Source organism: Hoplias malabaricus, chromosome Y (genome assembly GCF_029633855.1).
Source record: "Hoplias malabaricus isolate fHopMal1 chromosome Y, fHopMal1.hap1, whole genome shotgun sequence".
NCBI lineage: Eukaryota > Metazoa > Chordata > Actinopteri > Characiformes > Erythrinidae > Hoplias > Hoplias malabaricus.
Window position 1 is genome coordinate 64734383 of NC_089820.1, and position 72089 is coordinate 64806471.

The 72089-nt window shown below is 40.4% G+C and overlaps 3 protein-coding genes across 3 annotated transcripts; 1 reads left to right on the forward strand and 2 right to left on the reverse strand.

The window, feature by feature from the left end:
• The first annotated feature begins 9037 nt into the window (after positions 1 to 9037).
• Positions 9038 to 22909, forward strand: LOC136678057 (cytochrome P450 2G1-like). Its single transcript, XM_066655855.1, has 9 exons — positions 9038 to 9242; positions 9993 to 10155; positions 10692 to 10841; positions 11494 to 11654; positions 18517 to 18693; positions 20810 to 20951; positions 21044 to 21231; positions 21355 to 21496; positions 22136 to 22909. The coding sequence occupies exons 1-9, from the start codon at positions 9075 to 9077 to the stop codon at positions 22315 to 22317; spliced, it is 1473 nt and encodes a 490-aa protein (XP_066511952.1). The 5' UTR covers positions 9038 to 9074; the 3' UTR covers positions 22318 to 22909.
• A 5535-nt stretch (positions 22910 to 28444) lies between these two features.
• On the reverse strand, positions 28445 to 41690 carry LOC136678664 (cyclin-dependent kinase-like 1). The gene is made up of 10 exons (XM_066656751.1): positions 41368 to 41690; positions 37081 to 37279; positions 35935 to 36056; positions 34790 to 34862; positions 34261 to 34351; positions 33198 to 33398; positions 31500 to 31582; positions 31354 to 31410; positions 30973 to 31125; positions 28445 to 29577 (listed from the first exon to the last, which is right to left on the reverse strand). The coding sequence occupies exons 1-10, from the start codon at positions 41409 to 41411 to the stop codon at positions 29476 to 29478; spliced, it is 1125 nt and encodes a 374-aa protein (XP_066512848.1). The 5' UTR covers positions 41412 to 41690; the 3' UTR covers positions 28445 to 29475.
• A 1382-nt stretch (positions 41691 to 43072) lies between these two features.
• Positions 43073 to 55277, reverse strand: LOC136678955 (serine/threonine-protein phosphatase 5-like). Its single transcript, XM_066657163.1, has 13 exons — positions 55082 to 55277; positions 51434 to 51675; positions 50923 to 51070; positions 50529 to 50650; positions 50144 to 50209; positions 49871 to 49969; positions 49371 to 49476; positions 47189 to 47331; positions 46616 to 46703; positions 46399 to 46439; positions 45384 to 45562; positions 44971 to 45052; positions 43073 to 44550 (listed from the first exon to the last, which is right to left on the reverse strand). Exons 1-13 carry the CDS (start codon positions 55146 to 55148, stop codon positions 44488 to 44490), a joined length of 1446 nt encoding a protein of 481 aa, XP_066513260.1. The 5' UTR covers positions 55149 to 55277; the 3' UTR covers positions 43073 to 44487.
• Between the last annotated feature and the right edge of the window lie 16812 nt (positions 55278 to 72089).

The window sequence follows — 72089 nt, forward strand, 5'->3', positions numbered from 1 at the left end:
ACGTTCCAAGGCTCAGTAGTAATCCCACAGTTGCAGCTGCCATTAGCAATCCCCCTATGAAACGTTTAGGTCATTTAATAAAACCACTTAATTGTGATTGCGTTACTGTAAACCTTTGTAGCTGGTGGAGCATATGAGTTACGTCTGTTTCTGCATGGCTTATAGTTTCCTCAGTCCATCTAGCTCCATTATGGCCAGTTTGCAAAGTGGTTATCGGTAGGTTTTTCCTACACGCTTCGGCAGGATTCAACCATACAAATACTCTCTGGGTATGTAGGTGACAGTTAGTGATTAGCAATCCTGGCCGGTCTTTCAGTATTATTCCAGAGCCAGGACCCAGTTCAATCACTTCAGGAAGTACAAAGGTTCCTAGGGAACCGATTATCAGGAGAATGAGCAGCGGGGCCATCCTACCGGGAAAAATGCTCATGATTGTCACAGTTGAAGGAGGATGAGGAGGTGGATGTACATGCAAGGAAGATTTATTTAAACAAAACCAAGGCAAACACAACAAACAGAAAACAAACAGGAGCAGGGAGGCAAGAAAACAAACAAGAACTCAGTGGAACGTAACTAGAACAGGAACATAACTGTGAACTGGTGGTAATGTGTAAGACAGCAGACAAAGAAACACATCTACACACACAAGAACCGACAAGGGAACACTGAAACAAAGGGACTATATATACACAGAGCACTAACAAAGAACACCTGGGGACAATAACGAGAGGGCAGGACTACAAAGGAGACTCTGATGAGAGGGCGGAGCTAAGGCGGGACTAGTGCGGAGACAGGAAGAATAAACAGAGCCATGTGCTAAATGAGGAAAACAAACACAGGACATTACAATGATAAAATTTGAGTAATCACGGCAAGTCACTTTTAGAAAAATTTACCACTATACCCCTTTTTTGATAAAGGTTTTATATCTAGGATAAACTAATTAACGATTAACGATGAGGGACTAGGATCTTGCACCCTGAGTGTCCTCTGTCTGGCTAGTAGCTTGTTGCCTGCTGAAGAGTGAGAGGAAGAGGGGAAGAGAGGCAGAAGACCTAAAGTTGGGAGTAGAAGGCTGTAGCAGGTAGATAGATAGATAGATAGATAGATAGATAGATAGATAGATAGATAGATAGATAGACAGACAGACAGACAGACAGATACATACATACATACATACTACATACATACATACATACATATTTTATTGATCCCCAGGGGAAATTCAAGTTGTTAGCCAACACCCTTCTTGCCTTTGGTTTTATTGTTTATGTTTTGTGTGGCCTGATTTGGTTGAGGTGGACCCATTTGAGATCAGCACTGCCCTGACCTTTGTTGATTTTGATCTGGCACACAACGGGAGACAGTTTGTCAGTAATCTCATAGGGACCTGACCATCAGGGTAGGAATTTGCGGGCCAGATTCCCCCCTGTTTTTCGCGACCTTGCAATAGGTTGGACAAAGATGTAGTACCACGCATTGTCCCCTATTTGGAGTTCGTCATGGGATGCCTTATAATCATAGTACGCTTTGCGACCTTCTGCACTTTTTTCCAGTTTCTGCTGGGCAAATGCAAAAGTGGCTTTGAGGTGTTTCCACAAATCCTCCATATACTGATGAGTGGTGTAGGCTACTGCTATGCTAGCTTCACCTGGCTGATATAACAGATGCAGAGGCAGAGTCATCTGTCTCCCTGTCATCAACTCAAAGGGTGAGACCCTGACCGCATCATGTGGTGTCGCACGTATGGCCATCAGTACAAGGGGTAGCTTGACATCCCAGTCTCGCTGGTTTGCTGCTACATACTTTTTCAGTATGCTAACAACATTTCTGTTGACTCGCTCCACCTGACCTGAGCTTTGAGGATGGTAGGAGATGTGAAGGCTGGCTTTTACTCCCAAGAGCCGCCAGAGTTGCTGCATGACTTCTACTGTGAAATGTGTCCCTCTGCCAGAGTCGACACAGCTGGGTAGGCCAAACCATGAAAAGACATGGTTCATCAGTAAGTAGGCAGTGGTTAGTGCTGTGTCATTCGGTGCGGGGAGGCATTCTACCCATTTAGTGAAGGCACACGTGACTGTGAGGAAGTACTTGTTACCTCTCACTTTTCGGGTGAGTGGTCCAACCCAGTCTATCTGGAGGTTTGACCAAGGGAACGATAACCCTTTCTTTTGCAAGGAGGCTCTATGAAGAATATTTGAGGGTTGAAATTGGCAACATAACAGACAGCCTTTAATGTAATCAGCCACATTTTTTACCATGTGGGTCCAATATGTCACATGCCGGACTGCATGGTGTGTTGCTTTGACCCCTTTGTATCCCGCAGATGGAGAGTCATGGGCATGCATCAGCATCACTCCCCTGTGGCACTGAGGAACCATGAACGCAGGTGAAGTGTGCGAATCAGTGGCATGAACAAGCAAGACTTTGACGACCTGGAGAGACACTCTGGCATCATATAGGTCTTTAAGGCCTGGTATGTTGTCAAGATCTTGAGCCGAGATGGGACATGTAGATGGGTCAGAGACATGCATAAGCATTTTGGAAATGGACGGGTCCCGAGCCTGGAGAGCAATTAAGTCAGCATCAGAAAAAGCAGGGTTAATGGAGACAATGGTACTTTTAGCATTGTCAGGTGACGCTGTCGCTACTGTTCGAGACCGTTTGTCTCTTGTTTGGCTAAAGCTATGAAAAAAAAGCATATTGGGAGGACTGAGCACCCAATTTGAACATTAGGGGTTCGTGAGGCTACCCGTTTATTCCGACAATGCTCACCCCTGCCATTAGTGCGTGTTCTCGGCGGAACGAACAACCATCTACGTATGCAGTGACAAGGTCTTTGCATGTGTTAGAGTCAAAATAGGGGTTGTTAGCCACGGTAGGAACGAGGGCTTCCAGAGTCTGTGGCACTTGGGAAGGAATATTTCCTTGGCATCGTCTGCAGGAGGCAAGGCCTGTGCCTAGAGGGCTCTTGTAGTTTTGTGCATAACGTACCTCCAAGTCAAAGCTTTGAAGAGCCATTAGCCAGGAGGCTACTTGAGCATTTGTCACTACACCCTCTTGAATTTGTTGGCTGGTCAGGAAAGTGACTGGCTGATGATGAGTTTCAACAATCACCTTCTGACCACGTAGGTAGTTGGAGAAGGGTTTGACTGTCCACACTGTTGCTAGTAGTGCTTTTTCGCAGTCACTATATTTGTGTTCAGCAGCCAGCATAGTTTTACTAGCATAGGCTATGACAAATTTGTCTTGGTCATGTAATTGATACAGACCGGAGCTGAGACAGTGGTCAGAGAATCCCATTGGTAGTGATCCTAATGTCTAAATGCGCGGAGGGAGGCCTTAAGTTTATGCATGCAAAATGGTGCAGGGCTGCGCACTTCAAACAATTATTCTTATGGTATATACCACAGATATATCAACAGTAACACACACAACAGGAAATTGCCCACATCAAGCTTTTGAACATCAATCATTATCAGCGACAGATACAGCGGAGAGGAGTTTTATGCAATGCAATACAAACCAAGCTGAGACTAATGGCACTGCAAGCAAAAACAACAGCAGAACTTGTTGCAGTCAAAGATGAACTCAAATTGTCTCAGCACCTTCAGTCAGAGACAGAAAGCAAGCTAAACATGGCTAAAGCAGAGCTAGAGGAGGCATGCTCACAGCTACTTAGCAACCAACAGAGAACTACTCACATTCATAGAGAGCTGTAGAATCCAAAGTCTAAAGGTATCCCTGAGTCACCTTTCCCAGCACCAACAGCCCCTACATCAGCTCCACCACTGGAGGCTAACAGAGTCCTCCCAAACACAGCTGAACATAGGTTCTCTCAGTTTAGCTATGTGCCCCCAGCACAGTACCAGACTCTCTCCTACAGGGACCTGGACAGAATTGCATAATACATAATGCGATTCGAGCCAAAGCCGGATGGCTCAAATGAAATCTATTCGTACCTAAGGTATAGATTTCTTTTTGCAAAGGTTCCCTGGAGCCACGGTAGATGACAGAATCTGCCTGATCAGCAGGGAAGTCAGCAGTTTCATTGAACGACAACCTAACTATGTCAGGAAACAATATGATGTGCTCTGTGACACTTTGGAGAAGGAGTTCTCCAATCAGCTGTCACAGGCAGGACTGATGACAGCACTGCAAGTTAAACAACAAAGGCAGGAATCACCCCATCAGTACTATCACCACCTTAGACAAGCTTATTTTGGGCCCCGAAACGAACCAGGAATGGAAGAAGAGTTGAATTTCAAAACACTGTTTGTCCTAAATCTCCATCCCAACACCAGTTACTATCTAGGGGTTGCAGCATTTCCACACACCTTGTCTAGCAAACAGCTGCATGACTTAGCACTCAGAGGCTTTTTAAAAGACCAGCAAACTTTAAACCAACTGCCAGAAATACCAACAAATTTTAGCCGTTATACTCAGCCTTCCCCCATGGAGCTAGACGAAGCCCCTAGGACTGAATCATGGTATCCAAAACTCGCTCCATCTCACAGGCTTACAGAAAATCAGGAGAATAATAAACCTTTGCAATCCAATAGGAATACTCCTCACTCCAGTCCTCACTGGTCAGGTGAAATTCAACATCACTCAAACCCCTGTCAGTTAATCAGTTAATGTCCGGGCACCATCAGAATAAATTCCCAGCCAGTAGGCATGAGAATCCAGCACCCAAGGAAAATATGGTGGACCATGGATGTCCCCAAAACTCGCACACACGTGACGGAACCCTAAGAAAATGCCCCAGTCCTAACTCAGGGATGAGGACTGGCACCAGTGTAAAAGCTCAGATGATGCGAATGAGTCCGAAGTATCTGGAAATAGCACAGAAATTCCAGCAACCGCTGAACAGGTGTTTTCGCACCTGAGGGAAAATATCAAACCAAAAAAGGGGGGATACGTAGTGTGATATGATGAATGTGTATTAATTTCTAATAAGAAAGTTGACTTTCTGAAATTTAATTTGAAACACTATAGTTAAAACCACCTTCTTCCAGCTACTTAATATTGCCAGAATTCAGCATATTATATCCTTAAAAGATGCACAGAATCTAGTGCATGCTTTTATACCCTCATGTCTAAACTACTGCAATGCACTCCTGGCAGGGAGCTCGTGCAAAACATTACACAAGCTTTAGTTACTTAAAAATGCAGCAGCCAAGTTGCTCACTAGAGCTAGAAAATCCGACCATATAACCCCAGTTCTCTGTAAAGCTGCTTTGTGATGACTTTTTGTTGTGAAAAGCAGTATATAAATAAAATTTGATTTGACTTGATTTAGATACCCAGTCTGTTCATTTGACCAGACTTTAAAAGTTGTGTAGTGTATCCAAGGCTTAATATATGGGACCCTTTTACTATAGCACAGGCTATTACATGAAGTGATTTTAAATTTCTTTACATGAATCTCTCCACAGTGACTCACTTTTCTCCTTCCCTCTCCCTACAGGGAAAAGTGTGTGGGCGAGTCTCTGGCTTGGATGGAGCTGTTCATAATCACCATGTCTCTGCTACAGAACTTCAACATTAGCAGTCCTGGGTGTCCAGACAGTCTGGACCCCTTGCCTGAACTCAGCAGATTTGGTAACCTGACTCAAAACTACCTTCTCATAACCACACCCCTGCTCATCAAAATCAGCACAGCAGAAGAACAAACAGCCTATCCTGCAATACTGTAATTTGACTGCACTGCGTCCATGGGATTAGATTGTACTGTATTGTATTATATTGTTTGCACTCGTACTGTGTGTTGCACCGTGGTTCTGAGGGAATGTTATTACATTTCACTGTGTACTCATATATAGGCCCATTCCAAAAAATAAGAATATCATGGAAAAGTTGAATATTTTCCATAATTCCATTCAAAAAGTTAAACTTCCACAGATTATAGATTCAGGGCCCACAATTTAAACAATTTCAAGTATTTATTTGTTTATTTTCACATAATATGGGCTTCCAGCTCATAAAACCCACAAAAGATTTTTAAAAATTAGAATGCTGTGGAGAAATTAGCTCAAATTTTGCAGGGCATGTATTGTTTAAACTGAGTGTGACACCCTAACTGCACAGGTTTCCCTAGGTGTCATTAAATTACTTCAGTTTGGTTCAATTGTCTTAGTTTGGTTCAATATGGGGAAGACTGCAGACATAACAACTGGCCAGAAGGCCATCATTGATACCCTTGATAGGATAGGTAAGCCACAAGTTCATAGCTAAGGAGGCTGACTGTTCACAGAGTGCTGTGTCCAAGCATATCAATGGAAAGTCTAATGGAAGGACAAAATGTGGCAGGAGAAGATGCACCAGAAAAAGAGATGACCGTGGGCTTCAGCAGATTATCAAAAAGAAAAGATTCAAGAATATGGCAGAGATCCAGAAAGAATGGAATGAGGCAGGAGGTACAGCTTCAAAAGCCACCACGTTCAGATGCATCCGGGAGATGGGCTACAACTGTCAGGTTTCTCGGGTCAAGCCACTTCTGAACCTGAGCCAACGTAGGCCAACTGGGCCAAGGAGAAGAAGGGCTTCAATCATGAAGGGGTGATTTGGGGTCAATCATGATTTGGGGTGCAATGTCTGGTGCAGGCGTTGGTAAACTCTGCTTTCTTAAATCCAAGGTCACAGCAACAGTCTACCAGAATGTTTTAGAGAACTTCATGATTCCTTCTGCTGAGGATCAGTATGGAAATGCAGATTTCATCTTCCAGCAGGACCTGGTCCTTGCCCATGCCGCCAGAAGCACCAAAGCCTGGTTTGATGCCCATGCCATCACAGTGCTTGACTGGCCAGCCAACTCACCAGACCTAAACCTCATTGAGAATCTATGGGGGATTCTCAAGAGGAAAATGAGGGCCACCAGACCCAACAACAAATAAAAGCTAACAGCAAGCATCAAGGACATCTGGGCTTCCATAACTCCCAGGCAATGCCACAGGCTGATTGCTTCAATGCCACGTCGCATCAAGGCAGTGATTAAAGAAAAGGGATTCCCAACCAAATATTGAAGATTGACATATTGACATATTGATTTGATGTGATTCTAATTTCTTTTTTTTTCTGCAAAAACTGGGAAGTAATTTGAGCTGATTTCTCCACAGTATTCTAATTTTTTGAAATCCTGTTTTTGTGGGTTTTATGAGCTGGAAGCCCAAATTATGTGAAAATAAACAAATAAATACTTGAAATCATTTAAATTGTGGGCCCTGAATCTTTAATCTATGAAAGTTTAACTTTTTGAATGGAATTATGGAAATTAATTTTTTGGAATGGGTCTGTATAGCTGAGATGACAATAAAGCTTCTTAAACAAATAAGGGTTTCTTGCTGATATTTTGTCTGTACAGATACTATTTACACACTCAAATACAGAGTTTTAATTTTAGTGATACTGAAGTATAATAAAATGAAGTAGAATTTAATGTCTACATAGGCATATGTTATTAAGTGGGTGCAGTACATAGGACAACCCATTGTTCTTACATTTCTGCCTATACAGGGGTTTTGTCTCTGTGTGAATGGGATGTTGAGTAAGCTTTCCTGGAGGTAGCAAGACAGCATGTTCTTACAAGTTATCTCTTTTTACCAGGACAGGAAATGAAGTAAACAAAAGTCATAGTATTCACCATATGTTGACACTGACCAACCTATATAACCTATACCTGCAGTTAACATGTCAGAAGATATTGGCTGTCCATTGGGGCTTCTTAAGAAGCTGTTCTTTTCATTGTAATAAACCTAATTATTTTGCAACAAAAGAATGGTGTTGGCGTAGAGGTCTTTTTCAGCATCTTTTTCACAATACTGAAATTAACTACAATACCTAATGTGCATTACATTCATGATAAATTTTCTTTTCAATAAAATATCAGAGTCCATGTTGGCTGCTTCTGTTCCCTGCAGTTCCTAGGGGAAATCAATATCGAAGATGAGAGTTTACAAAACGTACGCGTTTGGCTGAATGCTTCAGAATCTTTTAAAAGGAACATTCCTTATACACTATAGGTCCAAATGTTCAGGACAATTTTTTTAAATGAGAGATTTCTGCTCTGTTAATATGATTTATTATTCCTGACTGCAAATAATTACTGAAAACCCATGCCACAAAATTGATAAAAAATAAAACTTCAATAACAAAATCCCCTCTATGTAGATTTCTAAATCACTATATAATAATAAAACAAATATAAGAAATAGATACACAAAAAAACAAGCTGTTTTTATAAATATGGCACATTTGGAAACTTGTTTTTACATTATAATCAAATCTATGTTCCTATTATCCTATTCTTAAATAAAATAAGACAGAAAACTCGTCCTCACCAGAAAGAAACTGCTCAGGGTTAAAGACTTGGTGTCAGACTGTGGGATATAATACAGTGTGTATAAATGGTTTTATATCTCTTGCAGCAGCAGGAAGACACTTCTAAATGCAGTTTACTTTCTATATTAAAAATTAAATGCTATGTATTGCAGGTTTAATCTGACAATAATGTGAAACTCTGTTGTGCTTTTCCTCCCTGCTGTACAATAATTTGGAGCTTAGATTTGCAAATGTGTACCCCAAATATGTAGTACGAGAAAACAGAGAGAGAGAGAGAGAGCATGAAAGGGAGAACATTCCCATTAGAAATGACAATAGGTCAAATAAACATTTTAATGTAGTTTCGATATTCCTCTTTGCCCACCAACAGAAAGTGTCCCAATCCTCACAGTGACCATTCCATTCCTGTCTCCTCTGAAGATCAAAGTGAATAGTGTGTGATTAGATTATGCAATATCTCTCTGTTCACACCAGTCCCTTCCTTTATCCCAGTTTCTCAGGGTCAAGCCCAGTTTGTGCTATTCATGCTGAAATATTTTTCTGGAGCTGGTCCCGTTCTGTAGTAATGAGGTGAGGGAACAGTTACATGTTTCACCTCTGCCCCATTCAGCCCCTCCTCCCGGCCTTTTACAACACAACTTATAAACCCCACCAGGCCTTGGGGAGGGGCAGTTCTGCATGTTCAGAACCTGTGGAACGTAAGCAGTGAGCACTGTTTGGGCGAAGCTTGAGACATGGAGTTCTCTAGCACCTCTCTCTTGGTGGGCTTGGTGGTGGTGTTGTTTGTGTTGATCCGATGGAGAAGAAAACCTTACAAACTGCCCCCAGGACCACTGGCTTTACCTCTCCTGGGCAACATCCTCACCATGGACAACCGTGCACCCTTTAAGACCTTTCTCAAGGTAAGAGGAAATCTCTGGAGGAGGAAAGACTACTCCAGATGTGTTAATTTTTTATAAGCCTTTGTGGCAGTCATATATTATTAATATTTACCTAAACTGCTGAAACCCTGAATACTGAAAACTACAATTTCTTTTAGTCAGTGTCAGAAATAATTACATTTTATGAGGGATATGAGGCACTTTTGCAATTTTAAGTAGTTCATAAATCAATATATGCTCAACAGCTACATAATCTGTTACTGTGACTTGAAACCTTTATATAATCCTTATTCAGTAGCCTCCCACAGAACTACAGCATTGCACAATCATGCTTACAGGGCACTGAATCCAGTCTGACTGAATAAACACAACAGAACAGCTGTGGGTTTACGTGCTGTGAATGATAGAGCAGTGCACAATCATGCTTACAGGGCACTGAGTCCAGTCTGACTAAATAAACACAACAGAACAGCTGTGGGTTTACGTGCTGTGAATGATAGAGCAGTGAATGACAAATTGTTGTGACAATTAGTATCATTTTTATAATTATTTGATAGGCAGCCTCAGTTGATTACGAAAAGCATTAGTGTGATCAATACACAAAAAGTCATTAGTTATTGTGTCAAATGCAAAATAAATAAACCACATGCCTCAGTGTGTAGAGGTCCAAGCTGGGTTTGGGTCAGAATCCATAACAAGTAAAGCATGAGGTTTAGGGCTGGGCAGCAGCAAGTACTGCTGAATGCTGATAAAGTCTATCTCTGTTCCCAGTGGAGTAAGACCTATGGGCCTGTGATGACGACCTATTTGGGGCCCCAGAGAGTGGTGGTCCTGGTGGGCTACAACACAGTGAAGGAGGCGCTCGTAGACAACGCAGACGACTTCGTAGGCAGAGCCCCTTTGCCTTTTATTATTAGGGTAGTGAAAGGCTTTGGTAGGTATGATTCCTCTCCTCTCACACCTTGCACACATTTTCTGTAGCAATTAAAAATCTTTCAGCTCACTAAAACAAAATAAGTTTTCCCACTCATCTTTGCAGAAATCCTATTGTGCTGAGACATCTGCAGTATTTAAACAGTTAATGTATTCTGGTACAGTTTCCATTAAAACAACAAACAAATGTGTCATTAGGCAGAGGGTGCCCATATATTCGTATACAACTGTATCTTTAAAAGTGTTGCCCAATACACATTTGGAGATGTAATAACTAACAGAGAGGAAAGGGCATATTTCCAATGGTTACTGAATGAAGAATTACCTCTGTTTGGATGTAATTACTAAATATGCTAACTGCAAATCTATAGTCACCTGATGTCCTGCGACAGGCCTCAGCTCCATATGTAAGATATAGAGGGCTTCAGGAAAACTCTGTTTTTGAACATTTTGATTCACAGTGTAAAAGGCATGAAAAATGATGATTAAAATATTTGAGGAGGGAACATTGTGCTGAACGGAGTGCACGTTTCTTAGGACTCGCCATCAGTAATGGCGAATGCTGGCGTCAGCTCCGCAGGTTCACCCTTTCCACCCTGAGAGATTTTGGGATGGGACGCAAGAGGATGGAGGGCTGGATTCAGGAAGAGAGCAAACACCTTCTGGAAAGTTTCAGAGAAACTAAATGTGAGTGAATACATTAAAATATTTTATCTGGTTAGTGTAGCATTATCAGTAACACCATCACTGGTGTCAGAGACTGGTTTGATTCCTCTGGCAAGACTCCTAACATTACATAAATATAAAAGAAATCTAAATATATATGAACAAAAAGTTCAAAGCATTTGTTTGTGTAACATATAATTCTAATCAAAAATTCAAACATGCTTCTGTTCTTTTGTCATTTTATGGTACCACTTTCAAATAATAATATAATAATATACATCATCACTCATCTGCATGAAAACATATTCCAAGTACTTTTCATAATGTTTTCTCATTTATTTATTTATTTTTATTGAGGCTTTTATTTAATCACCCTGGTTTAGATGATTTAAAAATGGGTAACGAATGGTTTTTATGTTAGCCATCGTGAACGTAGTGTATTAATACATCATTTTTTGCTTTTCTTAATAAATTGACCAATTTGAACAAATTTGATTTGTTTTTCTTTTTATCCAGTTTTACTTCTATGCTAAAGTTACCATAAAATGACAAACACCTGTCTGTACACCTAATATAAGGTGCAGTTTTAAAAGGCTAATCCAGGTTTATTTTGCATTCAGTTATGTCAAAATAAAGCCTGGACATTGGCTGTTAATGTGATATTTCCCCATAGCTGCTCCGTTTGACCCCATGTTCTACCTGAGTCGAACAGTATCCAACGTGGTCTGTGCGCTGGTATTTGGTCAGCGCTTCCACTACAAAGACAAAAACTTCCTCCGTATCCTCCAAGTCATCTCTGGAGTTCTTCGGTTTGGCAGCAGCTCTAAGGGACAGGTGAGAGTCATGAAGAATGAATATGGTGGAGAAATGGTATCTAATATGCTCCATCCAAAATATTTATACAAAAGTTAAAATAATAAGGAAATATTATAATAAAGCTAATCATATTCTTTCGCTCATTCATTCATGTCTGTAACCGCTTAGCCAGTTCGGGGGCGAGGTGGGTCCGGTGAATACACGAAATAACTGGGCAAGAGGCAGGAACACACCCTGGAGGGGGCACCAGTCCTTCACAGGGTGACACACACTCATATTCACTCACGCACTCAAACCTATGGACACTTTTGGATTGAACTGGCAAACTTCCAGTCAGGGGGCGAATTATACAATGACAATTGGGGTTTCAAAATTTCTTCTGGTCATAATGGGAAACCAGTACAGTGCAGGTACATGTAGCTTAGGTTTTTGTCCTGCCTCATCCATGCATACTGGGACCAATACAACATCTACAGTGTGAAATGTTAAGAGGAGAGCTGTGGAATGCTTTTAGATGGAAGTTTGGCTATTGTTAGTCTCTGAAGTAAACTCTGTTTTAGTGTATCATGTTAAGTGAAACAACTTAACAAGGATGGTGCATACATTACATTGAGCTTGTAGTAGATGTTAAGTTCCTGATGAGTTTTATACATTTCTGCTTATGTGAAACTTGTGTGTCGCCACTGCAGCATATGGAACTGTAAAATACATCTTCATGTGAGTGATTTACTGAAGGCAATAAAGTGTTTTTGAAAATCTAAATAGTTGTTTACACGTAATGCCTTCTCTGGCTTGTGCATGTGCTACCTAAATGAGGACACAATCCATGTGACCAATAATATGCATGAGGTATGCAGAGAGGTAAAATTTAACAAGGAATGGTATGGTTCAGTGTAGGGGTGTTTGAAATCATATTTCAAGATTCTTCCATGCATGGATATTGTAAATCTATTGTAATATTAAACAATAGATTATTAAACATCCCCAAACTTTTTCTTTTACCCTCTTTAGGGGGAGTTCAAGTCTTAATTGACACCCCCAACCCCCCCCTGTAATTTGAACTCTGCTGTAGTGGAAGTAGTATGCACACGTTGCGGTGGCATAAGTACTACATAGCGGATCCAATGATAAAATAATTATTATTTGATTAACATTGGTAAGCTCCATGTTTGGGGGTCATTAAATAATATGTAGTGTTTTTACATGTCTAATTTTAGCTTGGACAAGTAGGCCATCTTCACATATTATACAGCAGATTTAGCTAGAATTAATTATTATTAATGAATTATGCTCATTGACCCACCATAGGTTCTTGGCTCTGAAACTGAATCTGAGCTAGAAGGAATAATTCCATACAAGAAAAGTGCACACACAGAAAACCAACAATTGGTTTTATCACACAAGTGGTTTATTAATAATAATATCATATAATGAATATTGATTATACATTCATATAATGAAATGGATTACAGCGATGCATGTGGGAACATATTCTAGAAAGGCTATGGTTTATCCCAGCAAGCATTCAGCACCACTCTTGAGCAATGAAAGAAATGAAACCACGTGACCTTAGGTATCCCTGGAGATGGACTGGGATCATGTCGCGGCTTCCTGGAGAACTACAGACGCGGGCCTTGTATACTGCAGCCGAGGGCATTCCTTTTCTCCCCCTTTTCAGACACGGCGAACCCTGCATTGGCGCTGGTGGCACTCTGAAGTTCTCTGTGGGGATTCTCTGTCATCGCTGATCTGCTGCCTTCTGAGAGACATGTCCATGCAGGTCTCTCCTGGGCCTCATCTCAGAAGGTCAATCGGAGGGTGCGTGTGGCCGTCTTGGTCACTGGTCCGGAAGCTTTTGTTATCACTTTAAAGGTCTAAGGATCTCCTGCAATGCTCTGGGTGGCACTGAGTTTTGCTGGAGTTAAACTACAGTCCTTTCTAGAGCTATAGTTTCTACTAGAGATGAAATTAAAATAGAACTTCTGTTCTGTCTGGACCACACTTAAGGGGCCCAAGACTACTTAAGAAAGCCAAGAAAGTTTGACACCTTTGATTCATTTCAAAACCTGAGTCATTTTTCTCTTTAGCCTTGAAAAGGGTTAAAAGAGAAAAAGGGTGAAGTGAAGTGAAGGTGTGTGTGAAAAGAGGAAGGCAAAAGTCTGAAGCCTGGAGTGATCTCATTTGGCGCCACTGGGCTTTTTAACCAGAATTTAGAAAATCTGCCTTGAAGACCTGATTGGATAGGATTGGCGCCTCTCTTGCTCCTGATTGGCCGCTTCCTGTACCTTGGTAGTGACATCACATAAAATGTATGACCCAAAGACGATTGATTCCTGTTGAATGACCATCCCAAAGTTTCTGAATCATACTTTTGCTATATAAAAGATTATATGTCAACACAAAACAATATCATTCAGACAAACCATGTTTCATAATTTTTAATCAGATAACACACATTATGTGGCTACCTTGGTTATACATAAATTCATATAAAACAAAAATGACTTTAAATACATGTAAATTAATCCCACACATTTTAATTGTTCAAATGGAATTAATTTCAAACAATTATGCCCATAGGCAACTTTTTCATCAGGTAAACCAATGAATTAAGGAATCTGATTATTTTGTTTAACAATCTTTCAAAATGTGCGAGAAGACAAGGTTGAGTCTGTGTGTCTCTCTGCATTCTGCATTTGAGAAGAGTTGCATGACCCTGTGTCGTAAATTATCCTTAAAAGGGCCTATAGTGTCAGTTTTATGACTCTCTGACACAGACTTTCAGGCACCAATTTGGAGCCAGTTCTTGCTGAAAAGCTGATCTCAAATTCCAATCTTGGCTTGGTGTGGCTTGGGGATGTCTCTGAAAACCAACGAAAGTTTGGGTTTTTAAAATCAAATCTCAGAAAATCAATTTTTTTTTTTTGCCAAAATGTCTTTATTAAATTTTCAACAATTTAAACAACAAAAAAAGAGTTAAATCAAAAAGCAAAAACGGGAAAACAAACAAACCTTGTAGTAATGATTAACAGCAAAACTAAAATTCACTTAAAAGCAAACTAAATAATACAATCGATCAATTGTATTTGGTAAAATCTTTTGTATACACTGTGTTTACACCTTAGAAATTATTTTCAGATCTGAATTTAACAAACTAATTGGCCTAAAATTTTCACATTCATTTGGGGATCTCCCAGGCTTTGGCAGAAGTGTAATTATGGCAGCATTCATTGAAAGAGGAAGATGATTTAAATGAAAAACTTCTTTCAACATATCGAATAGGGGGTCAGTAGTTTTTCTTTAAATGTCTTATATAAATCTATTGGAAGGCCGTCTGATGCTGCTCATTTCCCAGATTTCATACTGTCTATGGCTAGTCCTAATTCTTGTTTAGTACTTTTGGGTATGTTTAAGTTGTTTAGGAAGGTATTAATATCTTCTAATTTTATGGTTGTCTGTGCCTTATACAGTTCTTCATAGTACTCCTTAAAAGCAACATTAATTTCTTCTGGGTTCAGCAAGTTTTGTCCATTTGATATAATAGATGTGATGTGATTTAGATTCTAATTGTTTTATCTGCCATGCCAGCAATTTGCCAGCCTTATCACCCTGTTTGTAGAATGTTTGATTGAGTCGCAATCAAAAACTCAAAATCAACAGTTCCTTTTCTAGTTGCGGATTGTTGTCTCTGTTTACATTGGCTTGGAGTATTTTTATTTTATTCTCTAATTGAAGCCTATTTTCTCTAGCCTTTTTGGTTTTACCACATGTATAACTAATTATACGTCCTCTAAGAAAGGCCTTAAATGCTTCCCATTTTGTGCATGCCGTTGTTTGTGTGGTATTAATTTGAAAAAATTCATCAATTTTTTTTCCGAAATATTTCACCAATTCCTCATCTTGCAGCCATTTGTGTTGAAACTGCCATCTCGGTGTCAGAATTCGCAGAGGGCGGAATGATGGTGGCGGACGCAAATGCTAAAACACAGTGACTTTATTAAAGCGACCTAACAAAACAGAGACAGACTGACTTGGGCAAAAATAAAACTAGTAACAGATGAAACAGACAAGGAAACAAACCAAAACGAGGAATAACAGAAACAGACAGACTTGCTACAATGACAGTGGAAAGGAAACTGTGACAATAGTGGAAACGACATGAAATGAATCAAAGACAGACAGACTTGGGAACCATGAAACACAACAATGCAAATGACCGACAAATGGGAGTGACACAATACCTTAAATACCTGACACAGACAAGACACACCTGGAACAGATAACAAGGGGACGGATCAACAACGAGACCAATGAGGATGAGGGCGGAGACACGAACAATAACAAACAGAGCCATGTGCTCACTTAGGGACAACAGACAAGACAACAAGGGTGTGACACTCGGAGGGTCTCTTTTCAGCTTCTTGTCTCTATAGACCAGGAAACAGGGAGCATGGTCTGAAATTGTAATTCTGTAGAGACCAAAAAAAATCTATCCTTGAATAGGTTTGAAAGATACTTGAGTAGCAGGAATAGGTTTTAGTGCCTGGGTTCTTCTCTCTACATATGTCCACTAGCTTGTAGCTCTGCAGTTGTTGTGTGACTGGTCACTCCCAGTCGATCTATCCATACCTGGGTCTAATGTACAGTTTGCTAATACGGACGATGCCCGTAGAGGCTGAAACTGGGAGGTGAACTCAGAAGTCTATTGCGGAAGAGTTCAGGGCGGCTTATGAATGCGTATGAAGCCAGACCCCCCCACCCCCCCCCACCCCACCGGTGGATAAATGTATATGAGAAAAGGGAAAAGGGTGGAGACGGGGTGGAGTCAGGAGCGAGTTTAAAACAGGAGGCTCAGTGGGCTTGATAAAGGTCGAACACGGCTCCGAATATGGAGATCAGCAGGAATGACCCAGCGCAGATGAGCGAGCTGACATCGTGAAGCAGTCGAGTTGAGATCCATCTCCTGAACTAAATGAGGCAAGTTTGTCCAACGCGGAAATGACGTGAATTTGCAGGGTATATATAGGGCTGAGAGGAGGAGTTTGGGCGTGGTCCTACTCCCAAAATTATGTTATTACATAACTTCACTTAAAGTCCCCCCCTATCACATGAAATCCCTTAAGTGTTGAGAGGGTAAGAAACAAATCGTTGTAAAAATTACTATCATCTATGTTAGGGCCATAAATATTGGTGAGAATTAAGGTTTCTGACGAGAGGGAGCCTTGAAGTATCAAGTATCTTCTTCTTTTGTATTGGAACTGACTCATGTATTAGTGTCATAGCTCCTCTAGACAGGGATGTAAACTGTGCAGTGAATATTTCACCCCTCCACCTCCTCCTCACCCTTAAAATGTCAGCATCAAGAAGATGTGTTTCTTGTAGAAACACAACTTTGGAGTCTATTTCCTTTAATCTTGTCATAACCTGTTTGACCTTTTAGAGGCGTTGCAGACCCCTGCAGTTCCATGAAATAAAGTTATAATTTATACTCTGAGACATATGAGAACATAACAATTAGGTTGCTTGTATTGTAAAAACATATAGGCACAGCTGAACTGGATGCTAGAACATGCATCCAACCCACTAAACAGAAATTCTTCCTTTCTCTCAAGTTCCTTCCTTCTCTCAAGTTCCTTCATATTAGAGAAATCCCACCCCCCATCGCTATGCCTCCAGTCATTGCCAATGACCAATCCACACTTGGCGAGGATAGGTTAGACGACTTTCTGAACTTAACCTATACCACTGCTACTGCTTAATTATAACAATTTGACTACTGGTCACTGATAATTGGTACTAACCTAAAGGACAACTTCTCATTAAACTAATTGTCTTTACTTATTTAGGAGCATAAGTATATCAGCTCAAATGTACTGTCTGAAAAAGATGAGAGAAAAAATTGTTACATCAATAATTTAGTCATTTGTGTCTCAACAATACCTGACTACATACCATATTGATAGGTTTCTTTTCTTAATTATTGCCGTGTGTGTTCTGAGCCATCTTGGATTTTGTGTTTTGCTCCAAAACCTCAAGGGACCTCAGCGTCGCATTCATCAGTGCGTCAGGTATCCATTTCTCCAAAAAAGCACACACGTCTGGTCCCTTAACACCCTCTGGCAAATTAACAAGCCTTCAATTGTTTAATTGAACCTTGTTTCCAAGTCCATAAGTTTGGCTTCCATCTTTTTGTTTTTACTTTGCAAGGTGCTCACCGAAGCTTGTAAACTAGTCACCTCATCTTCCATTGTAACAATGCGCACCTCTCACCGAGCCATGCCTTCGCTGCAGTCTCTCACCTCATTTTTCATGTTTTGCAGCGTCACCATCACACTGTCCAGTTTCGAGGAGAACTCATTTTTCAATGACTCCAGCGCGGCCAGTATCTGGTCAGCTTTGTTACCTTCTAGCTCACTTTCCTTGTCAAGTGTAGCCATGTTCTTGCTAGCTTTGTGCATCATATCATTATTCATCATATCACACTACACTGCTTATGGTACCAAGCCAGTCCTCTAACCATAAGGCCAAGGCTGCCCCCAGCCTCCAGTATCACACTGCATTTCATCCTTTTGTACAGAGGCTACAAGCTGTGTGCACAAATTAACGTGTTCACAATGTGTGCTCTTTAAAGTGGATAAATTTACTGTTATTAAGATTTCAAAAGTTCTAGCATTAGCACCTAGTAACATGGTAACTAGTAACCTAGTAACAATCAAATCTTCTTACATCTCCACCAAATTTCAGCATTTGTGAAGAACAGTGGAAACGTAGCCATTGTAGATTTTAAAAAGAGTAAAAAAAATTGTTAATCCAAATAAAACCTAACATCTTGCTAAAATGTCTACATCACCTTAGGCTCTAAACATTTTTGTTCTCGCAGCTGTATAATATCTTCCCCCGGCTGATGGAGATCCTTCCAGGAAAACATCACAACGTTTTCGAGGAGCTGGATGAGCTCAAGGTTTTTACTTTGAACAAAGTGCAAAAGCACAAGGAGACTCTGGACCCTGACAACCCACGAGATTTCATCGACTGCTTCCTCATCCGACTGGACCAGGTAAACCAAGTCTCCTCAACAGACACTGTTTTAGTGGCTGTGAAAGTTGTAGTTGTCTAATGCAGGCACATCTTGGAGGTCTAGCACTTTCCTCCTCTAACACTTAATTTAAACCATAGGTAGACTAATGAAAAATTAAAAAAGAGCAACATAACCCAAAGTTATATATTCCCCTTAGGAGGAATATATGTATATATAAAGGAGTTTGACAATGAAACTGAAACACCTCTCATTTTAGTGTGGGAGGTCTCATGGCTAAATTGGAGCAGCCTGGTGGCCAATTTTCAATGATTGCACATTGCACCATGGCTTCCCAAATCACGGCAGAATTAAATGTGCACCTCAACTCTCCCGTTTCCACCAGAACTGTCCGTCGGGAGCTCCACAGGGTCAATATACACGGCCGGACTGCCAAACTTTTGGTCACTCGTGCCAATGCCTAATGTCGGTTTCAATGATGCAAGGAGTGCAAATCTTGGGCTGTGGACAATGTGGATCATGTATTGTTATCTGATGAGTCCACCTTTACTGTTTTCCCCACATCCGGGAGGGTTACGGTGTCGAGAATCCCGAAAGAAGCGTACCACCCAGATTGTTGCATGGCCAGAGTGAAGCATGGGGGTGGATCAGTGATGGCTTGGGCTGCCAAATCATGGCATTCCCTTGGCCCAATACTTGTGCTAGATGGGAGCGTCACTGCCAAGGACTATCGAAACATTCTGGAGGACCATGTGCATCCAATGGTTCAAACATTGTATCCTGAAAGTGGTGCCGTGTATCAGGACGACAATGCACCAATACACACAGCAAGACTGGTGAAAGATTGGTTTAATGAACATGAAAGTGAAGTTGAACATCTCCCATGGCCTGCACAGTCACCAGATCTAAATATTATTGAGCCACTTTAGGGTGTTTTGGAGGAACGAGTCAGGAAATGTTTTCCTCCACCAGCATCAAGTAGTGACCTGGCCACTATCCTGCAAGAAAAACGGCTTAAAATCCCTCTAACCACTTGTATATGTCATTCCCAAGACGAATTGACGCTGTATTGGCCGCAAAAGGAGGCCCTACACCACAGTAATAAATGATTGTGGTCTAAAACCAGGTGTTTCACTTTCATTGTCCAACCCCTGTATATGTGTATATGTAGTGTTCTCATGCAGTGTGTCGAAACTCTGACTAAACACTAGTTAAACTAGAGGCATTATGGAGGAAATCTGTGCTTCTTTTGAAAGAGCTGCTAATGACACCACTGGACAGCTTAATGCACCAAAGGAGAGTCCCAGCTAACCAGATTTATCAGCAGACAGATGTCCGTGCTGGCTGTTGGGGGTAGAGTGAGACTCTGAGAAAGAGGCCAGAGATCAAACAAGCAACCTCCTGATGATAGGGGATAGACCACTGTACCACTCAGGAGCCTCAAACCCTCCTATGTTAATCAATGTATTTATCATGCTGAATTGCAGGGGGAAAAGAAGTGGAGGTATTTTCAGAGAAGTGTCTTTATTAAACAAGAACAAAAACTAAACGAAATAGAGGAACAGAACACAGGAAAAACTTTAGGTACTAAAATAGTTGAGAAGACCGGGAAATAAAACTAGAGCAAGACAAAATGTACCAAAAAATATAAAACAACAACTAATCATAAAAATAAAGTAAAGAAAACACCAAGATAACACTTTTAGAAAAAGTCAGGAACACAGATTTTCAGAAAACAACCAACATAGAGAAAGAAAAGACTATAAGAATACTTGAAACATAAGACCAAGTCAGAAACAGACCAGAGCCAAGAAACAGAGTTCAGGCTCTGTTTCACTAAAAGGACTCTGGGTGCCACCTTTGAAAACATACTAACACAAACTATGTGTACAATAATCTTTATTGTATATTTCCCATATATTGCTGAACTAAATTAAGTTACCAGTTAAATGGCTCTAATTATGCTTTATTTGTGAAAGAACATGCTGGTCAGTCTATTATAAGTATGTCATAATTATGAACACAGTCATGCTTCCCAACATGAAAACTTCTCCATGTTTACCAGCACTTTTCAGTAGATCAAATATCGTTTGGGAAATCAGACTCAAATTAAAAATCAATTTTAATCTGTTTAAAGGAGAAGGACGTTCCCAACACTGAGTTTCACTATGATAACTTAATAGCTACTGTACAGAATTTATTCCTGGCTGGGACTGAGACCACCAGCACAACGATCAGATACGCGTTGATGTTGCTCATCCGACATCCTGAAATACAGGGTAAGTGTTTTTTTTTTTTTTTCTAATTGAAGCCCATGGCTTGTGTAGCTGCAGTGTTTAATATGATGTCTTACATACAACCGTCCTCACAGAGCAGATGCAGAAAGAGATTGACACTGTGATCGGACAGGACAGAAGCCCAGCCATGGACGACAGGAAGTCCCTCCCATTCACAGACGCAGTGATCCATGAGGTGCAGCGCTATATAGACCTGGTACCACTCAACTTACCCCATTATGCTTTACGGGACATCACATTCAGAGGATACACCATCCCCAAGGTGAGCATCAACAAGCTTAGCGCCACATGTAGGTACCACAGATGTTGCATTCAACCACAAGAACATTGGGGAGGTCTAGTGCTGATGTTGGATGAGTGATGTTTCAACACCTCGTTTGTTCAGGACACTGTAATCTTCCCCTTACTTCATTCGGTTCTGAGAGATGAAGAACACTGGGGCAACCCCTGGACATTCAACCCCAAACACTTCTTGGACAACAACGGCAACTTTAAAAAGAACCCAGCCTTCCTCCCCTTTTCTGCAGGTAAACACAGCAGTGCACAGACAACGGCTCAGGTAAACAGAAGAGATACAAGCATAGTGTGAATGAAAGAAGATCCCACAGGTCTGTACACAACCTCACAAACTCCTCAGCATGCCCTTTGGTTTGTTTATTCTGTTTGATGCTGGAATAGTCAGATAAATATTTACCTCACAAATCAAAGGTGGATTTGTGGCGCTATGAACAGACACTAAAATCCAGATGATGAAGGTTTTCTGTACAGATTAAAGCTTGGACATGATGCTAGTGTAGTGCAACTTTCAAATAATTTATAGGAAGGTGAACAATGAAGAAATAAAGGGTTAGACTGTGTGTAAGAGTGTGCAGTGGTGTTTTTCTAATTTTGATTGTAGTTAATCTAATGTGTAGAACCTTCAGTTCAGTTTCTGATGGTCTAGCCAATGGGAGAAAATATTTAGCTGAATCCACCTAGATACCACAGAGAGAAAAATCCTGATTGGTTAACGCTCCATTTAATGTTCACCAGAAATTGAAAGGTGAATTCAAACTGGTCCTGTGAAATTCCAGAAACTACTCCCAGAAGTTATTGTCCCTGCTCTAACCACCCCCACCCCCTGTGTTATGTTACTGACACTATCATATCCATTTCTGTTGCTGCAGGTAAAAGATCCTGTGTTGGTGAATCCCTGGCTCGGATGGAGCTGTTTATATTCATTGTGTCTCTGCTACAGAACTTCACATTTAGTTGCCCTGGTGGTCCAGAGAGCATTGACTGCAGTCCAGAGATCAGCGGATTTGCAAACCTGCCCCGAAAATACCACCTCATCGCCACCCCCCGCTGAACTAGAGCAGAACCGCAGACTTCTGTAACAAAAAGAAAACATTCCACCAAAAACATATCATATTTTAGAGATATATTATTATCATCTGTAAACACAGTTTAACAGAACATACATGCTCCTTCAAATATTCTCTTCCATGAAGTTAAGAAACAGCATTACTAGTCTGAGCAATCAGGAAGCATTTAACGTGATGAAACTCTGAGAGTTTGGAAACCCATTTTGTTGATTGTAAAAAACGTTAAGATACAGTTCAAACTGCTTATATTTTGTAATTTTTATTGAAAAATTAAATGTGCCATAGCTTTTTTTCAGTATGTGGGACTCAGGAAATAAGCCATAATTATGTATCAAAATGAAGTGCTTTCTCTGTAGAGAATACTTATTCACTTATTCAAATAATTTTGTAATGATTTTTATTATAAATTTTATAAGTTGACTATAAGATTATCTTCATGAACTACATTTTACAGCTGTATGTAATCAATTGTCCTATGTTCAAATGTTTTCTTGTGTAGAGATGTGTATTAATCTATTTAAGAGAAGAAAATCCAGATATTGTTTAGTGTGTTATTGTACATTCAGATTTTAGACATATTTTTCTAAGCATATCATGGATATGGTCAGTGTTTAAATAAAACCAATCACCTGGTTGCATTAAATTCTGGCAAATGAGTGTGTGAAACTGTAACTGAGTCACCGACTGGACTCAAGCTGAATTTTAAACAATACTCTAACTCCGAAATGTGGGTAGCCGAGGCCTAATGGTTAGAGGACTGGGCTTGGTACCGGAAGGTTGCTGTGTGTGTGTGTGTGTGTGTGTGTGTGTGCGCGTTCACTACCACACACACATTTGAAGACACATTTTGTTGTACGTCACACATTATTATTATTATTACTATTATACTCGATTCAACTGGCGCTCTCTGCGCAGGATTTTTCAATGGTTCCCTGGCCCCGTCCCAGGGGTGGAGCCCATGCTGATTGGACCCTGAGGGTTCTCACAGGGCAAACCCAATACTATATTCCTGCAGTACCTGCAGTTTTAGGGCCATAATTCTAAGACCCTGTGTTTTTGTGACACTGCCCAGGAGGCGAGGAAACGTCAGCTTTAGGGCCCAATTCCAGTTTTTAAAAATCTCAATGTAAATATAGTTTTTCAACAATTACATGAGTGCTTGGCGGTTACTCTGTGAAATATTGCTTATATATCCTTTTGATATTCAGGGAAATAATCAGGGACATTAGATCAATAAGAAAAGCCTTTTTGTATAAAAAAGCCCTAATTATTAAACCATTATAAAATACATAGATTTGTCTGTGACAGGACCTGACATTTTAGGATTGAAGTAGTGCTAAAAAATGTGTTCTATTTAAGCATTAATGCATGTTGAGATGACACAGTATGTGTTTCCCATAGTTTAACATGTCCTCCATATGACTCTCATATTAAAGAATAAGGTGCTTTTCAGACATATAATGTACGTTTCTGGTAAAAGGTCTATATATATATATATATATATATATATATATATATATATATATATATATATATATATAATATGTCAACTATAACAGCCATCAAATTTAAGAAAATGTAATTCCTTAAAAAAACAAATGTTATTGACTCAGGTCTTATAAAATTAAATATTCAATACCTGCACTGTAAAGTAGGTCACAGCACTACCTACCGGTAGGATGGCCTCCATTCTTTCTTCAAATCTTTATTCATCATTAAATTCTTCAACTTCACTGAAATAACAAAGAGACATCACTGTTCTTTTAACATAAATACTGGTAACACTCCAACAAGGTTAATAAACTGACATTGCAATTTTGTAATTAAAGTTGTCATCAATAGTAACACTTTAATAAAGATTTTATTGTATTATGTAAAAACACTTATGTTCTCTACTCTTACCTGTGATGATAAACAGGGCCACAGAGACATTTTTATCACAGCCAGAGCATGTGATGTCCTACCAAAGGAAAAGTGCACATTTGTAACAATACATACTCAAATATACCATTATTGCAACACAGAACATAGAATAGCAAGCCATTACACACAGGTCTGTAATAATGTAGCACCACAGTAGATTATACAGTTCATATTGAGTAGTGCATGGGCAGGATTAAATACAAATACATTACATGATTAGGCCTACCTCAGGAACAGTGCACTTCATCTTTGAAGCTCAGGTGTTTTGTTCTCTGAAGTAGTGATTTCAGATAGGCAAAAACGGTGTCCTGCTGTTCTTCAGTGTCGAAGTAGACAGACACCTGGGAAGAGGGCCTATGAGGAATCCACTTGGAGGCTTCCCACTGAGCACAACTTATGTGCAAATGAATATACAGAAACAAACTATATGTGGGAATTGATTGTTTCAGTTACATTAAATACACACATTACAGATAAATATACAATAAATTAGGTGCATAATAAAATGGTAAATTTGTTGATATTACTAACAAAGGTTTGAATCTGTACTGATGAGAAAATCTAAACAACAAAGTACAAACAAATGTTGCTTAGCTTCTTGTGACAGCACAATGAAGTCCACCAGCTGGGATGGTAGTAGTGCTTGTTGGAGCTGGGATGGGGGTGGTGGATGTTTGAGCTAGGATGGTAGTGATGATTGTTGGAGCTAGGATGGTAGTGGTGTTTGTTGGAGCTGGGATGGTAGTGGTGATTGTTGGAGCTGGGATGGTAGTGGTGCTTGTTGAAGCTGGGATAGTGGTGGTGCTTGTTGGAGCTGGGATAGTGGTGGTGCTTGTTGGAGCTGGGATAGTGGTGGTAATATCAGGGTGCTTCTCCTTATACAACATGCGTTTAATGAAGTCTGCTGTATGCGACAGTATTGACTTGCTGTGAATGCAGTGATAATGTAATTGTGGTCTGCAATTTAACTCACAACTGTGAATGGCATACCCTAAAACATAAGAACACAGAACTGTAGTATGATATGTAGAATATTTTCTGATCATCTTACTTAAAAGTGTAAATTATGGACAGCAAACCAATCACAGGGGGCTTGTTTTAGTTACTTGCTTGTGAAATTAATCATAACGTTCAGGCTGCTTTTAATGCAAAGACATATTATGATTTTACAAGAGAATGTTTGCAAACTTTACATTCATAAAGAACTGCCCAGCTGCCCTGGCTGTCTACGTGAATTCTGAGTTTGTTTAACTTTGTTGGGTGAAACAAAGTAGAGCAGCGGAATGTGCAGTGAAAGTCTTGGCAGCATGTTGGGCACTGTTTTAATTCTGGTTGGAATCTCCCTTTCTGAATCTTTATCTTGAAACAAGAGAGGGGGTTGGGGGGGGGTAACTGAATTGCTAATATGGATATAACACCAGCTCTAGATTGAGGACATCTGCAGTTTTGTCTATACAGCACATGTTTAAAACAGTTCTTTATTACATTTTTTTTCTGCTGTACTGAAGTCTTAAAAGGAACTACTAAGATTGTAGAGAAACTCTAAGTTCAGAAGCTCAGCATATTTTAAGGTGGATATTTGAGGGAAAAAAGTTTATATGGTTGTTTATATGTGGCTGAAGTTTAATTTCTCTGTCCTTTTTTTTCACTGTTTGAACTACCATAGAGGTTTTGGATCATTCTCAGTCTGTGTTTACTTTCATGCTATTAGCGATCTCCCTAATTGAGAGTCAGTAAAGCAAAATTAAGTGTTACCCACCTATGGAGCAGGAAGAGAGCAGCATCCTCTTCATGGGTTCACATTTTTCAATGTTTGAAAACTCCAGATGGCGTTTCTCTGCCGTGAGCAGAGAGAGAGAGAAAGCCTAGCACCGGACTCGGACACTTTGTTTTTTTACCCATTTACAGACACTGGGGCTTTGTAAAAACATTAGACCTGTTTCTAGTGCAAACTGACTGCAGAAAAGCAAATGTTAAGGAAATATCCTCAGAATTTATAAAAAGGGTTTTTTGATTATAATCCTGAACATCTCCTTTAATACTGTACAGCCTTGAAGGTGCTTGCACAGGAGGAGATGAGGCAGTGAGTGTCCCATCACTCAGCTGTTATCTGATCAGAGACAATCATTCAAGCCAAATGTCAGGAAAGCAGTGGATCACTGTCTCTTACTGAATATCAATGGGTAGAAAGATGCTGCATCCCTTACTGTACACCTCCAGTTCATCAGAGAAACTGGGGCAAAAACTGGGCCAAGTTTCCATGCTGACTTACACAGTTATCTTACAGTTATCTGATGATGTCTTCTGTCTAAACGATTATACATCAGCCCTCAGTGAACGTGCACTCTTACTTTCTCTAAACTGAAAGAAACACAAAAATACTCCAGATTTCAGTAATAGCTCATTTTTACTACTATTAATGAAGTTATTTATTCACAAATATATTATGTTCATAGGTAAAATGTGTTAATCTGCATCACATAAATTGTGTGTGCAGTGATTAAAAGATACTCTAGTACACAATGTACCACCCGAATGGCACGCACCAGTTATAAAAGCTTATAGATCCAGACGGCACAGAAAGGCTTTAAAGGAGCTACATGGAAAAGTATGATAAGGTTAAAAGTTTTTTTTTTTTTTTTTTGGGGGGGGGGGTGTTACAGTAATTTCTGTGTCTGAACCAAAGCAAATACAGGGGTTGGACAATGAAACTGAAACACCTGTCGTTTCAGTGTGGTAGGTCTCATGGCTAAATTGGAGCAGCCTGGTGGCCAATCTTTATTAATTGCACATTGCACCAGTAAGAGCAGTGTGTGAAGGGTTAATTAGCAGAGGGTAAGAGCACAGTTTTGATCAAAATACTGCAATGCACACAACATTATGGGTGACATACCAGAGTTCAAAAGAGAACACATTGTTGGTGCACGTCTTGCTGGCTCATCTGTGACCAAGACAGCAAGTCTTTGTGATGTATCAAGAGCCACGGTATCCAGGGTAACGTCATCATACCACCAAGAAGGACCAGACACATCCAACAGGGCTAACTGTGGACGCAAGAGGAAGCTGTCTGAAAGGGATGTTCGGATGCTGACCCGGATTGTATCCAAAAAACATAAAACCACGGCTGCCCAAATCACGGCAGAATTAAATGTGCACCTCAACTCTCCTGTTTCCACCAGAACTGTCCGTTGGGAGCTCCACAGGGTCAATAAACACGGCCGGGCTGCTGTAGCCAAACATTTGGTCACTCATGCCAATGACAAACGTCGGTTTCAATGGTGCAAGGAGCGCAAATCTTGGGCTGTGGACAATGTGAAACATGTATTGTTCTCTGATGAGTCCACCTTTACTGTTTTCCCCACATCCGGGAGAGTTACGGTGTGGAGAAGCCCCAAAGAAGCGTACCACCAGACTGTTGCATGCCCAGAGTGAAGCATGGGGATGGATCAGTGATGGTTTGGGCCGCCATATCATGACATTCCCTTGGCCCAATACTTGTGCTAGATGGGTGCATCACTGCCAAGGACTACCGAACCATTCTGGAGGACCATGTGCATCCAATGGTTCAAACATTGTGTCCTGAAGGCGGTGCCGTGTATCAGGACGACAACGCACCAATACACACAGCGAGACTGGTGAAAGACTGGTTTGATGAACATGAAAGTGAAGTTGAACATCTCCCATGGCCTGCACAGTCACCAGATCTAAATATTATTGAGCCACTTTGGGGTGTTTTGGAGGAGGAGCGAGTCAGGAAACGTTTTCCTCCACCAGCATCACGTAGAGACCTGGCCACTATCCTGCAAGAAGAATGGCTTCAAATCCCTCTGACCACTGTGCAGGACTTGTGTATGTCATTCCCAAGACCAACTGACGCTGTATCGGCCGCAAAAGGAGGCCCTACACCGCACTAATAAATTACTGTGGTCTAAAACCAGGTGTTTCACTTTCATTGTCCAACCCCTCTATATGTTCTTAAGTAAAATACTGAAGAATTTGTACTTTCACAAGAACAATAATGCTATTAATTCTATTAAAAATAAAACATTTCTAGTTTTGTAGTTCTGAAAACACAAAAAATCACAGCAAAACCCTTTTATTTCTTCTCTAGGTTCCTCCCAACTTCATCACAGGAGGATTGCCTTCTCTTTAGTCATGTTTAGAACTGATGGCTATAGCAGTGGTTACATATTTAATTTTGGCTTCAGTAGTTTTTGTGCTAACACTAGTACTAGTACAAATAATAACAATACTAATATTCACCATCATTGCTTTATTATTTATTATTATTATTGTCTGCTAGCAACTTAAGCATTAGAATGAAGACCTGTGTATTTGTGCCATTTGCAACAAAATACATTTGGCACATCAGTTAAAGAGCTTAGATTTTGAGAAGATATACAGAAACAAACAAAGGAGCTTCAGCAAAAATCATGTGTTGTTTTCACTGTAGTCATATGTAAATATAGACAAGTCATTATGCACTGAAAGTGAATTGTGCCCCGTGTAGCTCCTTTAAAAATAATATGATGTACACTGATTCACCACATTAACTACACTCATTGTTCATTTTATCCACTCCACTGCCCATAAAGGTCACTCTGCAGTTCTACATTTACAGACTGCAGTGTTTCTGATGCTGTGCATAATATTTTTAGCCCAATTTCACCCTGTTCGTCAAAGCTCAGGACCCCCACAGAGCAGGTATGATTTGGTGGGTGGACTATTCTCACTGAGGGGGTTAAAAACGGTTGTGTCTGATCCACTTGTACCACAGCAACACACACTAACACAACGTCAGTGACTCTGCAGCACCATACCTGCATCCTGAGCACTGAAGTACAGGATGAAATGGGGATAAGAAAGTATGCAGAGCGACTGATTGACTAGAGTCTGTATTTGTGTAACTGCAAAGTGCTCCTCTATGGTCAATGGAGCTGAGAGAATAGACAATGAGTGTGGAGACAAGGTTGACATTTTTAATTTCTGGCTGATTGGTGAATGCTGCTCAGTTCCAATTCAAACCCACTGTCTGCCATTACTCACACTGTTACTCAAATCTACAATAAAGATTTAGATTGTATATATATATTTATATATATATATATATTGCTCTCTCGATCCCTCTCCCCCTCACACACACTCGGTTAGACATTAAACAGTTAACTGCTCGGTTCTCCACAGGCACTTTCACTCTTCCTGCAGAACCTGGTTCTCTGTCAGATGTTGGGCAGGTGATGATCATATCTGGGTTTGTGTTTGTTCTTCAGCTCAGGAGCTGGGGAGATGTTGCTGTTGGGGAGCTGAGGCAAATACTGCATCTGTGAAAACAACACAGAAGGCCTTTTAGACGGCAGAACCGAAATTGACTTGCATATATTTATTTAATATCATTAATTAGTAACATGAACTCAGCTGTATTTCCCTCTAACTACATTATGCAGGACAGCTGTGGCCTAAAGGTAAGTGATGCAGACTTGGGACTGGAAGGTTGTCTGATCCCCTTGGCCGGCAGGAAAAAGCAGCGTGATAAATGCTGACTTTGTGCTTTTGTCCATTTTAGCTCCATGGTGTTGAACTTCACGTTCATAAACACCACCCAAAAAAATCCCCTCTGCTTCTTCACCACTTGCAAAAGTGGTCACAGGCAGATTGCTCTCGGTCTGAGATACAGTGGCGCTACTTATGTATCTGAACAAGCTTGTGCTGGCTTTGGGAACATCGGGTGTTACAGGTAGACCATGTGAATATTTGTAAATGGATTGGAGTGTATTGAGTAAAAGTATATTTCATTACAATGTAAAAAGTACTTAATAGTAGTCAGACTGAACTGAATCATGCTGGCATTTGATATTTCATGTATTCATTCTTAAAGAAGTAGTAGTTTTGTTGATCTGTTGTGTGTTCTACCTTGAAGAAATTTAAGATCAGAATCAGAATCAAAATCAGAATCACTTTATTCGCCAAGTATGTTACACACCAGTGGGGGATGCTGGTCTTTCAAGGCGGGGAAGCTCAATTTCGGCCTACATCATAAAATGTGTGGTTTTATTTATACGTAAATTCTACCCTCCGTTACTTTTCGAGAAAATGATCCGTGACCCTGTCGTACCGAGGCGTCTTTTCCAGGGACTCGACTAGTGTCCTCTCAATGGCCAGCAGAGCTAGGCTGCTTAAACGGCCTTGGCCCATGTGAAGTGTGTCCACCTGTGCTCCCACGGATCTTTAAATCAAAGGATCGCTGATTCGCTCATTTCGCTGTCAATCAAAAAGGGATTCAGCCTCAGACAGATCATCCAATCATCATGCAGAAGCTGAGCGTCCGGGCCAGCCGAGGCCAGCCCACTGCCCCATAGACCCCCAGAGACGCTGAGCGTCCGATGAGCCGGCTGTTTATGAAGAGCCGAGCCAAAAGAGCCGGCTCCCCAAAAAGAGCCGAAATTCCCATCACTATTAACAAGTATTACACTCAGGCAAAAAAGGCAATAAAGAAATAATAAAGGAAAAATAATAAGAAAGAGCCATGGAGAGGAGCTAAGGAGATGTGTTAATATTTACATATGCCAGTAAGAATATCTATAGAAGAACTACTGTATGAATAATATTACTGAATTATATGAACATAGCAGAATTTAAACATCTGTACCGATGCCAATCGATCTGTACACAATATCTCAGTGAAGGAAGTTGGTCTCAGAGAAGTTGTGAAATCATACCCCTGGAATCCTGCGCCTGCTGCCTTTCTCATGGCGTCTCCCGGGACGATCCCCATCTCTGCCCCATCCTAATCCACCCTCATCCTGAAAGTATGGCAGCTCTAACAACTCCTCGCACGATAGTCTTCCAGCAGGATCCATCACCAGACTTGACTACACACACAAATTATAAACATGAAATACAGTACTGTGCAAAAGTCACCGTGACCTTGCTTTCATTTACTTGGTTGCTAGTCAAAACTTTTAAAGCCATTTAAACTGCTATGTGAGTAGTTTAAGTATATTGTCTCTCTCACCTCCTTAAGAGCAAAGTCATATTAATCTTTTAAAGACTAAACAGAGGTTATTTTGACTGTTAACAGTCAAAATACAGAAGCTCACCTTCATTATAGTAATGGCATGAGGGGATGCACCAAGAAACCTCTTCTCCAGTGGTTCCTACAACACACAAAGCTCATTTATCAGCTCTGTACTGTTATTGTAATTTTGTGTGTGTGTGTGTGTGCGTGTGTGTGTGCGTTTGTCACCATGGTTTCTGGTTCAGGGATGCTGACTCCGCTGAAAAAGACATTGGAGCGGAAAACCTGCTGGTGACGAGGGATTAGGTCACCTAAAAAAGAGAGGACCAGTGATGTATTAGTTCTTACACCTTTCGTATAGATGTATAGATCAATTTAAAGCTGCTACACAGATTTTTCAGTGAATTTACAGTGAGTACAGGAAGAGTTTGACTCTTCCTTTAAATGTACTTTAAAATAAAATTCATTCATTCATTCATTGTCTGTGACTGCTTATCCATTTCAGGGACGCGGTGGGTCCGGAGCCTACCCAGAATCACTGGGCGCAAGGTGAGAACACACCCTGGAGGGGGCGCCATTCCTTCACAGGGCAAATTCATTCATTTATTGTCTATAACGGTGGGTCGCGGTGGGTCTGGAGCCTACCCAGAATCACTGGGTGCAAGGTAGGGGGGCCATCTTTCACAGGGCAAATTCTATAATGATGATGATGATTATTATTATTATTATTAATCTGGCAATTTGGATCTCTTAATTTCCACTGAGAACAGGCTTAGATCATCATCCAAGAAACTTCTGAATTTTAACTACATTTTTCGCTTTACCATCAAACTACAGATACCACAGTTTCTGCCATGCTGATTACTTGGTTATGCTGAAATTGTGCTGATTGTTAGACACTGGGATGCCAACAATTATGCCATTAATTTAGGATGCATATAAAACTATAAGAAGGCATAGGTGAATCCTCTCACAGTGCAATCAGGTGTTTATTATAATATATCATCATAAACTGTGGGCGGCACGGTGGCGCAGCAGGTAGGTGTCATAGTCACACAGCTCCAGGGGCCTGGAGGTTGTGGATTCGATTCCCGTTCCGGGTGACTGTCTGTGAGGAGTTGGTGGGTTCTCCCCGTGTCCGCGTGGGTTTCCTCCAGGTGCTCCGGTTTCCTCCCACAGTCCAAAAACACATGTTGGTAGGTGGATTGGCGACTCAAAAGTGTTCGTAGGTGTGAGTGTGTGAGTGAATGTGTGTGTCTGTGTTGCCCTGTGAAGGACTGGCGCCCCCTCCAGGGTGTATTCCCGCCTTGCGCCCAATGATTCCAGGTAGGCTCTGGACCCACCACGACCCTGAGCTGGATAAGCGGTTACAGATAATGAATGAATCATAAACTGTTATACAGTAATACCTTGACTTACGAGGTAATGTAAATGTAAAAAAAAATAATAATAATACATAATAAAAGAGAACTTAAAGAAATACACTGGTTCTATTAAGTGTATTTACCTTGAAGATCAGACAAATATGCTGTTGGAGGTGGAGGAGATTGGCAGAGGTTTTTCTTAACTTAACTTACTCTCTACACATTTAATGCTACAAAAAAGCAAAAAATCAACGAAGCGATGGCTTGTATTTCTGAAAATTCGTAAATTGATTCACTTGTGAGTCACGGTTTCACTGTAATTTGTTGGCCTAAGTAGTCATAATTACCTAATTTCCAAAGACATAACCACTAGCTAATTATAACATTTCCAAAGGTTTGCAGACACTCATTTATAATTACTGAATATAGTGGATTTAAAGTGCACCCAGTGTGGACACACCACTTGTATAATCTCTGTATAAACTAGAGACTAGAACTGGACGACTCTGGAGCAACTTCACATAAGTTCAGGCTCTTCATTTGCCTCGATCAGATCAAATACCTAGTGTCCTGCGAATGAGGTAGAGCTGATCTACGTCTGAGCGTCCAGGCCAGAGAGGGTTTCCGTGCAGGAGTTCAGCGAAAACGCAGCCCAGGGCCCAAACATCCACTGGAGGTCCATACTGCGTATCTCCCACCAGCAGCTCCGGGGCCCGGTACCACCGAGTGGCCACATAATCAGTGTAATCATCACCTGGGCCGGCTATCTCACACACAAACACACATGTGCGCACAAACACACACACACACACACAAGAGAGGATGACAAAGGCATTTGGGTTGAGGGATTACATGTTAACCCTATGGTAACAATACACCGAAACCTAAGAGAGAAGAAGGTAAGCGGAGCTCTGGAGGGCCCTAACTGGCTCACCGGGTTTATAAGGCCCTGGACTTCACACAAGGCTGAAAGTGAGCAGCTAAAGAACGAGAGGTGATGGAGGAGGGCAGCGTAAATAAATCATTAGCAAGGCAAGGATGCTAAATGCACATAAATGCACTGAGGGGAAAAGGGAGAAACGCATAGTTTCATTTTCAGGCACTGTGTTCAGTTCTGTCTCTGTATCTTTATAATCTCATAAAACGTCACATTTTAAAGAACTGGGTCAGAACAAATGACAAAAATAAAGTCTTATTTTATTAACTGATGTTTATAACTGATGTTTTAATTAGTGTCTGAATTTGGTCATGAAATTACAAATATTTTATACAAATGTAGTGTCCTTTGTGTCGTCACACTGAAGTTTCTATGAGGCCCATTTAAGAGTTGAGAACGGTTTCTCAGTGAAACGACCAAAACAGTGTCCTCAGGCAAACAAAAGTGTTCTGAAGCAGAAACACGGCCCACATACATTTCCCCAACAAATATCACTGGGTCTTTACACAGTTCATTCTTTCATCTTCTGTAAGTGTTTTATATAACCGGAATCATACCTTGGATAGGGTGCAGATTAGACATTTCACTGGATAAGGTTTAAATGTAAATGTTACATTTGTCCTAATAGTGATTATACTACACGTGATTTTAAACAAAGGAGAATGGGGATAGAGAAATGGAGACCTACTGAGGATGCGAGCAAAGCCAAAGTCACACAGCTTAATGACGCCCGTCTTGGTCAGGAGAATGTTTTCTGGCTTCACGTCTCGATGAATACACTGTCAGGCAAATTCAGGACACACTGGAGTTAGTGCTTAGTTGTATTTGTGTGTGGTCCTTGCTGCAGTTCCTCAACAATCTGCTCATTGTACCCTTAGATACATTTTAGGTTTAGATTAGTTTCTTTAATCATAGTATAATATTAGTTATTATAATAATAATAGTTATAAAGTTTACAACATTTATTGCTTAGCATCTCATAATAAGGAAATGTTGTGAACTCATTGGTATCAAGGCAAACAGGTTCTGCATGTATTTAAACACCAAGAAGCAGAATGTAACTTTTTCTTTCTGTTTGTTGGCTGAAATTTAAAGCCCTGAAATCCAACTCTTACATAAGAAATCCTCACTCTCATCAATTTGTCTCTCTTTCTTTAAGAAAAAGCATTTCTTGTAAACATTGTTGGAGAGATTTAAGTTCAGACAGAGCCACTGACGTTGTTCTTGTGGCAGAAGTTGACTGCTTGGAGAGTTTGCCAGATGATACTCTTCAGCTGGGCCTCAGGAACCCTACAGGACACGGGAAACAAAAGGAGAAGGGCTGTTGTCAAGACATAAGAATGCGGTATGACCAACAGAAAACTATATGTCTTGGGCTCTGTCCCCTTCTTTTTCAAAAGATGGCAGCAGAGAAAGGCTCAGACACAGCAACACAGCACCTGTCTCCCCTAGATACAGGAACCTTTGTTTCAGGGGCGGCTAAGGTTACTGTGAAAGTGCTGTTGGCCTTCGGATGAAAACAGTCAGACAGTCACTGGCTTTTGTGGCTTTACAAATGAAGTGAGATCTAGAATCAGTTTGAACTTAACAAACACACTTAGTATTCATACCCTATTTCTGCATTTTCATTTACACCCTGATGTTTACTTGTATTTTTGCTGGATACCGGCCCTCCAGGACTGGAGTTGTGCACCCGTGTTTTAGAGTCTTAACCTTAATTTTAAATGGTAAAACATTGACATGATGTGGACCTTTAAACCTCTTATGTTTGTCATATTACATCTACATTAAAATTGAGCTAAAGCCATATTTAGACTGGATTAAATGTCTATAGGGTCCTGGGGTAATTTCTTCTTTTCAAGAGCTCCTCTGTTATTTTATTTCCGTCCAGATGCACATTTATATTTCTCTCCCTCCTCCAAAGAGAATACTACACTCATCAGAGTTAAATCAACCCTATTATTTATTATTAAAAGTTTAACACATTAACAATGTTGATTAGTGTGACTTGGAGACTGGTGAATTTGCTGAATAATTATCTATTTTTCACCAAACGTAGCGCTAGGATAAATTTAGTCTTAGATATTGCCTACTGCTGAAAAAATACAGATTGTAAATCACTGCTCCTAGCTATATTCAAAGTCCTGGCGCAGTGATCCTCCAGAGACCCTCCTGAATCACCTTTTAAAGAGTCACTTAACTCGTGTATATAAGGCAAACTGAGCAGTTAAAATACTCATTGGAAGGCAATTATTTCCTCATGCTGAAGCTAAAGTAACACTGATTCTGTTTCACGGAGCACAGCTTTAAAGAACAAAAGTTAAGGTACGTAATAACATGTATAAGACTTAGAAAGACTGACCCTCTAGGGTGTTTTTCCAGCTCATTGAGGACGGTTTGCTCACAGAACTCAAAGACCAGGTGCAGTCTTCGCTTCCTCCTGAACACCTCCAGAAGATTCACCAGGTTAACATGCTTCAGCTGCTGCAGAGAAGCCAGACAGAGAGGAGAATTCTTAGTTTAATGAGGACAGTCGTGTGTGTTTCAATAAAATGCTGAAGACAGTGAGTAATTAACATAAAATACAATGCAACTGAGGGTCACAGGGGTTAAGAAATCTCTGTATAAATTAGAGACGCGAGTGGCTATTTGGTTTAAGTTGAGATTAAACCGAGTAAATAACATGTGCAATCTGCTATAGATTGCAGCCAATATTTCATTCGTCTGCAGTATCTCATGCAGTGTGACATGAAGTAAACGTATAAATATAGATGTGTTACAAGTTTTACATGGTATTCACTCCAAATAAATATTAAAAATATGTCAGAAAACTTAATTTCACTGTAATTTCATCATCCCAACCCTATTACATGGCTGCTCTCAGTGAGTACAAAGTGTCATTTTCATATTGAGTAGCTTTAACTGTAACATGGACAAGGGAGTTTGGTTCGTTAATGTCCACAGAAAAACCTAGAGAAAACAAGACATTAACTATGTAAACTATGTAAAAATGTTATTGTAAAGGATTAATATAATCTGGTTTACTTCTTCTATACAACAGGGGACTGAGATAAGCTGGGATTTAAATAACCAAGGATGTTTTAACAGCTTGTTTTAAAGCAGAAGAGAGAGAGAGAAAGAGAGAGAGAGAGAGAGAAAGATAGATAGATATATATAGAGAGAGAGTGAGAAAGAGAAAGAGAGAGAGGTAGAGAGAGAGAGAGAGTTAGTGAGAGAGAGAGAAAGAGAGAGAGAAGTAGTGAGAGAGAGAGAGAGAGAGAAAGAGAGAGAGAGAAAGAGAAAGAGAAAGAGAGAGAGAGAGAGGTAGTGAGAGAGAGTGAGAGAGAAAGAGAGAGAGATAGAGATAGAGAGATAGAGAGAGAGAGAGAGAGAGAGAGAGATAGAAAGAGAGAGAGAGAGAGAGAGAGAGAGAGAGAGAGAGAGAGAGAGAGAGAGAGAGAGAGAACGTAAGAGAGAGTGTGAGAGTGAGAGAGAGCTATATCCTTACTTTTAGCATTCTGATTTCTCTCAGTGCTATCTTCTTGATGACAGGGTCATCTTCAGACTCCACAAACTTCTTGATGGCCACTATTTGACCTGTGTCTCTGCTGCGGCATTTAAACACCACACCGTACGAGCCCTCACCGATTTTGGCCAGCTTCTCATACTTCTCCATTGTAGAGACACAGGGCTTGAACTCATGAAAGCTTAAAGAATTAAACAGCTACATGAATAGATACATACAGTACATTTTAGGCCCCTGAGGAAATGAGATTTATAGAGCAGCTTATCAGACCAGTGAGGGTTATTTGTTTAAAAACACACAAAAAAATCCCAAATATTAGAATAAACCCAACCTCATTTTTCCAGTGAGTGTGATATTGTGTGTGAATGTGTGGGTTTAACCCTTTCCACATCTCTCCTCATGACAATCCAGTATTATCTGAGGTGATCATCCAATCCATAGTTTGAGCTGTTAATAAATACTTCATTACGTTAAATCTGATTGAACAAATCCATATGATCAAGGAGAACATCTGAAAGCAAGCCTAGTCCTTCACACTCACTCAATAAAATTCAATTTTATTTACTTGTATTTATTTTTTTTTATTTATTGTAATTATATATAATTTTATACAAGCACCACATCAACTGATAAGATAAATGATTTTAAATAATACTAATCTTAGGTGCCTAAGACTTTTGCACATTACTGTAGATAGATAGATATATAGAGAGATAGGCTGAACAATAAATCAATAACTAATCACTGATACACAGAAAAACAACAAAATAACGGTTCATTAATGCTGGTGTTAAGAGGTTTATGACTTGTCTTGTCCAATTCACCCAGGTCTGCATACCTTCTTCTCACAGCTGAATCAGAACACACATTGCTGAATGGGTCAGTGTTGCTCTAATACAACCGGGTCAGCGCACACACTTCTTAAAGGGTCAGCACTGCTTCGATAGAATCGGGTCAGAACACACACTGCCACAACAGTTAATGCTGTAATAGTTAAAGATTTAACTCGCTGTGGACGGGGCTGAGTGGCCACGCTGAACCCTTTCCTCCGCTCACACTGTGAGTCTCGGGCTCCAGGACCCTGTCACCACTTTGACCAACTTTGGTTCAGTACTGACCACTGCACACTGGGATCGCTCCAAAGGACCTGGGTTTTGGAGACACTCTACAGTGTGGTGCTCAGATCCTAACACTGACCTTTTCTCTCGTGCCCAACATCAACTTCAAGAACTGACCCTACCCTCTCTGATACATCCCCCCACAACAGGGGGCACTATAAGCAGATCATCAATGCTATGCACTTCACCCAGTAGTGATTTTAATCTTGTGGCTGATCAGTATATTATACAAATATCTATAAAAGCTAACACAAATACACAAACGGGTCAATAAAATGTAACTTACTGGATACAATTCTAACCACTCTATTATAATTATATTCACCGACTTTACATTAGTATTCTGTTATTTAGAAAATACTCATTACAAGAAACCACTCACCACTTTTGACCACTGGAGTCAAGCTATCCGCACTTTGGAAACTGACGGTCAAGCCATCCGCACTTCAAATCCGAATGCACGTATAGGCGCGTCATTACGGTTTTTCATTGCGGAGAACACCACGTCCGCTTTGGGACAGATAGAGAGTCTGAAACCCGCGTTTGAGCAGCGATGTCTCTGTTAATAAATAAATGCACGCAGTGCTAAAATGGACTAAATGGGCTAAAATTAACAAGCCATTAGGAATATATTTCGTTTTAAATCTCTTTAAAGAGGCAAAACACGCTTTGATTATTTCATATATTTACGTATTTTTTTTTTACTTTTCTATAAACACTTAACTGGCTTTGAATAGTAATCCTGGTGGACATGTAGAAATACAGATTACATTTTACTGTCATTAAACAGAGGTAGCTCACTGTATAATATTCTCATGGATTTATACTGAATACCTACCAATGTGGATTTCTCAAAAATTACCCATAATGCCTAAAACCATTCCACTGTCATTAAACAGAGGGACCTCTTGGCTATCAGCTGTATGATTTTGGTAGAATTTCACTGTGTACTTTTCTCACAAAGTCATATTACATATTTACTGATATGGATTTCTCAAAAATTACCCATAATGCCTAAACCATTCTACTCTTATTAAACAGAGGGACCTCTTGGCTATCAGCTGTATGATTTTTACAGAATTTCACTGTATATGCTTCGCATAGATAAGAAAGATATTTTCTGAAGCCCATGGGAAAGGACCTTGTGTATTTTCATATCATATGGCAAAAGCATTTGAGTTACAGTTGTTTTTCTGTGATGCTTGGAAGGCAGACTGCACAGCTGTTTTTAAACAGAATCTGGAAATACACAGTAATTCAAGTTCTTCATAATTTTGATAATTATTAACGTTCAAGTTGTTAGGATGTTGGAGTTGGGGGCGTTAGAGGTGGTTTGGTATTGGTTGGAAACTAACCCTAGCTGTCTATGTTTTTGAACATAACCTACATGACAACCAATCAAATGAGAGCATCCATCCGCTACAGAGCAACCCAGAGTACAGCATGCCATACTTATGTAACTGTAGGGAAGAGACCACTGATGCAACAGCAGAATATATAGTGCCTTGCGAAAGTATTTGGCCCCCTTGAACTTTTCAAACTTTTGCCACATTTCAGGATTCAAACATAAATATATGAAATTTTAATTTTTCTGTGAAGAATCAACAACAAGTGGGACACAATCGTGAATAAAATAAAATATCAAATAAAAAACTGAAAAGTGGGGCATGCAATATTATTCGGCCCTCTTAATAATATTGCATATTTTATTTTATTCACGATTGTGTCCCACTTGTTGTTGATTCTTCACAGAAAAATTAAAATTTCATATATTTATGTTTGAATCCTGAAATGTGGCAAAAGTTTGAAAAGTTCAAGGGGGCCAAATACTTTCGCAAGGCACTATATATTCTGCTGTTGCATCAGTGGTCTCTTCCCTACAGTTACATAAGCATGGCATGCTGTACTCTGGGTTGCTCTGTAGCGGATGGATGCTCTCATTTGATTGGTTGTCATGTAGGTTATGTTCAAAAACATAGACAGCTAGGGTTAGTTTCCAACCAATACCAAACCACCTCTAACGCCCCCAACTCCAACATCCTAACAACTTGAACGTTAATAATTATCAAAATTATGAAGAACTTGAATTACTGTGTATTTCCAGATTCTGTTTAAAAACAGCTGTGCAGTCTGCCTTCCAAGCATCACAGAAAAACAACTGTAACTCAAATGCTTTTGCCATATGATATGAAAATGCACAAGGTCCTTTCCCATGGGCTTCAGAAAATATCTTTCTTATCTATGCGAAGCATATACAGTGAAATTCTGTAAAAATCATACAGCTGATAGCCAAGAGGTCCCTCTGTTTAATAAGAGTAGAATGGTTTAGGCATTATGGGTAATTTTTGAGAAATCCATATTGGTAATATTCAGTATGTGTTTATGAAAAAAGCACACAGTGAAATTCTACCAAAATCATACAGCTGATAGCCAAGGGGCCCCTCTGTTTAATGACAGTGGAATGGTTTAGGCATTATGGGTAATTTCTGAGAAATCCATATCAGTAAATATGTAATATGACTTTGTGAGAAAAGTACACAGTGAAATTCTACCAAAATCATACAGCTGATAGCCAAGGGGCCCCTCTGTTTAATGACAGTGGAATGGTTTAGGCATTATGGGTAATTTTTGAGAAATCCATCTTGCTAAGTATTCAGTATAAATCCATGAGAATATTATACAGTGAGCAACCTCTGTTTAATGACAGTAAAATGTGATCTGTATTTCTACATGTCCACCAGGATTACTATTCAAAGCCAGTTAAGTGTTTATAGAAAAGTAAAAAATACGTAAATGTATGAAATAATCAAAGCGTGTTTTGCCTTTTTAAAGTGATTTAAAACGAAATATATTCCAAATGGCTTGTTAATTTTAGCCCATTTAGTCCATTTTAGCACTGCGTGCATTTATTTATTAACAGAGACATCGCTGCTCAAACGCGGGTTTCAGACTCTCTATCTGTCCCAAAGCGGACGTGGTGTTCTCCGCAATGAAAAACCGTAATGACGCGCCTATACGTGCATTCGGATTTGAAGTGCGGATGGCTTGACCGTCAGTTTCCAAAGTGCGGATAGCTTGACTCCAGTTTTTGACCAGAACTAACACAGTTCAAATCACACAACACGTTTTCTACTAGTTTCTGAGCACTTACCTCAAAATTACGTCCTTGAGCTGCAGCACAAAAGTCTTAAACATAAAAAAAATAACCTTCCAAAGACTTCCCACTCTATTCTCATACAATATTCATAATAAAGAACTGCCTTCACTGCCCTCTCCGGTTCCGCCTAACTGACCCTCCCTCCTCAGCCATGGCAGATTCAGCTCCTCCGCAGGTTAAATATTCCTCCAGAGTTTGAGCCCCGAGCCACAGAAACACATCAGCCCGGCCAGAATAAGCTGTGGAGAACCTTTTAAAGCACCAGAATCATTAAACCACTCGGTCTATAACCCGCTCCCTGCGGCCCGCTGCAGGGATTCATGTTTCTAAACATACGGTAGTTGAATGTATCATTCATCTGAACCGACTCCCTCTGAAAAACAAAATCGAACCGATTCACGGGTTCTAAATTACGGAGATGAGGGATATAACTGCCCACAGGTGTGTGTATGAAACTGCCCACAATTGTGACTAGGTGTGTGTGTGACTAGATTCTGAGTGAGTGAAGAGAGAAGTGTTTACAGAAAATTAATAATAAATAAATAACTATGCAGGGATCTTTTACTATTTATTACTATTACCAAAACTCTCCATCTTATTAAAAGGATGGAAAAATATAGAAAATATATCTTTGAAAACGAGACATTATTGATCATCAGAACACAGCTGTATATGCCAACCCATTCCAAAACAATGATGGAAGAATTTTTGTTAGACCATTAATGCTGGTCCAACTATTATAAAAGTTTCACACCTGTACAAATACATATATACAATATAGACATTAAAATTAATTAGATAAATACATTAAATAGCCTTGTGCAGTAGATAAGAATGTGAGAAACTAAATGAATCACCCTTAAACAGGTCGGTTCATTGAAACGGACAGTTCGAAAGAATCGGTTCACATTTCTCCTAGCAACGCGTCTAGCAACGCGTACTGTCAACATCCGGTGCGCCACGTAAAGATAAATGTTGTAGACGATTATTTTGAATGTTTTGTCTCTAATGGTGTTTGTAATCCAATATTAAGTGTTTAAAGAACATATTATTAATACATTTTAGAGCAGAAAGTCGAGTCTGCAGAATTAGTGCGTTCAATGGCGCCCCCTGGTGCAAATGTCGAATTTAACGTATAACTAAAGCCACGGAGACATTGGTTTAGGTCGGAACCTAGTTTACAAGATCGAATAAAGACTACGCTTTAGAGAACCATACAAACGAACACTGAGCTGTGGAATAGTGGAACAGTGTTCTCTAGACTAACAGAACTCTCCAGTCTTTTATAGTGGCTGTTTGATCCAAAATAACTCCCCTAACCTCAATAACTGACCCTAATAACATTGTTGTAAACGCTGAATGCCATCAAATTCTCACAGAAATGTGCCGATATCTAATATAATACATTCCCAAAAGTTAAGCCTCTTAAACTCTGTTTTAACGACCGTGTATTTCTGAAGAGTTTGTTAATATTGTCTTATACAGCACCACAACCCTGAACTGGATCAGCGGTTACAGCCAACGAATGAATGTAGTGTTTTTTGCACATTGTCTCACATCAGTTTTCCCTGTTGTTTAACACAGCACTGTAAGGTAACTGGAGCTGCATTTAAAATATATTAAAATAGAAACAAATCATGTAATAAATAAGATGAACAAAAGGGACAGGATGCTTTTATTCAACAATTTTTATTCCCAAACATGTACACAGGGATTTTTTTTTGTTACAGTATATACTGTATATACATACACATTTGTGTATAGAACATTATCTAAAAAGTCAAGGGGGGGTATGGCTGCTGTGCATTTTCAAGAGAGGGAGATGGGGTTCTGAACATCTGCCATAATCTGTCACAAATCCACACAGGGAGGGTGGGTTAGGGTTGGGGTGGTCAGCTAGATGGACAAATGTACAGTGGGGAATACATAGATCTCCAGTGCATTTCAGTCAAGCGAGAGATGAGTGTGTGTGTGTGAAGGATGGGGGGGGTTTAACATAACATATTACGACTGACAGTCACTGAGCGCTTTACAACACTGTTCTGTCCCTCAAAGCAAAAGAATCAAAGGAGAAAGTGGTGGGAACAGATATTTCAGTGAGTTTGTACAAGTGTTTCCTGTGATTTATCACACACTGATACAACTTTATAGCTTCACTGTCCTTAGAAAGGGTATTTTAATGGGTTAAATTCAGTTACAGAAGTTAAGACATGGATTAAAATGGCAAATGTGACCTGTCTGCCAAATAGTGAGCCCACTGTCATCTATACAATCTTCAGATCTGCATATTCCACAGGTCAGATAACGATACAGGCCCATAGAGCTGGGTTATTTACATAACTGCTTAATAATGTTTAAGTTTTTTATAATCCCATGGACCCTTCTTAAGCATAGTCCTACTGTAAAGTCATATAGTCACATTAATTTGATGAACAACAGGCTGACCACAAGACAGAGTGAAATCTCCCGAGGCAGCATCCAGAGTCCCATTGGATCTGGCTCTGCTCTACTCTATTCTATAGGGAGGATGACGTACATGTGGAGGTGGCTGGTTACAAATCTAAGCAGCACAGAATGATTTCACTGCTACAGTATAATCATAGGAAAACGACTGCTGTCCCTCTCAATGACACTTTGAATGGAGGGGAGGAAAAGGGGTGTGGGATAATTAGACAAATGTGAATTCACTCATAGGGGGATGACATTTTTCAATCGGTTCAAATTCAGGACCCGTGAATATATCACCCGTCTCAAAGTTGCTCAATCTTACTCTGAGTCATTTGATACAAGGGCCCCAGGTCTTTGGTACGATCCAGCTCCTCATGTTTTGTCCAACAGCTGAAGAAGCAACCACTCATTTTTTTATTAAAAAAAAAAAAAAAGAAAAAAAAAACCTAGCAGAGGGACACACACACACACACACGATGGTTATGTGGATTAAAAACAGGAAATTCCCACAGAAACCAGGCTTTTGGAGTTCTCTCCCCACCACTCTGAATACTGCCAGCACCTCTGTGAGACAGGAATGAGAAGAACAAGAGATGTGTCTGGAGGGATGGGTGTGGACTTGAGAGAGGAACAGCTGCTGAGAGACGGATGGATAACCCAGTGCCTCTACATCATTCCCAACTGCAGCAGAGAGTTGGCATAAGCCATAGGCTTAACATTCGGATGAGGCTGCAGAGGGAAAGGAAGAGGTTCACAGTTATTCATTTATTAATTAGGATGAGGTTCATGTTAATTGTGTGAAAGTTAATCAAAGAAGATGAGTTACATTACAATGATAGAGCATGTTTAAGCATGTTGTGTGTGTTGCTTTTGTGTACAGTAGTGTGTAAAAGCCTTGGACACTTAAGTTTATTATTATTAAAAATAATTGATTTTCTCAAATTGAGCAGTGCAAATATAAAATTATATTTAATTATAATAAATACAAAAACATAAAACTGCTCAGATGAACAGCCTTTTAAATCTTATTTTCTCAGGGACATAAAACTTTTGCACAGTGCTGTAATTGTCAGGAATTAAATAATAAATTAATAATAATAATAATAATATATTTTTTTTAATTAAAAAAAAAAAAGTGACAGCACTGACCACAGCAGTGAACTGGTGGAATTCAGGCTTGAGGTCTGATCCCCTGAGGTGGATATAGGCTCCTTTATTTCCCATCTGGTCACTAGGAGGAAGACAGAGCAAAATAATGAATACAACAAATTAAGAGTAACCTCCTCATCTGCCATGTCACAGTATGTAACCTACAATTAGAAATGGTCCAGAAATCCCATGGAGATCTTAACAACATTTACAGACAAAACTGTAGGACCTTTATTCCTTGTACATGCTTCATTTCATATGGGCTTTCTGACTGAAAATTAGCCTTTCAACACAGGATCACAAGCCACACTGAATGTGTAATCACATTAGTCTGATTATAAACGTCTAAAAGGGTGAGGGGAGTCATACTGCAAGGTTTTAAAGGTAACAGAACCCATGCTGGAGGGACATACCAGTAATTGGGCGCGGAGAACACGGTGATGCACTTCCCTGAGTGAGTGACCTCGTAGCCCTCTGCCTTCACCTCATGACTGCGCACAATGTATTGCAGTTTGTTCTGTTCGAGGAAGCGCTGAGTCACGTCAGGCCCAAACTGACAGCTCACGCCTCGCTTGCTGATGGAGCGCCCGTTCTGAGAGGGAGCAGTAGGAAAAATAAAGGTTGAAAAATAATAATAATAATAAAATTAAATTACAATAATAATGGTGATAAGACCAACTACAACAACTACAACTTTAAATGCATCAAGTCTCTTGAACCTGAATCATTTGGCAAACCTCACATAAAGATTTTTAAACACACATTCCACATTTGCTGTAAAGCAGCAATCCACAAAAACAGGGGGTGGGTCATGGTCCTCTGGGGGCTGCCGGGATGGCACGGAGATGGTCACAGAAAAATTTCTAAAAATGTACTTGATTAAGCTATGTATGTGCCAGCCACACAAAATTTGTAGCCATTCAGTGAGTAATGAATGTTACAGAATAGCACCAGGTCAACGCTGTGTACATAGCTAGCACAATGGACAAGGATATGGGAAGCAGAGGTGAGTGAGCGCATACCAGAGGTATTTACTCTAAGGCAGACCCCAGGAATTGCTGGGGGGGGCACAGATGAGGTATGAGATTGCACAAACGACTCATAAAATTCTTTATACTCTGACTTTATGGTGTTTTTCACTAATTTAGTAGCGCAGGTTATTTTAGTCTTGTAATAAGGAGCCAACATTAGCTTTGAGGCTGATGGACATATGGATGAGTAGAGAAAGCCCCCTAGACCAGGAGCGTGTGTTCTGAGCGGAATGGAATGATGCGAGATGGTTGTTTTATGCAGACTCTGGTGTGCTGCTAAGTTTGTTTTGACTTTGATAATAATCATAAATGTATTGCATTTGATAGATGATCTTCATTCATTAAAATGAACAAAAACAAAAAAAAAAATTCACAGTGGGAGTGCAGTGAGACTGACCTGAGGTTGAGGATCTGACCACAAGAGATCACACATTGGACCTGGAGGACAGAGAAAGAGAGAGCAGAAAGAAAAGTGAGGAATGAGCTCACATCTGGACTCCTGGATGTCTTCAGTTACAGTAGATACACAGAGATCACAGGAGACAACCTCAGATAAAGTTCTTTATTTTTCTGAATTCATGAAAAACCTTTATGGAATTGGGATGATGCCCTACCCGCATCTGGAGGTTGTCTGTTTCTGTCTATCTTTCTGAGGTCATCTAAGGTCACACCATCCTCACTGAACAGTCCTCCGTGCATCACCTGAAATAGCCACAAAATAACTGCATTTATAACATTCTTGACATGATTTACAAGTAGATCTACATTAAACTGAAGTGCCTTCTTTTACAAGTAGTGATCAGACATATCAGGAACAGATATAACTAATCTTAATTAATTCTATTACACAACATCATACACAATACTCCTCTAAAAAGGGGCTGTGGTGGTCATTTTTATGAAAAACTAATTAATACATTTATTTAAATATTTTACTACATTTATTCTTTTATACTTATATAATATACTTAGATATATATTTTACTATATACACACACGCTTTCCAATAACCAATTAACTATCTGTTGCATTCCTAAGCCTAGCATAGTTCCATATTTAAAAAAAAAATCATATTTGTTAAAAAAAAAGTATGCTTATCATGCCACAAGAATGTAGAACACTTTGGTCAGGAAATGTTCCCACAAAGTCATGCCAAGGAACCAGCCGGACAGGGAACTAATGCTCACCAACACTTTGCTGTTGATGCACTGAGCAAGCGGAAGCCACTGGAAGACCTCACTGAACAGCTGGAACATCTGCGCAGTGTACTTGGCCTTGACCTCGCCCTCGAAGCCGTACATCTGGTTCATGTTGTCCGTTTCATGATTCCCTGCAGAATAACAGGAGATTACTGAGAGTTCGGCAAAGGAGTCGGTGGCGCCACAGAGCTCAGGTTTTCAGGTGAAATACAACTTTGGACTCAAAAGTCAGGATACAATTTAGTATCTGATATTTGATTTTACAGAGCCACCATGGAGAATATGTTCCCCTCTAATACACTCATGTGGTTTAACTCCATGTTTTCCCTCTTAAAAACCTGCACACAGCTGGATGGCTGACTAGTCAGCACAAACGTCACTAAAAGGAGCTGCATAACATTAGGGCCAGGAAATGAGCTGAAAATATCCCCGTGGATCAATCACATCCAGGGAACGGTCTGTTTCAAAAACTCTTCTTGGGAAAACGGTGCCGTGCTTTAAGAACCAGAACCATGTCACACCAACTTTATCTCGACGGCAGCAGCTCTTAAAAAAATAAAACTAATTATTGTATGTCTCACTTTTCTTTGAATTTACATCTGTGTGTGAATCAAATATGGGTGTGTACCAGCAGCGATTGCTCTAAGACGGCAAGTGAAGCTCAGCTTCCCCTAAAATGTCAAAAAATAAGTGATCAAATATATACTGTTGTGTGTACATGTCATTGAATAAATATGCACTACAACATGCTCAACTTTTGTTCAGAATCAGCTTCTTATCACTGGTAAAGACACGGCTTTCCTCTCAATCATTCCCGCAGCTTCACAGTGATTTAAACAGTGAGGACGCTGAGCGTCCACAGAGTTCAATAGCGAAGCAGCGAAGTGCAGCGAAACGAGACGAGTCATTGGATAAATGCTGGGCTTTGTCCCGCCCATCGGACACTCAGCGTCTCCGGGGGTCTATGGGGCAGTGGGCTGGCCTCGGCTGGCCCGGACGCTCAGCTTCTGCATGATGATTGGATGATCTGTCTGAGGCTGAATCCCTTTTTGATTGACAGCGAAGTGAGCGAATCAGCGATCCTTTGGTGTAAAGATCCGTGGGAGCACCGGCGGACACACTTCACATGGGCCAAGGCCGTTTAAGCAGCCTAGCTCTGCTGGCCATTGAGAGGACACTAGTCAAGTCCCTGGAAAAGACGCCTCGTTGGTACGACAGGGTCACAGATCGTTTTCTTGAAAAGGAACGGAGGGTAGAATTTACGTATAAATAAACCCACACATTTTATGATGTAGGCCGAGATTGAGCTTCCCCTCCTTGAAAGACCAGAATCCACCACTGGTGTGTACACAGCATCATTCTCATTCGTTCCCTTCTAACTTTACTCAGAAGACTAGTTTGATTACCCACAGTGATATTAATGACTGACCTTAAATGGCAGAGGCTCTAAAGAGAGGATGGAGTTCATTTTGTGCAAAACACATTAAAAACATATATATTCTAAGTATCTAAAATCTTTGCTTTTGTTTGGTTTTTGTTTTTTTGTTTTTTTTCTTCTCGTGGATTTTGCTGATAAAATCTATGTACTGCTTCAGCTTTTGCTTCTGAGATTTGCCTCACTTTTCACAGGCCCATTGCATTTAGTTAGATCCAGGTCACGTTAGACTAGAACACATTAGGGAGGTGTCTTATAAATTGTAAACAAGGTTTCAGAACACCTCAGTCAGTCCAAATTCAGCTGACCAATGGAGATTCAAGGTGAACGCCTTCATCTAAGCCCCTCCCACCAGTGAAAACTACGCCAAAACACAGAATTAAAAAAAAAAAAATAAGCAGAAGAAAATGAAAGAGTCAAGAAATAAAAGACCACATAAGGAATAAAGACAGGCCACATGCAAATAAGAGTAATAAAGTAGTCAGGTTTTTGTACAACTTTTTCCTTTTGATTCTTGGAATATTGTTTGCAGATTATATTATTTTTTGTAAAACTTTTGGTGCAAAATAAACTGTACTGAAGAAAGCTGCACTGACTTCTTTACAAAACAGAAAATCACAAATATCACAATGAATGTAATTCTGAAAATACTTTTGTAGGACCACCATGTCATGGCCTTCACACTGGACATGCCATGTGTGGGTCTTCAGTAGGCATTGATATGAGATGCCTCACCCCTCAGTAGGTGGAAGTGATCTGGGTAAAGCAGCTTGAAACCGAAGAGTGTGAGAATAACTTCCACTGAGAAAGAGCCGCGGTCAACGAAGTCACCATTAAACAGCTGCAGACTGAGGTCAAGGTTCTCAAACAACTCAGCAGCTATAACTCTACCACAGAAATGGAACAAAAAGATATGAGCTTAGGTTTAAAACCTCTGACATCCATTTGTTCATTCATAGCCTGTAACCACTTAAGCAGTAGGGGAGTAAATCTCTGAGCTCTCATGGATATGGTGTTAAGGTAATTTAGACTACTATAATGATAATCACAATATATCATTATTATGCTGTTTCTAAACCAGAAACACTGGACCATATATTTACACAGGACAGGCATATGTAATTTCAATTTTCCAGCTCTAGTCTCTTACTCTGTAATCGCTTTTAAATCTTACCTTTACTGACTGATCATCCACCTTCTCATCCAGGTGTGCTATTCTAATGATAAAAGGATACATAAGGATTTGTCGGCGACGGTAAACCATTCAACTCAAAAATATTTAGAAGATCGTAGTACTGGCCGTGCGTGTCCCCACAAATAGTTATTTTCTCTGTCTAGAAAGAGAGTGGAAAAAAAGAAAGCGAAAAGAAGAGGGTTTTGACATCAAGAGGAATTTGAAGACTGGGAAAAAGAAACAGGAAAATAATTCAAATTTGGGCTCAGCACAAAAAAAAAAGAAGAATCTTTCATCATCCACCGAAAAAGCCCAAAATACTTTAGTGACGTACCTCTTTTAACGTGATTTCGACTAGACTGGGGAGTTTAGATAATACTTCTTTTACTTGAACCAGCATCTGAAAAGTTTATGATAATGCATCAAGGTGAATAAAATGAACAGAATCTGTGACCTCAACATTGAGCATCACACAAACCACCTCATAACAGGACGACAAACATCAGCGAAATTAAACACCAAACATGCAGAGGGGAGTGTGGCACAACCAAACCAGGTCTGGTTTGTGCTGAATAGTTTTAAGCACATTTGGAAAAGATTAATCATTTCTTCCAAAAGTTAAAATAAATAAATAAATAAAAAATACTACTACTGCTTCAAAAACGATGGCAGCCTTGGTTGTGCATGTTTTCCTCTCTCTTGAAGGTTTAGGTGCTCACCTGGTAAGCACATTTCCTATGCAGTTTCTTCTGGTCCTTAAACCAGTCCATAAGCTCCTTCATGAACTTCATCGTGACTTTACCATCTTCAAGTTTAGGGCCTGCATAGTCATCCTCAATCGCTAGAGAGGAGAGAGTATATTTCACTCACACATTTTAATCTCAGGACAAAAAACAAAACCAGCTTAAAGCTACGAGCTGAACAGTTTAAACATTTTGTGGCTGATAACAACGATCATATAAAAGGGGCTAAAAACCTCGGATAAAACAGGTTCAGGTATATTTTGCTGCAGATATAAAACAACAAATTGACAGTAGCATCCAATATTATTGGAAACATCCTTTAATCCTATGTTGTATGTGTGTGACAATGAGGATAACTTCCTCCACTCACTCATGTTCTCAATGTCTAAAGAGTCGACCACAGATCTCTTCAGCTCGTCACTGGCGATTGCTCTCTCGAAGGCCTTCTGCTTAACAATCTTGTTGCACTCCTGATATTTCATCTTGGCGTCCTTGTCATTAGGGCGCACCCTGACTACCTGATCACAGAAAAAGAGCAGGCCCCAAACTCAATTAATGCAAAGAAACCTCTCAGCTTCATAGTCTCTATTATATAGACTCCAAAAGACAAGCTGCGTGCATGAGTTCATGTGTGACACTTTTTTTTTTTACAGATTTAGTGCATATTTTATGTGACTGTGATATGGAATAAAATGTGCAGAAGTGTTTTCCCTGTAGGTGATGTGAACTTACTTTCATTTGTATGAATAAATATTGACTCAAACATTAGCACATGAGCACAGTGTTGTTAAAAACAACCAAAAAGAACTGAATGTCATTTTTCTTTAGGATGCAACCACTCGTGATTGCTTATTAATTATTTTGTAGATGACATAACTCACCGTCTCATAATCCTTGAGGGCTGCCTTAAACTTGCCCAGAGCCATGTTTGAGGTGGCTCGTCGGTAGTAGCCCTTGATGTAGTTCTTGTCAATCTCGAGGGCACGGGTGGCGTCTGCCAGGGCATAGCCATAGCACTCAGTGCGCAGGTACGCCAGACTCCGGTTACTGAAGTAGATGGCATTGGAAGGGTTCAGATCCAGTGCCTCTGTGTAATACTTGATTGCGTTCTCATAATCTTTTTCTGAAATTAAAGAATATGATCATTAATATGTGAGCAAGACTTCAGATGAAATCACTGTGTACTTTGTCTTTAATTAAAGAGAGGCATGTAGCCTTAATCCAAACTCCATTGAAAGTATTATTACTATAATAAATTACTTATTTAAATAAGAAGTACCATCAGCAAATTTCAAAAGCATTACAGCACTTCTATCAGCACAGGAACTAAAGTTTATACAACTCTGCTTTCCTATTTACACTTACATTTACACTCCCCTGCTTCCCATACATGCTGAATCCCAAGAGAACATTAAACAGATCATATGACCATGACCGAAAGTTAATTTCTGAACATGAACACAGCTCATAGCTTAATAGTGCAATAATTACTCATGGTTCTCGTTTATATCATGTATAACGTCATTTATGTATTTAGACATGTTTTATCACTTAATATGTTTCTTAGAGAAATACCTTGCAAGGTTGCTCTTACACATGTCATGTACATAATTCATTTATGTATACAGACATTTCTAAATCTTATTATATTTATAGTACATCGGTACTGCATATTTGTACTTCTGTTACTCACTTCTACAACCTCACCCTATTTATTCTGATTACTGCATGTCTTCTTCTGTGCAGTATGTACAGTTCTGTGACAATGTTTGTGCTTTTCCAAAATCTTAAACATTTCTCATCATTCTATTCCCGTTCAGCTTGTTAAAGACTTTCAGGCTGTTTGTGAAGAGAAAACGCATAACTGGAGCCAAGCACTGGCCTTAATCTAAGCTCTTATTCATTCATATATTACACAAAATACACAGACTCTCAAAACAATTCATTATTTTGCTTTTGCCTTGCTCTGACGCTTTCAAAGTTTGACTGAACTGACTGGTCACTCTGGAAATTATTTTGCTGTTAATGCAGCGAACATTCAGCACAGACAAAGCTCTGGAAAGCCAGGACTAGTGGGACATTTGTAAATCTCTCTACACATTTGATGTTGGCAGTCAGCAAATCTGTTGTAAATGGCAGCAGTGGCAGGACTAAACAGGTGAGACTAAAGCAAACTGCTGCTTTATGAAATTCCTCTAACGAGAGAGCATTTGTTAAATCTAGAGGAGAGGTTGGGGTTCTTGCAAACACTTTACAAAGCCATGTTTGAAATGATGCTTTATGGTGAAGGAAAGAAAGAAAAAGGATCATCTGACCTCAGCACTGCTTCTAATCTAAGTAAATATATTTTGTGGGACCTGTATGTTTTTTTTCAGTCTGTCCATCTAACCTGTTTCTCCTCAAACTCCTGACCAGCATTTATGAAAACCTTTTGTTTATACATAGACTTCCATTGTTTACTACAGGAAGGATAAACAGGTCAGTACAATAGTGGCCTGAAATTCACAAAAAAGCTGATTGTGGAGAAAATGATCATCACATTAAACAACATTTACAATAAAATTCTAATTTCACAGTAGCTCCCCTAAAGACTTAAATGATGCCACTTTATATATTGCAGGCTTAATAAAACAGGCTCAAACTCATACACATGTATTTAGAGAACAGCATACAATATATTCCCCAAAATTTCAATGTCACTGCCCATGTGTTTGTGAAGAATATTTAATCATTTAAGAAAAGAGTACACGACAATATAAAATTTTAATGTGAAATTTAATAAAGAGCTGTGATCAAAATCAGAGAACTGTAAACACTGAAGCAAAAAATAAGCTTACAGGTGATTTTTATGATTATGATTTTCAGAGAAATATTTTTCTCTCTACATATATACACACAACAAATTAACATATTTAAAAAACATTTATTGAATTCATTTAGTATACATAATGTTAACGAAGTCAAATGATCAATATTAAGGCGACTTTTACTTTGTAATATTTCACGGCTTGTTACCACATGGAACATTCCCTACATTTTTAATAAAATATGTATATTTCAATATATTGTTTTATACCCTGTATACATGGTTAACGTTGATTTTAAAAAATACACTTTAGGAAAAGTTCATCGGCAAGTTTTTTTTGTCTTATATGCGACTTTAAATAATACGAGCTCCAGAGGCACTTTCCTCGTGGGAGGACTTTTATTTCAGAACACGGCTAGTCCGTTAGCCTCAGCTGCTAGCCAGTTAATCCCTCACTATTTATAACCCGCAGTCGGTCGCAGTGTGGGGGTTTAAAGTGTTCCCTGTGTTTTTGTTGTGTGAAAATGTCCTGAAACCCGCCAGTTTCTGTGTGAACGTGTGGAGAAGTGGGAGAACACACAACCTCTCAATGAATGAATGAATGAATAGTGACTTATGTAAAACCACGCTAATAAACACAAACAGCTTGTTGACAGGTATAAACTTTCCTGTGGACACAACAACAACCGCTGAGGTGACGTTTCTGGTTTAATTGCAGTGGTTCTCCTCTTTGTACCAGTTTTTCGCTGTAACTGTTACATCAAGGAGCTGAAATTTAGACTCGCGAACGAGTCATTTCTGAACCGAGTCACAACTTCAGCGGAATCACTTCAATATTTTCCATAATCTGAGCTGCGATTCTCAAAATCAGTGCCACTGGGCCCAGCCTGTGCACATGTTGAAGCTTTGTTGAATGGCTTTATAAGAAGTGAAAATGAGAAATACCTAATCAAGAATTAACTTTTTCCCTATGTCTTATTGTGTAATTTCCAGGCATTACTAAGATGTTCCCACATAATATTTAGTCATTACAGCGCATTTTAAACTCGTTTCCAGACATTAATTTATTTTGAAGGAATGTCACCAGCAGAGTTTTGTAGAACCATGCTTATTTAATATTACAAAATACTCTTAAAATGTGTATCGGGGGGGAAATCCTATTAACTTTTAAACGAGTAAAGAAACTGAAAATTGCTATGTTTTAAAGGTTTGATTAATTACAATTGTTTTACTTTTGTGGAAAACTGAACCACGGCTTAAAATCGTTCTGCCTCACCCTACAATTACTTTTGGGAAAAGATATTGTATTCGAACATTTGATTCACTCAGGCAGACCGTTCAAAGAATCGGTTCGGTGCCGTACTTCACTTCGCTTTTAGCCAACTAAGCTAACAGACCAAGCAGCATGACGTAGTTAGCCGTTAGCTAAGAATACATGTACGCAGTAAACTTCATTTACAGCAACCGTACAGAGCTGTCATTGCGTGGACTCGGGTGACCGCAGTTTATCCAAAATGTCAGGAACATTTCAAACGCGGAGTGAGGCTTTAAATCCGGGCTTAATTTCATTCAAAGCTCTGCTACCGGCTGATGGAGCTAAAGCTAACTAACAATTCCGGCTAACGTAAATTCTCCCGCCTCGGTTCCCTCAAGTTCTCTCACACGGCACAGAGAGAAGATAAACAACCGTCTAACAAACACATGAAGCCCGTTTCTATTTTACCTTTGAAGTAATTGTTTGCTTTCTCCTTCAGTTTCTCAGCCTCAACACTCCGCTCCTCCTCCGCCATCTTCACACAGCCTCAGTTCGCTCCGGCGCCAGCAACAAACTCGTGTCTTATTCCAACTCTCCGTTCCACCTTAAATGATCCCTGGGTTCTCTTCTGGCATTGAGGGGAGCGTATATATGTTGGGTTATTAATGTGTTTTAACCTTCCACCATAAGGGGTACCTCTGTTATATTCTGGCGCCAGGAGTAATGGGTTGAAGTGGGGTGGGATTTACCGTTCCACCTTAAATGGTACAGCCGTTTCATTCTAAAAGTCTGTAGTTCTAGAAGTTTGTAATGTCAATCCTTAGTGTCCACCTTAAACGGCTCAGCTGTATTGGTTCCTCTTTTAGTGTCAGTGTTAGAGTCTGTTTCGGAAAACTGGTGTTCGAGGAGTCGGGAGTGTAACTGTTGAACCATTTAAGGTGGAAATTAACTTCTGAATGGGACACAAATTTAAACATCCTTTATCCTTACCATAAGAGACTTAAGATTTCATCACTGACCACTGCAAACAGATTTATAAACAGCTCAAGCTCCACTTTGGTCATTGATTAACCTCCTTAAATTCCTCTCAGTTCATATTTGCATATTTTATTCCTAAAATTATTATATGGCCTACATTTTATTTGACATTAGTTTTAATTTTTAAGTCCTTTTATCTTTCTAAACATCACTGTTCTAAATGGAATTCATCTTTAGTTTTCTTTCAAAGGGACAAGTCCCCCGAAAGCCGTCTTTTCCAGTGTAAATAAATACGTTTTATTTGTAATGCACTTTACATTTCAAAGAAACTCATTCTCATTATAATAAAGTGTCATTATTGAAGTGTGATAGTAAAAAAAAAACATATTAACGAATAAAACTTAAATATAACAATAAACTGTGTTAAAAAAAAAAAAAACAAAAAAAAAAAAACGTCCAAACCCAGTTTCCAGAAAAGTATTAAAGAAATGTATGAAGAAGATATCTTTAATGTTTTTCTAATGTAAAACTTGAACTTTTTTGTGAACAAACAAACACAAAATATCCCAAAACCTGTAGTATACCCCATAAAAGGACAGGGGCAAACGAGAAAAACCTTTCTAGAAAACATTTCTCTTCTGAAAAATTACACTAAACAGATGCATATAAAAGGAGCATTAAGAAAAAAGCACTTTCTCAGGCTAAAATTTGTGAGAGAATGGTCAATCAGTTCAGTTAGAACATTTTTTAGCACAAGACAAAAGTTTAGGTCTTTCACCATCCACAGTTCATAAAATCATGAGAAAAATTAGGGGAAATCTTGGACTATAAAAGCCAAGTCTCGTTTACCGCAGGAATGAGCAAAATTCAGTGTCATGTGTTATGTAATGGTGTTTATTAATTTCAAATAAGAAGTTGCAAATTTTCAGCATCAGGGGAAATGTTAGAAAACAGTTATACATATTTATTATTTCAAATCCATTGATCATTTTCATTACATTATTGTTCTACCTTGTTATTAGTTTGTAAAGAATGTTATAGATAAAACATGCCAATGCAAAGAGAAAATACATTTCTAAATCAATATGAAACTTAGCTTATACATGGTCCAATGATTTCTCTACATCTTGGGCTTATACTGTTACACGGGCTGTGCATATTGTTTGTAATATTATGCTTTGTCCTGCAGAGGGACATCTCTGCTCATATGGACTACTCTGGCCATCTGCAGAACAGTGCAGTCCATTTCCAAAATATCGCCTCTTGTAATAAGAGAATTCAGTTACTTTAAGTCCAACAGTTGCTTGTCAAATCATGGAGCAGCTGCACATAAGCCTATAATAACCATACCTAAAACCAGACTTGGACTAGAGGATAAAAGCCTGACCTGTCTATCCTGCGTCAGCATCACCTCACCAGAGCTTTACTTAATGCTGAATGCAATCAAATCTACACAGACACGTTACAGCATTTAGTGTGATGCCTTCTCAGGAGAGTAGATGCTGTTATTGCAGCACAGAGGGGTCAAATCTCACGTGAATAGCCTTGATATCAGAAGAAATGCCAATATCTACAGATATTTGGACTCTCATGTCATTTACGCTCGCATGCAAAGGTTTGGACACATCGAGCACAAATTTTGTTTATTTAGATACCGAATAAAAATTGAACACATTGCATGGTTGTGCAACAGGTGGCATCATTATCAAACATTTCTGGGGTTATCGATGGGAATTCAAATGAATAGTTACAAAAAAATGAATAAAAAACAATATACTTTACCAGGAACAGATTTTAATATCACATTGTTTTGTTTTATTATTTCAGTTAATTTGCTGTTCTCAAGAAAATGTAAAACAATAAAAACATTCATTCATTATCCGTAACCGCTTATCCAGTTCAGGGTCGCGGTGGGTCCAGAGCCGACCTGGAATCATTGGGAATACACCCTCGAGGGGGCGCCAGTCCTTCACAGGGCAACACACATTCACTAACACACTCACACCTACGGACACTTTTGAGTCACCAATCTACATATCAACGTGTGTTTTTGGACTGTGGGAGGAAACCCACACAGACACAGGGAGAACACACCACACTCCTCACAGACAGTCACCCGGAGGAAACCCACACAGACACAGAGAGAACATACCACACTCCTCACAGACTGTCACCCGGAGGAAACCCACGCACACACAGGGAGAACACACCACACTCCTCACAGTCACACTGAGGAAACCCACACAGACACGGGGAGAACACACCACACTCCTCACAGACAGTCACACGGAGGAAACCTACGCAGACACGGGGAGAACACACCACACTCCTCACAGACAGTCACATGGAGGAAACCCACGCAGACACAGAGAGAACACACCACACTCCTCACAGACAGTCACACGGAGGAAACCTACGCAGACACAGAGAGAACACACCACACTCCTCGCAGACAGTCACACGGAGGAAACCTACGCAGACAGAGAGAGAACACACCACACTCCTCGCAGACAGTCACTTGGAGGAAACCCATGCAGACACAGGGAGAACACACCACACTCCTCACAGACAGTCACCCGGAGGAAACCCACGCAGACACAGGGAGAACACACCACACTCCTCACAGACAGTCACCCGGAGGAAACCCGGAAGACACAGGGAGAACACGCCACACTCCTCACAGACAGTCACCCGGAGGAAACCCACACAGACACAGAGAGAACACACCACACTCCTCACAGACAGTCACCCGGAGGAAACCCGGAAGACACAGGGAGAACACACCACACTCCTCACAGACAGTCACCTGGAGGAAACCCACGCAGACACAGAGAGAACACACCAAACTCCTCACAGACAGTCACACGGAGCGGGACTCTAACCCACAACCTCCAGGTCCCTCGAGCTGTGTCACTGTGACACTACCTGCTGCACCACTGTGCCACCCAACAATAAAAACATATAATTTAAAATGTGTTGTAATATGTACACAGTACATATGGAGGTTTTTATTTTCCCCAATATATTAAACCTAGCAAATAACTTATAATCAACCAATAAAGCCTGTTTTCCACAGTTTGTTTTGTTGTCTTTGAAAATCAACAAAGCAAGTCTCATATCTATGGGGCCCAAACCTTTGTTTGCGATTGTTTAATTGGTCAGACCACAACCACATACTAACAGCCACTTCAGATATTTTCCCATGACAGGACACAGGCTGACATGAGATGGTGTTATTTATTTACATGTGCTGCCTGGACCCTTTATGTGGTCTGGATCTTGTTTGTTCTGCCTGTAGAGCCCCTCTCAGCATGTGGGCTCAGATTTAGAGAGAGGAGTTTGGGTCCGACGCAGTTAAAGTAACGCAGGTGTCCGTTATGTTACTCATACACAGGCCTGCTGTCTGACACACACTGCCCTCATGTAGCGTTTGGCAAAAACAGCACGCAACCTTAAATTAGAACCACGCCAGCTCACAAAGCTGCTATGAGGGCATCTTTCCCTAGGGCTCTGAGCTTGTATCACATCTGAATACACACTTACACACAGGTCTGGAGTTATGACCTTCTTTCTGACTTTTCCTAAAACTGAATCATGAGGTCTGACTAATTTTGAAAGTTTGGCCTTTGAATCTGGACAGTTGCCATCAGACTGTGCACTAAATTTAAAATGGAAGCATGACCCTTTATTATTCTGTGTTAGAGGTAAAACCAAACTCAATCAGAAGGCAATAATTTGAAATGGTTCATTGTAAAGAATCCCACCATTTCAGATTTTATTTACAGGGGTGATTGGAATCAGAGATCAACACAAACATTCATTGATTCATTGTCTGTAACCGTTTACCCAGCTGAGGGTCACGGTGGGTCCAGAGCCTACCCAGAATCACTGGGCGCAAGGCAGGAACACACACTGGAGGGGGTGCCAGTCCTTCACAGGGGAACACACACACACTCACTCACTCATACATTCACTCAGACGCACACAAACACTTTTGAATCACAAATCCACTTACCAATGTGTGTTTTTGGACCGGAGCGCCCAGAGGAAACCCATGTGGACACGGGGAGAACACACCAAACTCCTCACAGACCTCCATTTCCAGTCACCTGGAGTGGATCTTGAACCCACAACCTCCAGGTCCCTGGAGCTGTGTGACTGTGACACCTACCTGCTGCGCCACAGTGCTGCCTCAACACACACATAACCCATGTAATTACACCTCAATCCCACCTGTGAGTTTACAGTTTTATATGTAGTGTTGATGAATAAATTCCTGGAGTGTCCAGACCTTGAATGCGCCCCTCAAACATAAATAGACTTTAAAGTACAGTCTTATGGGCATCATGGTGGTTCAACAGATGTCACACGGCTCCATGGTCTTGGTCAAAAGGTCACAAGGTCAAAAAAACACACCTTGGCTGGTGGACTGGCTACTCAAAAGTGTCCATAGGTGTGAGTGTGTCCGTGTTTGGATCGTGGGAGGAAATCAGAGCACCCGGAAGAAACCCAGACATGGGGAGAACACACCAAACTCTTCAGGACCTGGGAGCTGTGTGACAATGAAACTATACTTGTTGAAATCCTGTCAAATATTATTGCTAAGTCATTTACTAACTCTCTCAGAGAGCTTTTAAAGTTAGACGTCTGGTCGCTATCACCACAGCTGTGAATAATTCTCCTTCCTGGACAGACAGCCAGTTCACAGCCATCTCTTCAGCCACCCTGAAGTGGACCCTATATAGTGACTCAAAGCAATATGAGTTTGAGACAGTCATCCAAACAGAAGGGTGATGGTGTGTGGGTGTGTGTGTGTGTGTAGGGGGAGGGGAGGGGGTCCCGTCTGGTGGTCTGACTCACGAGGGACGTCCCGTGTCGGAGTAGCGAGGCTAGGCAGCAGGAGTGAATCATAGTCCTCACCAAACATCCCTATGGAGAAAACACTCAAACTTTCACTCTCTGGAGTTTAAGGGTGAGTCTCTCTGCCCAATGACATCACAGTGCTGCTTTCACTCCCTATGCAGGGCACAGGTGAGAGACAGGAAGAAACAAATGAATGGAAACAGCCCTCTCACAGGAAGGCACCACAGAGACTTGATGTAAAACAGCTAAGAGGAAAGCAGAGAGTGGGAAGGTGACACTTAGAGTAATAAAAGAGAAACAGAACAGGAAAGATTATTTTTAACACTCACTGTGAAGATGCTAGATCACTGTCTTCACAATCCTTTCAGTTCAACAAGTTCAATATAAATAGTATATGCCCTTTATGTTTATGTTTTTATCCAAACGTACAATTTATTTATTTTCAAGAGGGATATTGATTATCACATCATATAAATCTAAGACTTTCAAGTCAAATATATAATTAAAAGATCCAGAGAAAGCAGGGCTCCTAAAAACAGGCAAAACAACTCACTTCAGATAAACAGCACTTACAGCTTTCATCTTTGAGAGGAGAGAACGCAATTCTCTGTCCATTCCTTCATTGTAGGAAGTCAACTTCAGCAGTGCTATGGGTCTGAAAGGACGTGTAGCTTTCAAGAAGACCTTACTGAGAAAATACATATAGCCACAAAATAAGAACATATGCTGAAATATAAGCTGATGAGAACGGGTGTTCTCAGAAGTTTAAACTGAATGTTCCATAACCATACTCATCCACGTCATATTAATAAGTTATTCTTATTATTCATTCATTCATTCATTCATTCATTCATTCATTCATTCATTCATTCATTCATTATCTGTAACCCTTATCCAGTTCAGGGTCACAGTGGGTCCAGAGCCTACCTGGAATCATTGGGCGCAAGGCGGGAATACACCCTGGAGGGGGTGCCAGTCCTTCACAGGGCAACACACACACACACACCCACATTCACTCACACACTCACACCTACGGACACTTTTGAGTCACCAATCCACCTACCAACGTGTGTTTTTTGACTGTGGGAGGAAACCGGAGCACCCGGAGGAAACCCACGCAGACACAGGGAGAACACACCAACTCCTCACAGACAGTCACCCGGAGGAAACCCACGCAGACACAGAGAGAACACACCACACTCCTCACAGACAGTCACCCGGAGGAAACCCACGCAGACACAGGGAGAACACACCACACTCCTCACAGACAGTCACCTGGAGGAAACCCACGCAGACACAGAGAGAACACACCACACTCCTCACAGACAGTCACCCGGAGGAAACCCACGCAGACACAGGGAGAACACACCACACTCCTCACAGACAGTCACCCGGAGGAAACCCACACATACACAGGGAGAACACATCACACTCCTCACAGACAGTCACCCGGAGGAAACCCACGCAGACACAGGGAGAACACACCACACTCCTCACAGACAGTCACCCGGAGGAAACCCACGCAGACACAGAGAGAACACACCACACTCCTCACAGACAGTCACCCGGAGGAGTTATTCTTATTAGTTTAAATTAAATTTAATTAGATTTAGATTAAATTTCACTTCTGTTCTACTATATCTAATTGTTATATATGTTTGCATTAATAGGATTACAACATTACCTAGTTAATGTAATTGCATATAATTTTATTAATGTCTAATGCACTGGTATAATGTGCATTTTTAAATTTAGAAAATCTGGGTAAAATATATATAAATATCTACTTAAAAACAGCAATTTGTATTTAATACATTACAAGCCTCATCATCTGCCGTATTAGCCAAAATAAACTTTGTTATTGCTTTTGTTCGCAGCTCTATGTTTAAAACTAGTTTAACAGTGATATGTTAATATTTGCTAATAGCTTATCTATTATGAACTATCCTTCATTTGGACTGTCTGTAAGGTGTTATGGAAATACCATATCAGTTTGAGAGGAAGGCTTTTATGCAGCGTTTATAAGTGACATACTGTACACTGCTCTGACTGATTAAGCTGCTATGACGTCCACATCTGGATTCAGTTCGGATTTGCAGTGAAAGTGAAACTGGCTGGTGCTCTGTTTGTGATTGAAGTCAGAAAGTAGTTAATTTGGCCTCTGCTACTGTCTCTGTGTTTGATTTAAAATTTTTGTAATATTGAAAACATTTCCTTTAACATACTTTACCAATGTAATTGTCATTGGCACCACACACACACACACACACACACACATGTGTATATATATATATATATATATATATATATATATATATATATATATATGTATATATAAAACAATTTGTGTTTGGTAGATTACTTCTTTATTGTAACTATGCTTCTTGGCAGTAAATTTACACTGTTGGAGCCTGTTAATTTCTCTTTTAAATGGTGCCACATTTGTTAGGAACGTGCATTTGTGGGATGAGCAGAAGAGCTGAGTTTGTGGCCTGCGCCCATGAAAAATCCTCTCTGCGAAAGCCAAACAGCTTATTCTGCCATTGACTCGTTTGCTGTTTGGTGAGTGGATGATTGAAGTTTGAAGAAACAAGAACATACTGCAATTTAACAATTTATTCATTTAACAAACAGGAGCCTCAGTAGCGTGTGGAAGAACCATACACAGCCACAACAGCCCGGCACCACCTCCTCCTCACGCTGGTCACCAGCCTGGTCACACACTGCTGTGGAAGGCATCCCATTCGCAAGTCAGCCACCGTGGTTATGCGGGTCACTCTGGCACCCACAGCACGCCCAAGCTGATCCCAGTTCAACTTCCATTTCAATGGAGTTGAGGTCAGGAGCTGGCAGGCCATTCCATCCTCTCCACTCCCACAGTTTGGAGGTAGTCTTTCATAGACCTCACTCTGTGGGGGGAGCGTTGTCATCTTGGAGGATAGAGTTTGGTCGCAGACTGTGGAGATATGGGATTGCCACTGGTTGCAGAATTACATCTCGATATCTCTCTGAATTTAGAAGCCTCCAATGATGACTGACTGAGAATCCATGTATTCAGCTCTACTGCTCCTCCCACAAATGCAAGTTTCTTACAAATGTGGCACCATTTAAAGTGGAAATCAACAGGCTTTCCAACGATATAAGATGTATTGCCAAGAAGCATTGTTACAACAAAGAAATCATCTACCAAACACAAGTGTTTTTTTGCTAAGTTTATATATTATGTTAATGTTAGCTGCTATCGTAATGTTAGTTGGTTTTAACAGTGCCCAACTAGAAGGAGGCAATAAGCAACAGTGCAGTTTTCATTCCAGACACTTAATACACATCGGAAACACACCCTGGACAAAGCATCAGTCCATCAGAGCCAATCATAACACCTGCCATATACAAACACATTTACAGTTTAAAAAATCATTAATCTACACAAACGTGAAAGTGGTCTTCAATAATAAAAAACCCAGACAAGAATAATGTATGACATGACCCTTTAAGTATAAAAAATATTTTTCTTAGAGCTGATTTCCCAGACATAGATTACACCTAGTCTTGGACTAATTTGCAGAACTGGTGACTCACCACAGAAAAGACTTTGAAGTCTAGGGATAATCTGAATGTGGGGAATTATGAGTGATCTCCCTGTGTCTGCGTGGGTTTCCTCCGGGTGACTGTCTGTGAGGAGTGTGGTGTGTTCTCCCTGTGTCTGCGTGGGTTTCCTCCGGGTGACTGTCTGTGAGGAGTGTGGTGTGTTCTGTCTGTGTCTGCGTGGGTTTCCTCCGGGTGACTGTCTGTAAGGAGTGTTGTGTGTTCTCTCTGTGTCCACGTGGGTTTCCTCCGGGTGCTCCAGTTTCCTCCCACGGTCCAAAAACACACGTTGGTAGGTGGATTGGTGACTCAAAAGTGTCCGTAGGTGTGAGTGAATGTGTGAGTGTGTGTATTGCCCTGTGAAGGATTGGCGCCTCCTCCAGGGTGTATTCCCACCTTGCGCCCAATGATTAGGGCAGTTTTAGATAAAGGGGCACACACTTGAGCAATCATCTTGGCGCCCAGACAACAGCTGAATGTTAGGTGTTTTGCTCAATATCACTTCAGCCATGGATGTTGAGGGAGGATAAGGCACTGTTCCTTCACTCCTCCTCTTGTTTTTCTGGTTGTCCAGGGCATCACACCAGCAATATGGGGATACTGATGGTAAGTAAACAGTTTATAATACTTAAGGAAATAGTGCAGACGAGATCAGAATTACAAGCCCCCTTTAAAAGCAGCAATGGCACGTGTAGTAATGAGGTTATTAACATTCCAGCTTTTACAAAACAATTTCTCTGCATAAGACACTGAGGCATCCCTGTCCATTTCTTCAGTGGTAAAAGTTTCCCATACATGACACTCATTCAAATCCCACCACTAAATATTTCAGTTCCTGTCAGATCTAACGCCAGCAAAGATCTGGAATTCCCACTGTAGGGAAGTCATGTATGAGTCCTGAGGGTCAGCATACTTTAAACGGAATAGACTGTTTATGGACATGCTTATAAACTGGCTAATCCAGGCCTGTGTAAACATATTATCGCGTCTGTCTGCTTTAGAATGACCGAATGGTGCTTTGTAGTGGTGTGTGAAACCAAGGGTGTGGTGATTTGTAAGATTCTTTCCATTCCCACTTACTGTTTCATTTAGAGTCACCATTTTTATTCTGGAGATAAAAGCAGGACTCTGAAAGCAGAATATATTCAAATAAATACTGTATTAAAACATAATTTATTATATCCATGTTTTGCAATGTTGTCCCAATTTCTGGGAGCTTGGATTCATAAAATATGGCATGTTTCCACAAACGCCACTGAAACCAACTCCCCAGATGCACGTGGGGATAAGTTTGTAGGGGAGGTGACTTCAGCTGTGGCTGTTGAGGGAGGAGAATGCGCTGATCCTTCACTCCCCATTCACTAACTGCATACAGACACACTCAGTTATTGCACTCAGTCCCATCCGCTAAATGCACTAAAGACCCACCTGTAAACTACGCAGAACCCCCACTCCCACACACACACACTCTCACTGCACAAAGCCCCACCCACTAACTATACACAGCCTTGTCCACTAACAGTTGAATGTGTATCTTTAAACCTTTGGTCAGTGTGTCCATTTACACATTTGCATTACCTTCCCTCCAATGCATAAACATGAGGAACGTTTGGACAGTAATGGTCCTTTGGTCAGAAACTGATAAGTGATCAATGAGCAGGGCATCAATAATGGGGATACAGTTCATGCTTTGATCAAACACACCTATGTGTATCACTTTATCCTAGACAGCAGTTCTGATAACAGATAAAATGTAAGTGGAGGTAACAAACTGGTAAATGTGGAATACACTGACAACTTTAAACATCGTAAACATTTTCATGTGGGTGATAAAGCACATCGCCTTCCATCCTCCTCTTCTCTGCTAATGCGAAGGTGTCACCAGGGGGTCCACTGGAAATGTAGCGCCGCAGTACACCAGCGTTTATCACCACTAAATGTGTTTCTGGAATGGGGCAGCAAGGGACACTTCAGAAAGAATGCGAGATAAGTTTTTTGAGTAAATACATGCTGATTCATCCTGTCACACCCTTCCTCTGCTTTTATCACCCAGCACCTCCCCCACCCTCTCACTTTCTCTCTTCATTTCTGTTCTTACTCTGTTCATCATGGGTGGGAGGTGGGGGTGTCCTGTCATATGCCATTTTAAGACTTTAAGCCTCATAACTTCTCCATTGCTTTACATTATATTTCCAAAAACTGGACTGAAACAGGACACTTTGGAACAGCTGTACATTCTCACCACGCTAAAAGTTAAGGGCTAGAAGGGTTTAAAGCCCCCAGTAATCAGTTGTGGAGCTGTGCAACTGATCTCTGGAGCAATGGAGCACCAACTGGTGCCTTTGGGACAAGTTGTTGTGATGTCTGTGATTCAGAACTAATCATCCAACACCTCTCCTCACTAAAGTTTATGTCGCTTAATGCCATCGAATGTCCACACAAAGGTTCTAACATTTAGATCAAATCCTTCCTAAAGAAGAATCAGTGGTTACTTTAGCAAAAGGGGGAGATAAATAAACTTGATTTCAGGAAAAAAAAAAAAGCCATACTGATAATTATGTGATGTACACACAAACATATGAAGACCAGCCACACTGCTGTAGCACATTGAGAATGAGGCCTGATCTCCTCTTGCTGAAATAACCTCAGGCATTCTGGGAAAAGACATCACTTTGATGGCAGATGTCTCACTAAGATCCAAATATACATTTCCACATCAGTGGTCCCTTCAGACATTCGCAGGTCACAAACATGAAACATTAGCTTTTAATACTTTTGTTTGTGTAATAACTATTAATTTATAAAAAATAAGTGCCATTGAATAATTGATGATTAATGCTTTTATCACACACCCTCAATCAGAGGCAAGGGGTGTGTTTAAAAGTTGTATAATCTGCAGAATTATAAATGATCATAAATATTCACAAATCATTTTGTTAGAGTCACAAAGGGTGGGGAAAGTGGTGTGAATATGAAACTGTGATGTGAAATGTCAGTTTTACAGGTTCACCACAGCTGTGTTGGTGTTGAGGTATTAGGAGGAGGGTGGAAATTTGTTGTAGTGGAAGAAATTACAGAACGCATACCTGCCTGAAAAAAACAGCACCTTTAGCCTCCCCCACATGCACACCCTTACACTTATTACTGTAGCAGAGAGAGAGAGAGAGGGATACGGAGAGAGAGGGAGAAAGACACAGAGAGAGAGAGAGAGAGAGAGAGAGAGAGAGAGAGAGAGAGACATAGAGAGAGAGAGAGAGAAATAGAGAGAGAGAGAGACAGAGAGAGAGACATAGAGAGAGAGGAAGAGAGAGAGACAGAGAGAGAGAGAGAGAGAGAGAGAGACATAGAGAGAGAGGAAGAGAGAGAGACAGAGAGAGAGAGAGGGAGAGAGAGAGGGATACGGAGAGAGAGGGAGAAAGACACAGAGAGAGAGAGAGAGAGAGAGAGACATAGAGAGAGAGGAAGAGAGAGAGACAAAGAGAGAGAGAGAGAGAGAGAGAGAGAGAAAGAGAGAGAGAGAGAGAGAGAGAGAGAGAGAGAGAGAGAGAGAGAGTTATAGGGCTAAAACATCGCTGAGCTAAAGTATCTACACAGAATGAATGGGGAGAAACATAAAAATATAGAAAAAGTAGAGAGATAGGAGGTGTGTGTTTGTGGTGTGAGAGAGAGAGAGACAGAAGGAGACAGAGAGAGTGAGAGAGATGTGCTAAACCACCCTAAAGTTGCACTTTTGCTAGAGAGATAGAGAAAGGAGAAACAAATATAAGAGACTGGAGGAACATCACAGTAAAAGAGAGAAAAATAGAGGAAGATAGAGATAGAAAGAAATAGACAGAGAGACAAATGAGAGATAGAAAGAAAGAGAGAGAGAGAAAGAAAGAGAGAGAGAGTGTTTACAGTTTCTCAAGAGTCTGTTTACATTTCTCATGGAGCTGTTTAAGACGTAGTGCAGGGTATTTACCCTCACTGAATCTTCTGAAATCCCCTAGACCCTCTAACTCCTCGTGTCCAGTGGGGTTTGCTCACAATTAGGCCATTCTGAGAAATAGGCAATGCTTTGAGTCACAGATTTAGAAGATAGAGCAGTGTTTAAGACACTGAACAGAGGAGGCGTTGCTGTTTAATTCCAGATAGTCGTATTTTCACCACTTTTTATCCATAAGGTTTCTAACAGAAAATGATTCTGATTATTTAAATGAGTATTCATACTGTACACCTCACTCTCCACTAAATCCTAAAGGGCTCCTCCAGATCTGTGGAATGTCCTGCCACTTTAAATAAGGACCCTCCACAGTTGGCGTTGATTTATATTCTCATTTCCGTCCTAAATTAATGTATAATATTTATATGTACAGCAAATATTGGTAAGTATTATAATTTATTTTACTATTATTTTAGATTTTGTCCAATTTATTTATTTTCTCTATATATTAATTCATTCGCTGTTAATTATTTTGTTTTTTTTATTGCAGAGCACTTTGGCTGGCTTTGTGATGTTTTAAATGTGCTTTAGAAATAAAGATTGATTTGACCTGACTTGACAACACCTTCCTAAACTATGCCATGTTCTGGAGTGATGGAGTACCATCTTATATCTTTTGGTTTGAGCTAAAGTTCATGTCTGACCCAGAACTAAGAGCAGAGGCCATTACTGGAGGAAGTGGGGGTGGGCAATCTTACTTTGAAATATACCTAATGTAGACTGTACTTCATCTAATGGTTTTAAAGCCCTGTGTTTAACCTTGTTGAGGTGGGATCATATTAAAAACTTTGATTCAAATCTTAAATGTGCTTTTATCGTTATTGTAGAGAAGTACAATTAAATCTGAACTCTGCTTTTAACCCATCCATGGCAGTGAAAATATGAGCAGGGTTATATGAGGAAAAACGTAGCCGTGCCAGTGAAATTACATAAACATGCCTTAACACAACTGTGTTTTCCACCAGAAATCTAAAAAAAAAGCTCCTCCCTGCTCCCCAAGCTCCTTCACTTTAGTCTCGCTGATTCTCCACGGATGAGGAAACTGTCCAGTTTCTACGTGATTTTACCCGAGCTTGACCCCAAAATGTCCACGTAATAGCCTTCTCTCCCTTGGGCCCCCTTCTGGATCTCAAATTATTCTATATTACACAACAGCAGGCTTTAAAATTAAGGGTCTTAATAAGTTGTTTGCTGCAGTAAGAGCTTATAATTTCTAGGAAGACTTTAGAGTAATGCTGGAACATAGCTGTGGTGATCTGATTACATTTAGCCGCGAGAGCATTCTTGAGGTCAGGCATTGATCCTGATGATTGGCTCTGAATCACTACTGCCACCCCACCTTATCCAAAAGATACTGCTACTTCTAGCCTATGCTTGGCATGGTGCAGAACATCTGAATCTATTTGGTAATGTATTTTTCTCCCGAGTGTATAAGCTGTAGTTGAACAACAGTGTCAGCAGTGGCTGCATATCACAGCAGAGTAGCTGGACTCGCTCATTAGTGGCAGTGTCCGCATACTTTTGGATCCTAGGGATTCTGGCACGTTATTGGACTAGGGGGGGACGTCCCCTCCAGGTTCACTGGCACCAAGGCCTCATTAGAGTGGTTTAAGAAAATGAGCGTCTAAAGGTATAATTGATGTAAATAAAACAAACGGAGTGGAAGAGATCGCAGCGGAGAACGGAGGCCATTTCTGGAAACAGCTCAGCGTGAGTGAGAGTGGGAATGAGAAGATTATTTAGGTTTTTTCGACTGTTTTTAAAGCACATTCTCAGACTCACTGTCTGGATCACAAGGTTATCGGAAATTCACGAGGTAAAAAAGAGCAACCAAAAAAATACTGGGCTTCGTAACCTTTGCTCCTGCTTTATTCTGCGTTCCTCCTCCTCCTCCTCTGCTTATTTCCCACCGCCCCCACATCCTCATGCTTTAGTGGCTCATCCTTCTGTTTTAGAACACTATCAGTTTAGAACCGGACACCTCCCACCTGAATGATTCTCCGTTTATTGTGTGTGCCCTCTACTCCCTATGCTCTGACCGCTGTTTCTCTCTGTGTGTTTCTCAAGCTCTCATTTAATGCAGGGTGTACTATGTGCTGATGTGGCTTAGGAATTACAAATAGCTCCAGCAGTAATGGGAAAAACAAAGACATAAACCATGGTTGGGTCACTCTACATCATTCTGGAAGTCGGCACGTAATAAGTCCCAAGGCTGAACAGATTTAGGTCCACCACAAACAATGACAACTACAAACGAACTGGTGAAGGAGCTGAGGGCATGAGGAGCCTACACATCCACTGTTAAGAGGGTGCTACAGTGGCATAGCATGAGAGGCTGCATTGTAAGATAGAAGCTGGTAAAATGTACATGGTAAATTAGGAAACACTTTAAATTACAGCCCACTAATTACTGGGTAAGTACAGAGTAAGTACCTGTTAAATAAGCTGTAAGATAAAATAAGTACTAAGTAAGTAAAGGGTATGAAATAGAAATATGTGATTATTACTGAGTATCTTAAAAACATTTTACAAATAAGGTGCATAACCATGTTCTTCTCAGCATAATTATAGATTATAAAATTGAATTAAAAGTATGACAGTTTATGTAAGTGACTATTACTGTCATTTTTTATACATAAGGAATGCAGCTTCTATTTTGAATTGACTGTAGTTCTGAAAGTAATTATAGATCCTTTAACATTATTTACAGTGCATCTACAGAGAAGGACATGGTCAGCTACTTTCATTACAGACACTAGCAGAGTTTCATGGTGCTTTGTACTCATTAGGTTCAGGACAGGGCGGCAGACACAGACAGTGTCGCAGTCACACAGCTCCAGGCACCTGGAGGTAGTGGGTTCGATTCTCTCTGTGTCTGCGTGGGTTTCCTCCGGGTGACTGTCTGTGAGGAGTGTGGTGTGTTCTCCCTGTGCCTGCGTGGCTTTCCTCCAGGTGACTGTCTGTGAGGAGTGTGGTGTGTTCTCCCTGTGTCTGCGTGGGTTTCCTCCGGGTGACTGTCTGTGAGGAGTGTGGTGTGTTCTCCCTGTGCCTGCGTGGGTTTCCTCCGGGTGACTGTCTGTGAGGAGTGTGGTGTGTTCTCCCTGTGTCTGCTTCGGTTTCCTCCGGGTGACTGTCTGTGAGGAGTGTGGTGTGTTCTCCCTGTGTCTGCGTGGGTTTCCTCCAGGTGCTCCGGTTTCCTCCCACAGTCCAAAAACACATGTTGGTAGGTGGATTGGTGACTCAAAAGTGTCCATAGGTGTGAATGTGTGTGTGTGTGTGTGTGTGTGTGTTGCCCTGTGAAGGACTGGCGCCCCCTCCAGGGTGTATTCCTGCCTTGCGCCCAATGATTCCAGGTAGGCTTACAGATTATGAATGAATGAGGTTCAGGACATGTGATTAACCACAATAATCATCGTCACATACTTCTGAGATATTTTACACTGTTTGGCCGATATGTATTAGGACATTATATAAACATTGCTGACTTATGATGAAATGGAAATGTTTCTTTTCTGTTCTTCTTCCCTATTTCTAAAATGTTTGTAATATACCCAGTAATAATCATATATTTCTAGTATCATTCTCTTTACTTACTCAGTACTCATGTTGTCTTACTCTGTACTTACCCAGTAATATAAAGTGGGCTGTAATTTAAAGTGTTACCATAAATTACATTATGTACACAGATATATATATATATATAGCACACAGAAAATCTCTCCGTCTCACGGACCTTAATTTCCAGTGAGTTTTCCAGTGTTTATAAGTGAAAATGGATTTTTCCTCTCTCTCTCGCTCTCTCTCTCTCTCTCTCTCTCTCTCTCTCTCTCTCTCTCTCTCTCTCTCTCTCTCTCTCTCTGTGTGTGTGTGTGTCTTGCATTAGATCAAAATGCTAAATTTGCTATGTTTTTTACTAGTACTGTATATTTTATTGGTATGCAAATTATGTACAGGGCACGTGCTAGCTGGGTCCTGGGATAATGGTTTCACTCCATCTCGGTTTACTGTCTGTGAGGAGTTCGGGGTGTTCTCCCTGTGTCTGCATGAGTTTGTTCTGGACCCCAAAAA

What these genes read in the sequence shown, in the direction of transcription:
- LOC136678057 (XM_066655855.1), top strand. Translation starts at nt 9,075, where the DNA reads ATGGAGTTCTCTAGCACCTCTCTCTTGGTGGGCTTGGTGGTGGTGTTG. An exon ending in CCTTTAAGACCTTTCTCAAG is followed by an intron (nt 9,243 to 9,992) that starts GTAAGAGGAAAT and finishes CTCTGTTCCCAG; the next exon opens with TGGAGTAAGACCTATGGGCC. An exon ending in TCCTCATCCGACTGGACCAG is followed by an intron (nt 18,694 to 20,809) that starts GTAAACCAAGTC and finishes ATCTGTTTAAAG; the next exon opens with GAGAAGGACGTTCCCAACAC.
- LOC136678664 (XM_066656751.1), bottom strand. Translation starts at nt 41,411, where the DNA reads ATGTTTAAGACTTTTGTGCTGCAGCTCAAGGACGTAATTTTGAG. An exon ending in GAGAAATCAGAATGCTAAAA is followed by an intron (nt 36,057 to 37,080) that starts GTAAGGATATAG and finishes GCTTCTCTGCAG; the next exon opens with CAGCTGAAGCATGTTAACCT. An exon ending in TGGCTTTGCTCGCATCCTCA is followed by an intron (nt 33,399 to 34,260) that starts GTAGGTCTCCAT and finishes TGTGTGAGATAG; the next exon opens with CCGGCCCAGGTGATGATTAC.
- LOC136678955 (XM_066657163.1), bottom strand. Translation starts at nt 55,148, where the DNA reads ATGGCGGAGGAGGAGCGGAGTGTTGAGGCTGAGAAACTGAAGGAGAAA. An exon ending in CCCTCAAGGATTATGAGACG is followed by an intron (nt 51,071 to 51,433) that starts GTGAGTTATGTC and finishes TTCTGTGATCAG; the next exon opens with GTAGTCAGGGTGCGCCCTAA. An exon ending in TTCTCCGCGCCCAATTACTG is followed by an intron (nt 45,053 to 45,383) that starts GTATGTCCCTCC and finishes TCTTCCTCCTAG; the next exon opens with TGACCAGATGGGAAATAAAG.